Below are 72,089 nucleotides of genomic sequence, written 5' to 3' on the forward strand. Positions count from 1 at the left end.
GCTGCAAAGTAACACATTTCAATATAAACAACGTCTCTTGATATAAAAAGATAATCTTTTATAACATAATCACTTATTTAATTGACTATCAAATTATCTAAAACAGTAGCCTGTAATAAACTACTATGACTATGATGCTTAAGAAAAAATGTTTAGCCACAGGGCTGTCTCACTGCTATTTTCAGTGTCCCTAATATTTTCCTTAAGTCCAGTCTTGAACATTCTGCTTGTCTACCTTATATATGCAAGACCGCAGGGACATCAAAAAGCATAAATAACTCCTAACAAATGATAATTAAATGTTCCTTTATCATCATACTACCTACCATTTATTGCACTACATTGTCTAACTATAGAATAATTGCAACACCAACCACAAGCCAAAGTTCCCTGGGACTGATAAGATTTCCTGAGAGCCATGTGAATTCTCCTAGCATAAAGACTGTGAATGAAAAAATATATAATGTTTCTACCCATCTTATATAACACTGAAAAACCTGAGCTGAATACGTTACCTAATATAGCATTATCAGCAATAAACATCCAATTGCTCAAATGCTGAATCAAAACTTCTGAAAAATTACTATATTCTGTTACATACCTCTCAGCTGTCCAGATTTTCACAGAATGTCCAGATGTTTGCTTTATATTTTTGATCTATTCCTCATATATTTTTGGTTTTCTGCCAAATGATTGTCAAATCATTGAGGATGGAAATCAAAAAATAATAACAGGCATTTGACTTTCAGACGTCATGCCCTTCAGAAAATTCATGCTAATGGAAAGCCTATTATTCCATCAACTTTCTAAGTTTATAAGAGTAATACTTAAAAATTGTCCCTATTCTTGGGCCTTTCTTCCCCCATTTTTATGGTTCTGTCCAAATTTTTTGCTCTAAGAGGTTGAAATGTATAATTCTGTAGTATTTTTATTAACATTTGCCTTCCCAGTACTATCCCCAAAATTAAGTACAGTTTCAATTTCAACTCTCTCAAACTAATAATCAACGATAAAATGGCAGCCACTCAAGAAAACCACTTGTGAATCAATTTTGGAAGAACAGCTATCGTGAGTATCAATATGATCTTCAAATGCAGAGATGCAAATTTGAATAGAAAGATCTGTCTCATATGGTGTAAAAAAATTGCAGTAAAAAAAAACAGGGCATGAAGGAAATTGGTGTCTCTGAATTATGATGCTGGTGATGAATGCTATCTATACTGCTGACCACCTTAAAAAAGCACAGATCTATGAACATTGGAGGAGAACAAACCTATGTTTTTCTTTAAAACTAAAATGAAAAATGCTAAACTCTCATAAGTAGAGTACATCATACAAAGAGAAAAGGTTTTAGAAAAAGACTTCATGCTTGGTAAGCCCAAAGGTAATTTTGAAAGAGAAACACTAGCAATGCAATGAATTAATGCAATGATTACAGTTATAGATGTCATTTATTAGTAACTAAGCTTTTGACCTGAAAACAGAACACCATTTAAGATAACTATAAGTTTACCTTGAGATGACACTTACTCAACTGCACTTCAAAATAGACAGCATCCAGGAAAAAAAAAAGATTATTTCAAAAGCATCTAGAGTTAGGATTACACTGGATTCATTAGACTTAGGAAAGAGATTAAGAACCACCTCTGTGCTGACAGTACCTTTCTGAGTTTGACACAGTGACACAAATCTTGAATGAAAGGGAGAAATACTTGAAGATGATATATTTTAATTGATTTGCAAGGATCATAGCCATAATTTTAATGCTGGAGTTTATAACAGCAATGTTGTAGTAACTCTTATTCATACTGGGATAAAATCAGGCTTCTGTATAAAAATAGTTTAGCAAAAAACAGCTTTAATCCATCAGTTTTGTCCTGGTACCTCGGCAGTTCGCCTTCAATGGGACACAATTACACAACTGAGCATTCTCTTTTTAGATATTCATAAATAGAACAATTAATCAATTAATTAACTCATCAAACATTTTTTAACCATTTTTAACCCTGTCAACCCTGTGACAAGACAAACTCTAATAAACATTGAAAATACAACTTCTAATATACTAATTTAAACAAATTCAAGTATTACAACTCATCACACATTCTTATACCCTGTCAACCTAGTGACAGTAACTTAAGTAAACATAAAAATGCAATTTCTGATATTATACAAACTTAGACAGATTCAAGTTATACTAAATTTCAAATAACATATACATATATTATATATTAATACATATTAATAATGCACAATTAGAAAATACACAATAAATATACCATAAGTGCAAATATAGCTAAATTTAATAAATTTCATCCATATTCTAAATTCATTCCAACAGGAAATAATGTGTGATACCCTATAATCATCCTTTGTTCAAGCTTATTCAAGGCTGCTTTAAAATTACCTGTGCAAAAATGAGGTCTAGCAAGTACACTAAATCTAAAACTTCCAATATTACCACTATGTGTATTACAAAAATGAGTGGCTACTGGACTCTCCATATTACCTCTCCTAATGTCACTCAAATGTTCTAGAATACGAATCTTAACCTTCCTAGTGGTCTGACCTATATACCACATGGGTGGGGAACAGTCACATCCTAAAATATACACTACACCAGAAGACATACAATCAAATCTCTCAAAAGCTAAATACTTCTTTCCATTAATTTAGCTCCATGCAAATTATTGATTTTATCACAAACAGAACAACGACCACAACTATACATCCCAACATTACTGTCAACCAAAAATTCCAATTTTCTATTTAATATTTCCCTTACATTAGGGTACCTTTTATAGGAGAAAGTAATATGCTTAGGAAAAAGGTGACCAACTATTGAATCCTCACATACCACATGCCACAACCCTCTTATTATTTCCTCCATTGTATTAGAAAAAATCGAATATCTAGACACAAAAAAATATCTTATCTGATTCAGATTTAGTATCAAAATTATGACTATGCCCATATCTATTTCTCCTTGGTGTCTGAATCCTACACAATTTCCTTTTTATGTCTGAAAGCTGGTTGTGGTCATAACCTCGAGCTACCAATCTATCCATGGTTGCATCACAAACATTTTCCCAAAGTAAATGGTCTGAGGTGTTTCTCATAACCCTTTTCATCTCTCCTTCTGGTAAAGCCTTGATTAGATGTGGAGGATGCATTTTACTAGCATGCAAGAAATTGTTAACCGATGTGGGTTTCCTAAAAGGTTTGAATTGAACCAAACCATCAGTACCAATATAAAATTCCACATCCAAAAAAGAAATTTCAAATGGTGACATGTATGCTACAAATTTTAACCCATGGTGATTATGATTTAAAGTCACAGATACACCAAAATAAAGGAGTCAGAAGGTGAAGCAAAAAACAGCTTTAATCCATCAGTTCTGTCCTGGTACCTCGGCAGTTCGCCTTCAATGGATCACAATTACACAACTGAGCATTCTCTTTTTATATATTCATAAATAGAACAATTAATCAATTAATTAACTCATCAAACATTTTTTAACCATTTTTAACCCTGTCAAACCTGTGACAAGACAAACTCTAATAAACATTGAAAATACAACTTCTAATATACTAACTTAAACAAATTCAAGTATTACAACTTATCACACAGTCTTATACAGTGTCAACCTAGTGACAATAACTTAAGTAAACATAAAAATGCAATTTCTGATATTATACAAACTTAGACAGATTCAAGTTATACTAAATTTCAAATAACATATACATATATTATATATTAATACATATTAATAATGCACAATTAGAAAATACACAATAAATATACCATAAGTGCAAATATAGCTAAATTTAATAAATTTCATCCATATTCTAAATTCGTTCCAACAGGAAATAATGTGTGATACCCTATAATCATCCTTTGTTCAAGCTTATTCAAGGCTGCTTTAAAATTACCTGTGCAAAAATGAGGTCTAGCAAGTACACTAAATCTAAAACTTCCAATATTACCACTATGTGCATTACAAAAATGAGTGGCTACTGGACTCTCCATATTACCTCTCCTAATGTCACTCAAATGTTCTAAAATACGAATCTTAACCTTCCTAGTGGTCTGACCTATATACCACATGGTTGGGGAACAGTCACATCCTAAAATATACACTACACCAGAAGACATACAATCAAATCTCTCAAAAGCTAAATACTTCTTTCCATTAATTTTAGCTCCATGCAAATTATTGATTTTATCACAAACAGAACAACGACCACAACTATACATCCCAACATTACTGTCAACCAAAAATTCCAATTTTCTATTTAATATTTCCCTTAAATTAGGGTACCTTTTATAGGAGAAAGTAATATGCTTAGGAAAAAGGTGACCAACTATTGAATCCTCACATACCAGGGTTGACAGGGTTAAAAATGGTTAAAAAATGTTTGATGAGTTAATTAATTGATTAATTGTTCTATTTATGAATATATAAAAAGAGAATGCTCAGTTGTGTAATTGTGTCCCATTGAAGGCGAACTGCCGAGGTACCAGGACAGAACTGATGGATTAAAGCTGTTTTTTGCTTCACCTTCTGACTCCTTTATTTTGGTGTATCTATAAAAATAGTTTAGGACAGATTTAATAAAGACCTTCAAATCCATTGCTCTCTATAAAGTTAAACAACAAGAGAAAAATGACAATTTCACAGCAAAAAAGTTTAGTAAAAAAATCAATGTATATACCTTTTTCTTATGTCCTTTTTGCCACTGTGCTCTCAACTATCATGTCTCCTCCATAAATCCTGCCCATTTGTTCTCCCATCCTGGGTATTCCCAGTGAGAATGAGAGCAGCTTCAGAGACCTCAGGCAGCCAGCCTCTGGATGGTTTATGCCCTCACCAATATCCCAGCAATAAGGGTGTATTTATATGTCCCTAAACCCACCCTCAGGCAGCTGACATAATTGTCCATGTCAACGGTATACTATGTCTTCCCTGACATTTTCTGTTTCTTCTGTGGTGAAGAGTAACCTATGGAAGCTAACTGTTCTGATTTAATGAAGGAACTGGCATAGTCCTAATATGTTAATATAATTATAATTTCAAGGCATATCTTCTAGATCATTACGGTCATTTCACTTTTTTTGCTATGGTACTTAGGAGGCCTGTAGAATAATACCAACATTAGAGACCAGTGTCAAATATAACAGAGAGTATACTTTTAGAAGAGCTACCTATTTTTAAAGAATTTGCCATGATCATAGTGGATATCTGGTAATATCCTGCAGGATATTAGGGCCAGCCTTAGGTGAACTTACCCCTTACATGAACAGGTTCCATGCCTCCAGTGGACCAACCCATCCTGGTTATTCATTCAACATGTTCTGCTGTCTAAGCAAGGCTTATCCTGATAACTATAAAGGAAACAACTGTATCAAATCATGAGCATTCTAGATGCCCTGAAGAGGATTTTAGAGCTTTTTAAACAGCCTTTTTCATCCAGAAACTGCCCGAACAAAAACCACAATCAGAAAAAGAAATCTGGTCTTCTCTTCAACTTTATTTTGTTTTGTTTTTTTGCATCCTTTCAGTGTATCTTAACTGAGCAAGAGTACAGTGTAATAACTGCAGTGGAAATAACTGCATTAAGCCGGATGTCTGGGAGCTGCTAGGCCCCAGAAGCATGGGGGTTCTAAATGCTTTGAGCTGCTTTTTAGAGTTTTTTGAAGTATTTTTTTTTTCATCCAGTGTCTGCCTGAACAAAACCATGACCAAGGAAAAAATTTAGTTTTAGTCTTCAACTTTACTTTTTCCTGCTTCCTTTCACCACATTCTGTTAAGAATGCATTGTAATATCTGCAGTGGATCTAAATACAGTATATTAAAATGCGGCCTCCAGAAGCCAGGAAGTTTTTAGATGCACTGAGATGGATTTTATAGTATTTTAAGCAACCTTTTCATCCAATAATATCTTGATTGAAAATCATGATTAAGGAAAGAAATTCAGCCTTCCTCTTCAACTTTGCTTTTTTCCTGCATTCTTTCTGCAGATCATAACTGATCAAGACAACCCTGTATTAACTAAAGTAAGCTGGAGGCATGGGAGATACTATGATCCTAGAAGTCATGATTTTATAGACATTCTGAGGTGCATTTTAGAACTTTTTCCCAACCTTTTTATCCAGTGATGGCCTGAAGAAAAATCATGAGCATGGAAAAGAAATGAAATCCTAATTTTTATTTCAAGGAGAAATAATTTGAATCTCAGTTTTAATGCTCAAAGTTGACCAAACACCAGTTCACAATAAACTTGAGAAGACAAATGCTTGTGATGATACATATATCATATCTGGGAGTACCTGGCTCATACCTCCATCTCAAAATAGGTTGTCATTTTGGGTATATCCCACTTGGGGCTACACTGGGATTAAAAATTAAAGCACAAATGCCCAGTCATATTCAAGCTGCTGCTGTCATATTCACATATACCATGTCTCTTCACCCCCTCCCCTCCCAAAAGACAATCATCTCCTGTGTACCTTTCTGATGTCAGAACTAGACAAAACTAAAGAAACAATAGAACATAACATAACTCCTGTTGACATATATAAACATCATGCTTACTCTCCTCCAAAAGATAGCAATCTGTATATTACAGATGCTGATTGTGAGGAAAATAAAAAACATAACTGCAAGAATGTTTCCAATTTGTTACTCCTAGAGACAGTGCAAGACCTTTTTTTCTTAAGTGAACAAGTGACAACAGGGTCAGTTAATGTCTTAAATATGTATTATAAAAAAGAAAACGCTTTTCAGATGCCTTTGCACCTTCACTTCTATAAATCATTTGAACATTGCGAGGTCATGTCACTGCTGCCATGACCTAGCAACATTTAAACATCATGTCACATTAATAGGAGCACTGTCTTCCTACAATTTTCTTTTAATACTGGCACTTTACTTATTTAGTTTTTAAAACAAAGAAATATTTGCTCTAAAAATAAATAAGGAAATAACACCCCTACAACTCGGTGACTAGGTGGTTCCCTAGTTTGTCTATGAGTAAGGCTGGCCCTGTCGGTCAGCTTTTGCATTGGAAACATGCATCCTAGTTTTGCAACTATAAATTTTCAGTATGAATAGTAATGAAATGAACTCTAGCTTTGTTATAAATCTATTTTTTCACTTAAAACTCAGTTTTCTTCACTGCACAGTCAAGTTCTCCTATACTGCTGTCTGTGTAAACTACATTATTTGCTGACTGCTTGTATAACTTAGTTGAATTATTTATTAATTTATTTATTGTTTTTCTTGAACAGGAAAATTTGACTCTGTGAAAAATTCATTTTCAGCTGAAGCTCAGAGAGAGAAAAGCTCCATAGGATACAGTGAGAAAGTAACATACATATGTACTGTGATGAATCAGCTGTGCAAACAATAATGAGAAAAAAACATCGACAAAATTCATAATACATGAACAGTCAACAAACAAATATAGCACAATCATGATACAAGCAGTATAATGATGTGAAAAGTCATTCAAAGGTAGGTGAGAATGACTGTTTAGACAAACAAAGTTTAGACACATAGTATTTTATAATAGTAGGACAGTGGGAAAGTAAACATTCATAACAATGTAAAGTTGAGGAAAGTATGTATGTATGTATGTTATGTGTGGTAGTCAATTTAATGCAGGATGGGATAGAGTATATAGGATAGTTTAGGGAAATTAACAAGGTAAGTTGAATGAGCAAAGCCATGAGACCTTTAGGTGCTGCTTTAATAGTAGTTTGAAGGTTTCCTCATTTGTCTGACTGACAGGAGAATGGAATTCCAAACCTTAGAGACATGACAGGAATCCAGTGAGTCATTTGTAGCTTTGTTTGATTTAATTGGGTGCAGTAAAAATTTGTCAGGGGAATGAAGAGTCCTAGATAGGGAAGAAGGCTGGATAATAGTTTTTTAGTGTTTGGCATTTTTTCAGGTTGGAAAATTAGACTGTGAACGATTTTTACTTATGAGAATACCAGACAGTGATGCAATTCTAACCAATTTATCTGTCTTAGTATTAAGCAGTGAAGAAATCTGTAAGTCATATCAGCTATAAATTTAGCTATGTTGTTGTAGCATTTTTCTGTCATGGTTATGTGGGAAACTTGCAGTTTGCCAAACATGGGAGCAGCATAAAGGAGTGTGAGTAACAGTAGAGTAGAGGCAATGGTATTGTCTAGCCTGGTCAGTCAGGTAAGTGCTGTCTTGATATAAGGTGCCAAGTATTATGTGTGTTTTGCTTATAGCTTACTTTATGTGGTGGTCAAATTTCATGGTATCATCTCTGATGAGACCTGAGAGCTTGGCACACATTGCAATTTCAATATTTTTTTTTTCTCAGAAGCAGTAATAATGGTGAAGATTGATTTATTGTTAGAGTATTGTTTGGGCGTGAACCGAATAAGTTTGGTCTACTGAAGGTTTAACAGTAAATGTGAGTTATAGCATCCTGTTTCAATGGAATTGAAGGAATCCTGTATTTGGGTTTGAAACTGCTGAAGGTTTTTGGCAGTGCAAATAAGTATGGAATCATCAGCATACAGAATAATGGTAGCATATTTACTTGTGCTATGTAGGTTATTTATAAAAACATTGAATAGCAAAGGACCAAGGATAGATCTCTGAGGCACCCCCATGTGCTCTGAGAGAGAAATAGAGGGATGTCATTTTACAGCTTGAAGTCTATAGCTGAGGAGGATGTTGTACAGGTGAGGGATAAGTACTGAAGCCGTATGGAGGAGAGTTTGTAGAGTAGTTTTTGGTGAGACACAGTGTCTAATGTTTTTGACAAATCAAGGAAAAGTGATGCCACTAAGTTCCCTGCTTTCCTATTGCTGTTTATGATGGTAGCTGAGAAGAGCTGTTATAGTGCTGTAGTATGGCTGGAAACTGTTATGTGGCTTAGTAAGCTGTTTTATGGTAACAAATTTAAGCAACATGACTAGACACATTTTAAAACTTTTTTGGGGGGAGGCAGAATGACTATTAGCCTGCAATTGGAGATATCAGTAGAGGAACTACCTTTGTGTAGGAGAAGAATATAAGATATTTTTCCAAATTTTAGAGAAGTAGCTTTCTGTAATGGAACAGTTTATTAGGATAGAGACAGGGTAAGCCAGGGTCTCTGCTGCAAGTTTAATATATTCTGCTGGAAGACTGCCTCAGACAAGTTAATTTGGCTTTAGTTTGAGAAGATATTTCCTGATAATAGATTACGGATGGGTTCAAAATCTAATGCGTTGGTATTATTTGTTGGCTGTGGATGGGTAGGGTACTACTGATGGTAGAGCTGCTTAACATGGACGTTACTGTGTTAATAAAGTGTGCATTGAATTGGTTAACAATACTGTGTAGTTTGAAAGGGGTTGGTTGGGTAGTGTGGATTGGATGTATGTTTGTGGACAGAGGAACAGAAAAGTTTTGGGTTGTTTTACTTATTGCATTGGAAATTTCTATAGTATTTTTGTCATGTTTGTCATGTGTTTTTATCTGTGTTTCACAGTTGTTCATACTTTTCTAGGCTGGACTGAGTTTTTGTTTGTTTCCAAGTATTGCACATTCTATACTTTTCATTCAGTATCATTTTTTTCTAGTTAACAGGGGTGTAAGATTTACATTAACTCTTTTGTTTCTTAGTTGGGCATGTTCATTTAGGATGAAGAGAAATATATCATTAAAGTATGTGACAGTGTCATCTAAATGGTGAGTATGAAGGCAGTTCCAATTATGTATCTTAGGCTTTCCAGGAAAGCAACTTTATGGAAATATGTGAGTTTACTTACTAGATTATTGTGGTGGTGTTTTATGGGGGTGTTTAGCTGCCTAACTGTAAAAGTAGGGAGGTGATCACTCAGACGTGAAAACATTATTTGAAGAATTTGTAAGTATCCATTCAGTGGTAGAGCTTTTATTACTGTTTTTACTGTGTCTAATAGGTTCATAGGTTCATAGATTCATACTAGGCTATCTGCCCTAGGGCATTTATAAGCCTAGCCAGAGTGTGTTTGACTTTCGCCACCCATTTTAAATTAATTTTGCTATGCCTTTTTTTGAGGTTAGTATACTGTGCCTCTGTCTAACAGTGACACAGAAGTGATAGCCGAGGTAAACCAACGATCTCCCATCCACTCATCAAGATTCCTCTTGCAGAGAGTCAATGTGGGACTCTGCCAAACCTGGACTGGGATTTTATTCCAGAGTGAAGGGAGCCTCTGGGTTATGAATCTGTCCCTCCAGCATATCCTATTTATTTCAGTGCTGAGGTTCAAGTCTCTTGAGCACATAGCTCAATGGGATTTGGATTTTCTGAGGTGCAGCATGTCCATTAATTCCGGGTTGGACATGGCTTTATACGTCGGGCAGATCGCCTCTGAACAGGTGGTATGCCACTGAGTAGAGCTGGAGTTTCTTTAACCGGGCAGCATATGGCATCTGTTTGAGCCCTTTGATCCTCTTGGTGAGGTACTTTTGGGGTCTTTCCAGTTGCTGCAGGTGTCTGGTAAGGTACATCCCAAAAGGGGCATTGTACTCAATTATGGGCCTGATGAGGGATGAGTAAAGAGGTACGATGACCTCCCCTGATCTAGATGTGAATCCCTTCATGATTAGGTGGGCTATATAAAATGTTTTTCTAACCACTTTGGCCACGTGGTTGTCAAATGAGAGATTGCTATCAACTTGGGTCCCCAGGTACCTAATGACTTCTTTTGTACTTAATGGATTACCAACTATGTGGTAATTTGTGGGCACTTTGTTTTTGCCAAAGGGGATGACTATACACTTTTTGGCGTTTAGCTTGAGGCCATGGCTCTGGCACCAGTTGTCTGTTTCTATGAGGCCCTTTTGGAGGATGCTTGTGTCAGCTGGAGAGTTGATTATGGTGCCCAGTTTGCAGTCATCTGCGAACTTGGTCAGCCACAGTCCTTCCGTGTTGGCCTGTACCACCGAGAAATATATACTGAACAAGATAGGTCCCAGGACTGAGCCTTGTGGGACGTCACTTGTAACTGGTTTGGAGTCTGACATGGCTCCAGCAATTCTAACCATGTGGGTTCTGTCCTTGAGCAAGTTTGCAACCCATCTAGTGACATAGGAGTTTATATTTAAGCTAGTGAGCTTATCTATAATGCCCGAGTGGGGTATTGTATCGAAGGCTTTTGCGAGGTCCAGGTAGGCTGTGTGGACCACCTTCCCCTCGTCAATGGCCTTGGTGACTGTTTCAAAGAAATCGACCAGGTTTAAGAGGCAGGATCTGCCCTTAACAAAGCCAAACTGGGTAGGATCCAGTGTCTGTAGGTCCCCAATATCTTTATTTATGAGGTCCATGATGATCCTTTCCATAGCTTTGCAGACCAAGCTAGCCAGGCTTATGGGGCGATAGTTTCCAGGATCCGTTGAGGCACCACCTTTTTGGAGAGGGACCACTGTTGCTGTACGCCACTCTTTGGGTACATATCCTGTAATAGTAGGGATAAGGTGAATGAAGCCATAAACTGATTATATTATTGTTGGAGTCATTAATATTAGTTAGCAATTGCCAATCTATATTGAAATCTGTTAGAATTATAATTTCTTGTAAGATGTTTGCTGAGGCCCATGAGAAGATTCTCTGTGTAGTATCTGTGCTGTTACCTGGTGGACTGTAAATAACAGTGGATTATAAGGGTCTTCTAGTTATTAAGTTTAAGTGAGGATACAACAATCTTGGCAGCTGTATTACCCGGAGGGCTATCAGTAGAGTGGGGTAGTTGGGTGGTGTTCTTGTAGATTATTGCCATGCTGCCTGCTTTTTTGTTTGCTGTATCTAATCTAATCTAATATAAGCATGTTATACCCCCATTTACTTCAACTTCACCTTCACTATCAAATATGTTATCATGATATTTCTTAAATACTTAAACACTTCAAAGTGAAGCAGTATATGAGAGTTATTACTTAAACAAACGTACTGTAAGCTGTGAGAGGTGATTTAAAATTAAATACTCTGAGTATGATGTTATCAACAAAAACGTAATTTGTAGCAAAATAAAATAGCAACAATTTTGTCTCAAATCCAAGCTGACAATAATGAGACTAAACCATCAATGACATCCAAGCAATACGCTTGATTACTAAAGCAAAGTCCAAAACACAAATTTCCCAAATGTTTCAAAGCTCACAGGAGTAAAAGTTAAAACTAAACGTGTCTAGAGGCAGCAAATCCATGAAGAGTCGTAATCCAGCAGGGCACACTGTCTAAGACAATAACAGAACCTTCACACTAAAGGAGTTATGAATAGAACATCGGCATCAATGGAAAATGTCAGCAAAGTATCCAATAAATTCCAAATACAGTTTGTAATACTAGAGTGAATGAATCACTCTTTGAAAGCATCACGTAAAAGTATCTCTGGAACAAACCACAATCCACCACAATGCCTGAACATCACAATGCTACTATGTAAGTAGAATGCTGAAAGTTTAAGTAAATTCCTTATGCAACGAACAATGAATAATACACCTGAATTATTGGACAACATATGATGTAAAATATTGCAGCAAACAATACAACAGTCTACAAATATGCAGTGGCTGTCTGAAAAACACCAGGATATTTGTCATACCAATTCTCCAAAGAGCAATCATGCAACTGAAAGGGAAGCACTCAGAGTCCAGACATAAAAGTTAAGCAGTTTTTATTCATAAGCTGTCAAAGCTTCTGCTATGTTTTGCCATGTGTGTGCATGATTGAGGTATTTGCCTAACAGATACAAGGTGCAAGGTTTGATTCTAACCTCTGATTGATAGCTAGGCTCTTGATAGTCTGCAGACTGATATCTTGGTATTAACATATGAATCTAAGAGAATATAAAATAAATTTTAGGCAAATGTAATGCCAACTTCACATCAGAAACAAGTCATTGAAGTTTCACAGATTCCTGAGTCCCTTCTCCCCCATATTATTATGGATTATGTCCTGGGCCTTGGCTATAATCCTGTTTGTTTAATCAACATCACCACCCATGCCGTCTTTGAACCCATTCTAAAGTTGTTCAAATTAAGCATAGCCGCGTGGCATTTTCCTTAAGTACTGAAGATGTCTTGTTATGCCACTCCGCCCTCTCACATCACATATCCCAGGAACTATAAACCAATCAGCCTAACAAGCCTAATTTGCAAAGCCATTGAACATATTACATCTGATTTTGTAAGCTCTAATACAAAAAAGCTATTGCTGTATACTTTCAACAGTATAGCATTAACAAAAGGGAGGTCATGACTATTAATTTAGTAAACTTCAAGAAAGTCACTGAAGTTACATTTAGTGACTATGCTATTCATACAGTGCACCCTGTTCTGGCCAGGGATATTGACACTATTCCCCATTCTGGAATTGTACATCTCACCCTTTTGGTGACTAATTTGGGCACTCACATGAGTGAGAGGAGCTAATATTTTCTCCTAATGCATCTGAGTGTTACCACACTGGTAACTAGAGGTACAATTACAAAGTTGGTAGTAACAAGCCCACATCTCCCAGTCTGCTGTCATTCCATGCCTTCAAGCCTTCACTTGCTGGTGGTAGAATAGCAGACTGGGGTATTCTTCACTCCCCCAAAACTGGCAAGCCAACACCAGCCACTATTATGGCTTCTTCATTGCCTGAGTCATTTCTGAAACTAAGGTCACCTAGGTCATAGTCAGAGCTTTTTTCTTCTCATGGAGCCACTCTGTCTTAAAGAAGAATTCACTAATAAACTAACAGCCAGGGCAGATTCTATTATGCTGATATCTGGGCTGTGGAATTCTGAATTATCTGGAAATAGTCTAGTTCTGAGTTAGGATGTTGCAAGGGAAGGGAGTTACACTAATCAAACTGAAGAGAGCAGGGCATGTACTACTACAGAGACATGCTCAGGTGGCAGAAGGTGCTTGACTCAGGTTTTATTCTTCAGATGGTAACAGGACCTCCTGGCCACATCTGACACAACATCTCTCATTATCAGTCAGTTATTTAGGGTAACTCCATAATCCTGCACCTTAGCCTGTTGAGTCCATAAATTATGCAGGAGTTCAAGGCCAGACAGTTTGAGTAACTCAAGGTAGCATGAACTGCCATGGCCACAGTTTTAGGCATGTTAAGCCTCAGACATTTATCACACATCCAAGACTGGATGGATTCTAGCTCATATGAAAAGTGATACCTACTGATATTTGTTCCTGAAGAAAGAAGAGTCAAAAGTAAGTGTCATCTGCATAGTAGTAATGATATAAACATCTCCTTCAGATAAAGATATCCTAATGGAAGCATGTATGCAGAAAATATCAATAGCCTTTTTAGGGAGCCTAGTGGTATTCCAGATATCACAGACAAGTAAGAAGAATTGTTTTCAGAAACAGCAGCCTGAGACCATTTCTGGAAACAACTCAGTCAAAGATAGTGCCAGAAATTCCACACTATACCCAAAGACATTCCAATGGGTATCACAGTAAACTGTGTCAAATATTAGAAAGAGCTCAATGGACACCAGTACAGAACAATAATAATGATCCTGTAACACCAGAAGATCCTTTTCTTAATCTCAATGTTATGCCTTGTTCAAAAAATGACTGAAATTGGTCACATGAAACACATGCAAACCACAGAAACAACAACAAGAGGTCAGGATTGAAGAACATACCCGTGAGACAAAGATTAAAAAAATGAACCACAGTGCTGCTCAGTATAATCAGTGGCTGTGACTAGATAATCTTGGAAAAAACTGGGCGGTTATGTCATATAGTGCCCGGAGAAGTAGAATGGGAAAACAGAGGCCCAAACTGTTCTGTGGGCTAGAATGTTTAGTGTCTCATTTCATCTGTGGCTTGTTACAGTTATGTAGGAGCTTTCTGTATGTGCATTATTTTGATTCCTTAGCTAAAACAATTTGTTAAATTAGTAGGCCTGACCAGTGGTTTACAGCCTGAGTAAGAGTGAGGTCATAACTACAAGCTTGTTGTGTCAGAATTCATTTGGCTTGTTACAGATCTGTTTTGCTGATTGAATTGCTTTGCTCCTTGTTATTCAGTTCTGTATATTACTAGGCTTTAGGTTTGCTGTTGGCCATTTTGGCTTGCCTGAATTAAATATCACTTCCGTGACTACATTTTTAATCAAAAGAAATCGGTCTGCTGAGTATCTCTATATGAACAAAGTAATGAACTATATTGATCTTATTTTATCCTAATATTCTGTCAGAATGTTTTTAAAGCATTTTGTTATAAGTGCATAATGATGTTCTCTAACTGAACGGCTTGCTATCGGCCTCTAGTTCAATGGACTGCAAAGTTTAGTGTTAAATTTAATCTCTAATTTGTTACTGTTGTGTTGCATTTTTACCTCAGTCCTTGAACCCTAATGTTGATATGGTTTTAAAAGCCAGTGTCTGTTTTCTGCCCTTTAAAATTTGACTACCAAAGTCCCTCCCTTTCATTTTGATTGTCAGTAATTACTAAAGTGTCAGTCGTGTAAGCTATTTCAGTACTGTTTCACTCCCATTCTATTCCCTATATCCATAATACTGAGTGTCTGTTCAGCCAGTCAGCATTGTTCCTGAGTTAACTTCCTTTACTATAAATTCTCCTCCCCATCTTATCTCATTTGCTTGTACTGCTGGGAATTATTACATCAAATTGGAAGGTTCCTACCCTTCTTCTAACCTTCTTGCTGGCTTAGTGCACTACCTAAAAGGTTTACCCTTTTTCCATGTTTCTTTTAAAATATGCTCATCATAGTAGTCTAGTATAAAGACCTTTCCTTCAAATTTACTTTATTACATCACTCATTTAGTACCCTTTTTGTACCTTTTTCTAGTATATATGCATTTATTTGGATCTGAGTCAGAATCACTTTAGTTTAAACTCTAGTGATAGTACAGGGAAAAAAAAACGAAAGCCATTTCCAGGCTTCTGATTACTTATAGAACATAAAATTGTGCTGTTTTACTACTGGCCAGTGGGCTGGTTGGAATTTATTTATTGACAATTTGATTACTGGTAAAGTCCGACTGGGTAGAAGCCAGTTTTGAACGGAGACTTGAGGAGAAAAGCTACAAATTATTACAACACATTTTAAAAACAATAATTTTACAATCTTCAAAATAAAACAAAAACATTTTCAGTTTAAATAATTATAACAAATCAGACATAATGGGCAGGATTCACGAAACCTCCGTGTAAGAGTTAACATGTCTTACACGGAGGCTGCAGTTAAATGGTATGATGTCAGCATGCCATGCATATTCATGAAGGCATGCTGAATCACACCCTAGGCTAACATGGTCCGTGTAGGAAAGTAGAGGGCGTGTCCGAATGGCGAGTTCTGCAAAGGGACACGCCCCCAGAAGAGTCAGAGTCCTGAAAGTAAACTCCCACGCAAGTCTGCGGAAATGTAAAGAAACACAACACCACACATGCCCCCACAGACTATAACCCCAACTGTAATGTAAAATGTAAAAATAACAGTTTAATTTTTTTTTTTATAATTTCAAAAATGTTTGCCTGTAGTTGCGCTCATTTGTGCGGGTATGCCCTCCACTCAGCCACAGTTAGCAGTCATTGAAAAGCATATAAGATCTAAATATGCAAATTAAGCCAAGTAGCAATAGCGTAGCGGTAGAGGCGTTGGCCAAAGAGGAGGTAGTCACAGTTCGAGCCCCCACAACATAATTTTCTATTTTTAGTTAAATAAGCATGAAACAATCCCCTGACATATATGTATATGTATATATATATATATATATATATATATAAAACTATAATTTAAGTAAAATGTAATGAAATGGGCCATGTATTTTTGAAGAAATCCGACACAATAAAATAAAAAAAAAATTTATAAGTGCTCATAGCTGAGCAGCGCTCTAACAAGCTGAGTATGACTGCCCACAGGTGAGCAGTGGTTTAACACGCTTAAAATGAGTGCCCGTAGCTGAGCAACACTACACACAGTGTAATATGCATGCTCATAGCCAAATAATGCGTTACCCAGTGTAAGCCGTTTGCGCAGAGCTGCGCAGTGCGCCAACCGGCTTACCAACGGGCAATGTTGAGCAAGCTGTATCAAAACTGCCTTTACACAGACACACCTCCTAGCCTGTCTAGACAGTAGTAAAAGAAAAAAAAGCAATGGCCAGGCTCAAACCCAGGATACTGTGCACCATAGTCAAAGTACTAAACCACTAAGCCATGACAGCTGTACTGAGAAATGCAGTATTAGCATATATATAGGAATGAATGGAAATAGAAGCATGACAAAGCAGGTTTTTATAAGCTGATACATGTCCAAAATGGCCAATCACAGATAAGTGTGGGAAAACCGGCATATATAAGCCCCATAGGCGGGAATACACAGCATAACTGATTGTGGAACCCATTTGCAGTCAGGATGGCAGGTGTAGGAGAGGGCAGTCGCTTCCGAGCACAGAGGTGGGGTGTTGAGAAGTCCAAATATATGGTTTGGCTCCTAGTCCATGATCATGAGGCTCAACTCATGCAGGGCCAGGTTCACTGGGGCGCATACAAGGCAGAGGCATGGAACCAGTTGGCACATGATCTCACCAGTGCCACAGGCATACCAAGGACTGGTGAACAGGTCCGTCACCACCATGCGGACCTGAAGAGATGTAAGCAGGACCAACTGAACCATTGGATCCAGGAGGCCTGGCAAATGCCCAACGCCCTACTACTGAGTAAGTATCCATGTAATTAAGTATGCAAGAAATTATCTTAGCCTATATTATGGTGATGTATGTTCCAATATTACTTCATTTATATCACAGCTGCAGGTGTCCATTCTATGAATCGGTGAGCCTATGCTGATAGGCTGGTGCAGTTGCGCCACCAGGCAGGTTAGTAATTATTTTGCTGGAATTGTTATAGAATATAAGTGAGACAGCTTGTAAAAGAGTTCAGTGTTGTCACATATTAATAAAGTTCAAATAAGCCTAGAAGAAAGATTCTGCTAGTACTGTATGATTAGATCAGTGATGCAGCCTGTAATCCAGAAATAAACATTAAACAAGTGTGAAATAGAGATTTTCCACCTGTATTGTAATATAAGATAACTGTTTCAGCCTGAAAATGACCGGTGAACAATCTACAGAGGATAGACATGTGTCAAATACATCCCTTTTTAAAATCTGCCATATGAAATAAGTGAGTCTGTTGGAAAGGATTGTTGTAACAAGTAAGAAATGTTAATAATGCCTAGAATTCAGTACCATCATGAATTGTAAAAATAAAACAAGTGAAAGTGTGAGAAAGAGGTATGAATCGACCAAGAAAGCTGTAATAAGTCTGGAATAAAGTTATACTGCAGTCAGTACATTATGAAATGAATGAGACATCCACAACCAAACAGTGAAATGGGTTTAATAAAGTACTGAACCTGGAATGTGTCTGTCCCACAATTTGGATATGTTGCTGTACCCTTGCATTATGGAGATAGTATGGTTGTATGAAATACTGAACATCCACAGTTGTCAGAGCCATATAAATCAAATGTAGCATGATGCTGTACCTGAACACAGCCAGATATGAACATGTATGAATAAAAATGGAATGTATATTAATGTAGCAGTAACATTCCCACCACCAACATTCCTAAGGTTACATATAGGAAACTGTACTAAGACATGTAGGGTATATATATCTGCAGCTACTAGAAATGTACAGCATATGTATAGGTAGTTTAAGTTGTTAATGTAATATTTCTTCACCCTACCCTATTTCACAAATAATGCCATTCCACACCAAAGTGGGTATGTGTATTCACAATTAATTCCCATGGACATTTGTCCTGTTGGTTAATACATATCTGCATGTACGTTGATGCATGTGCCCTGTTCACATATCCAAACCTGATGGCTTGTTGCCATCAATCAACCCTGCATGCTGTTGGATTGTGTACTGTTGTTCTAAATATGCATGTGTTATGCTTGTTGTTCAATGTTTGGAATTCATAGGTGTTTGGCGAATGGGAATACTGATGCATGCTGTTACAACTAATTTTGAATGGTGTTGTTTTTTACTAACCCAAAATGTCATAAAATACTGCTAAACACAGGCCAACAGGGAAGGCGGGTTCCAGCGGACCCACCTCTCCCACCTCAGCTGGCGAGTGCACCTGGCACTAGTGCCCAGGCCAGAACCTCCTCCGGTGGCCCTGTGCCACCTTCGGGTGGAAGCGCTGCACGGGATGGGGCTCGTCCCCCCTCTGCAAGCGTGGCCGGAGGAGAATGTCCACTCACCCTCCAAAGTGTCCGGTCTGTGGTGCGTAGCGAGATCAGGCATTCTGTGCTTGAACCCCCTATGTCAGCTTGAGGCATGGGTGGCGCAACTCACAGGTGTGCCTGCCCGTCCTATACAGCCCCCAGCACAGCCCTGTCCTGGGCAGTGAAGGCGCAGTGGTAACTGCCCATGGGTGAGGATCTCAGTTCCACTGTTGCCATCTGGGGGCTCATGGGCTCGTGATATCCAAACATTCATCCCCGTCAATTGTGTTCCCCCCCACATGTGTCATACTCCGCCCCTGTATGCATCTTGTTTGTCTTGTCTGTTAACCTCCCCAACCTACCTCCCCAAATATACCTACTTCCTGTACCTCACATTCCACTCTCACCTGAAAAAAAAATAAAAAAAGGGCACTCTGTTCCTACAAAAAAATTACACCCCATACATAGCTGCCCATTTTGCAGACATGTCTGCTGGACATGTCAGCTGATAATTAAAATTGGCTGTACAACATATTTTGTTGTCCTCACCCCTCTCTCAGGGGTGGAAGGTTTCAAATTTCACACCAAATTACACACATATGCACAGCTGTTGCTGATAAAGAAATGGGCAGCTATGGGCCTTCCCTACATCCTTCCTGCAAATCCCAAGCTTGTTTTCCTACTGTCCTACCCTCTTTGTGCCCCCTTTTTCACCACTTTCCTATCTCCCCATTTTCTTTTCTTTAAAAGAAATTAGCGTGGGTGTTAGCGAGAGTAAGCACTTTTAAGCAGTAGTCAGCGGGTGTGTGCTTGTGTGCGCTTAGCTAAGCGACTGTGCACATGCGTGAGCATTGCGCAAACCAGCACAAACCCGGTTACAACTGCTTAAAAGTGCCTTGGTCACTCTGAATGACAAGGCCTGCAGTCTACTCAGCAGAAAAATAAAATTCCCCTGTCAGTCTCGAACCCAGGACTTGGGAAACACTAGTCTGCATGACTTACCACTAAGCCATGACTGATATACAAGAACTTTGTGCTGAAAGCAATATATCATGAAATAGAAGGACTGAATGTAAAGGGAATATAGGAAGGCTATTACACAAAGCTTGTTTCTTGTATCTTTACTGGCAATTCTTGTGGAATTGCATTACATGAGTGTGATAAGAGAAACAGCCATGCTAGTAGGTAATAATGTTACAGTAGCACCTTGCAAACCCCACAGAGTATCAGAGCAGGATAAACACTACCATATTTGAATAGGTAAGAGGCCAGACCTCCCAACTGTGACTGAGTTACAGGGATGTCCCTGATTTGCAAACAAATGTTAACTGTGCCCCACTGACTCCCTGTGAAATGTACTAACAGTAGGCAGAAAGGTGGGGAATCCCACATAATGGTAACTGTCAATAAGTTAAAGTAGACACTACTTGCATGTCAGAAATGGTGTAGTAATGCATATGCTCAAAATACCCCACAGTCACAACTGCAGAATATCTGAAATATATCATGGGTGTATCCCACTGATGTGTACCATTCCCTGAGGCTGCTCAAATATATATCTGAGAGTATCTGAGGCCTGCAAGTGTCAGAAACACACAGGCATATCAGCCTGTCTGCTGTTACACACTCTGCAAAATAGCTGTAGAACTGCTTCCACAAGCACACCCTCATGTAGGAGTACAACCCAGAAATATCAAAGGATGTAGCCATCTAATAAACTAAGGACAGTATAGCAGTTTAGAAGCACTGCATGTGCATGATATTCATAACTTTTAGTACAAAGTACAAGGCCCCACTACTGCTCAGCAGCAAAATAAGATACCCTTGTAAGTATCAAACCTCACACCTTGGCCTCACCAGACTGCACGCAGTGCCACCAAACCACACCAAACATATAATAAATTGCTGCTGAAAGAAATATATCATGCATTACAAGGAGTGAAAGTAAATGGAAAATAGGAAAGCCATAGCAACACATTCCAGTAAAGACAAATAGCAGGCCTTCAAGGAGTGAATGTAAAGGCTAAATAGTGAAGCCATAGCAAGAAATTGCAAGAGCTACTGTTGTATACCAGTTAATCCACAAGTCCCACGGGAAAGTACATACTCCCATGTAAATGGTATTAGCATTATTAGGTGTGAGTTAACATACACACTGAAAAGAAAGAACTGGAAGAAGCAACAGTCAGGTTTCAGTACAACATGCATTTCAGTGGCTACAACACAGCCTTAGATATGAGAGACATACCAACCTTTTGACTCACACAACAGTGTCCACAGCAAACCAGCATGGTCCCCACCTTGAAAAACTGAAAGGCCTATGTCTACCTAACCTAACATTTTATAGCACTGTCCTGAAATCACAGTGAGAACTGCAATTACCACACAGCAGACTGCATGCAATTAGTAAATGCTGGCCAACAATTGGTGCAGAGGCCATCACATGCACATGTGCAGATACCTACAAAAGCAGCCTGTACTCCCAGTCCACACATGCAATAATATCATTGCAGCAACTAGAGGAGAGAGAGAGAGAGAGAGAGAGAGAGAGAGACAGGCAGACAGACAGACAGAGAGAGAGAGAGACACCAAAAAAAAAAAAGCCATCCAGACAGCAGCAAGCTAGCCAGCCAGCAGCAAGCCAGCCAGCCAGCAGCAAGCCAGCAGCAAGCCAGCCAGCCAGCAGCAAGCCAGCCAGCAGCCACCCAGCAGCAAGCCAGCCAGCAGCAAGCCAGCCAGCCAGCAGCAAGCCAGCCAGCAGCCATCCAGCAGCAAGCCATCCAGCAGCAAGCCAGCCAGCAGCAAGCCAGCCAGCAGCCATCCAGCAGCAAGCCAGCCAGCCAGCCAGCAGCAAGCCAGCCAGCCAGCAGTAAGCCAGCCAGCCAGCAGCAAGCCAGCCAGCAGCAAGCCAGCCAGCAGCCATCCAGCAGCAAGCCAGCCAGCAGCAAGCCAGCCAGCCAGCAGCAAGCCAGCCAACATCAAGCCATTCAAAAAAGCTGTCAGAAACAAAGATAATGTAAACTACATAATCTAATAATCTACATACTGTGAACCCACCATATGTATATGAAGATGTGCATAGGGCAAGGGACATACTGCAACTGTTAGTGAAGGCTGGACATACATATGTAGTTGAAGGTTGCTATGTGCACATATCAATGTAGGTTGTAGTACAACGTACAATGTACAATGTAGGTTGTACAGCAATGGATGTTTAGAAGTATGTTAGTGTGTGTATGTGTATGTGTATATATACATATATATATATATATATATATATATATATATATATATATATATATATATATATATATATATATATATATATATATATATATATATATATATATATAGATGGAGAGGTATGTATAAATAGATAGACATATATAGATAGATAGAATATGTATATACATATATATATATATATATCTATAGATACATACACATATACAGACAGATATGAATGTCTATAGATATGTATGTATATGAATATCTCTCTCTCTCTGTATATATATATATATATATATATATATATATATATATATATATATATATATAGAGTGAGAGAGGCACATGTGGACAGATGTATTGCAACAGGTGCCTGGTGACAAAGGCATGGACTGAACACCAGTGTGGATACTGGAGTACCATACCCCATTCCAAAACACTTTAACCACTAACCACTACATAGGTGGTTGCCTGCCTACTACTTAATGTTTCAGAAGGGAACATGGGAAACAAGTGTACAATAGCCTCCCCTTTGATATTCACAGTGGCACACTAGTCTTGTAATCCCTGTACATGGTACGTGTCATCACAAATTGTGTGTCAGCTAGGGAAATTTAGTTCACTGTACCCCTCTACACCTCACAATGTCCTACACGGTATGTACTGCCCATGACAACTACAGCAAGGGAAAAGGACACAGACATACCTAACAAAAAGTGATAATGCTCTTAAACACATTCCCTATGCAGAGTGACTGACAAAACCACAGAGTGCCTTTCATACTACCTACACAGAGGTTACCACTGCTGGATATACAGAGTTATGTCACACCCATACCAGTTGTCCAACCACCATGGTAACACCTCACAATCTGTCCAGCCTAAATGACCTATGGCCCTCATCCTTCTCACCGCAGTAAAGAGCACATGCTGGAGGTACAGGTTCCTATCCACAAATAAGCCATACCCTGGACTAAACCACCCAGCATTAACAAGCAAGGCTCCTTATTAGTAGATGTCAGACATACCCGTGATGAATGTTATGCAGATAGGTAATATGCCGTATGAGTCACCTCTGTGTAACTGTGTGACAGGAGCAAGTACAATTACATTACATGTGTCCCAAGGGGTAGGGTAGCATAACACTATGCTGCCATAGGCCCAGGGCCAATAGCATAGTACCTACCTATGACACAATGCACACACACATGTAGTCATTGCAATACCAACTATGTGAGGTGGAATGAGTGTGCCACTGACTGTGTACAAGGTCTGTAATGGTGTGATTGCTCAGCATGACGTTGTGTCTGTCATGGTTGTGTGTGTCCTCGGTGTGAGGCCAGAGAAAGATGTGTCAGTTATTCGGATACAAACATACTACATTGCCATATGTTGTGCTGTGGTTCCCTGTATATGACTGCGGTGTAGGTAGGGGTATGGCAGCAAAGACTAGGGTGGATTACCATTGAAATTGTAACTGTGCATTGCATGCATTGCATGGGATGACAATATTCCCCATCCATTAGCTTGATACATACCCCCAGTGTGAGGTTGTGCATTGGACCTCAAACAGTGTGCCGAGTGCTGGTGTATACTAGTTTGTTGTATGGAGTGTGGCAGGCACTGTCACACAGTTGTTGGCTGAGCACTGATATGTGTTAATTTACATGTGTATCCCCTGTTAGACAGACAGATGCTATATATGGCAGTTCAGTGATATCAGTACAGTAGAGTATTATGTGTGCCATATTGCTTGCTCACATATTTTTCTTTTCCTTCCAGGGCAATGGTGCATCAGTGCAACCCCTGTTATTCAGCTGCAGAGGATGAGGAGATACACCAGATCCTGGTGTGGGATTTTTCCGCACTGTTTTCTCGGACCAGCCAGAACCAGCAGGAGAGGGCTGCACTGTGGCAAGACCTTGTCCGTCGGATAAATGACATAGGCATGCATAACCGGACATATGAGCAGGTACGCCATCACTGCAGTGATTTAATTAGAAATGTCCATCAGCGTGTGTCTGATATCCACAGACAACAGCTTGCCACAGGTGGTGGGGTACCTATCCACCTCCCCTCACCAGACTGGAGGAGCTCCTCCTAAGTGTTGTGGCTCCAGGCCAACAACAACAACATCCACAGACATGTGTCATGATGGAGGCTGGAGCCACCCAGCATGTGGACATGGAGTGTGCAGGTAACATGCCATATCTGTAGTTGAGTGTTGTCTGCACTGGTAGCTTATGCATGTGTGAGATGTGTACTGTGTGTGCAGCTGTTATCCTGGAAATTCTTGTGCAAGATTGATATTCTGAATATCATCAGTACACCTGTAAAAGCCAACTGTTGTACTACTGTACTGTATCATACTCACAGTATCAATGGCACAGTTGTGCCCACTGACAATAACTATCTTATTTGTACAGGTCCCTCTGGAGTAACAGCAAGGCAGCCAATCCATGCTGGTGAGTGTGTAATAACAATACTATTAATACTAATGATAATAATAGTAATAATACCCTCAAACAGTATTGTGTATGTGTTGGATTGCAGGTGAGTGTGTGTTTGTATCTCATGTACTGAGGAGTGTGCATGTGTGCATGTGTGCATGTGTGCATGTGTGCATGTGCCCATGTGCATGTGTGCACGTGCCAGTGTGCATGTGCCTTTGTGCATGTGCATGTGTGCATGTGTGCACGTGCGTGTGTGCATGTGTGTGGGTGCATGTGCACGTGTACCTGTGTGCATGTGTGTGCGTGCCTGTGTGCATGTGCCTGTATGCATGTGTGCATGTGTGCATGTGCCAGTGTGCACGTGCCCGTGTGCATGTGTGCATGTGCCTGTGTGCATGTGTGCATGTGCCCATGTGCATGTGTGCATGTGTGCATGTGCCTGTGTGCATCTGTGGTAACATTGTGTATACATCGTAAAATGTGTTTCCTGTCTTCCTCTCACAGGTTCTGATGTTGCTCTATTGGCGTGAAGCAGGGAACCTGAAGCCACTGCTGGGGATAGTGATAATGATGATACATGTGTAATGGCACAGGGAGGTGTGACAGGGTCTGTTGTTGGTCAGCCAATCGACAGTACACAGCAATCAACCCCATCAATGCGCACAGTCATCCTGCCGATACATCCATTGTCACTAATGTCCTTAGCTGAGGGACAGCATACAGTGGGCATTGACCAGGGTAATGTGGTATCAGTGGCACATGCATCCCCTCACAGCAGCCATGGCCAGAGTCCTGACATGGTACCACACAGGCAGATGTCCAGGGGTTCTCGTGGGAGCATCCATGGTCATACTGCCCCTGTCAGACGTGCCCACAGAGGTCTTTCAACCTCAGCTATGTTCCAGGCTGTAATGCAGGCACAGGAACGTATGGAACAGTATACCAGACAGGGTCTGAGGGAGCCTAGAGCACATCGCACTGCTATGAATGACACTATGCGTGACATAGCGGCTGCCATCTGTACTGTCGGCGAGGTCATTGACAGACATTGGGGGGACACATTAGATCTGTTCCACAACTAAATGTCCATGAGCCAGGGCAATGCAAGATGGTTGTGGCGTCGACGTGGACGTATGCCAGCAACATCAGCAGCTGGCAGTCATCGCGGATGACAACAAACCCGCAGCCGCTCCCATAGTGCCAGTACCAGCCCCAGCAATGCTGGGTCTGTGCTGTCATCAGACCGCCCTAGAAGACCACATGCACATGGCTCTGGACAGTCCCAGCAGGGACATGTGTCCAGTCATCAACCAACTGCTTCTGATGACAGTACCCAGTCTGGCTTAGTGCCTGATACTGTCCGTAGCACCCCTGCCAGGCACAGGTACAGTGTCCATGGCCAGAGACAGTGATCTGTATGACCTGGCAGGTACAGTCTGTGGCTGCCCACAAACACCCGTATATGGCAGCCATGAGGTGGAACTGTGTGCATGCATACACACATGCATAATGCTAACACCTAGGGCTAACACACACACACACACTGCATCAACATTGTCCCTCACTAACACACATACACATACATGTTGATTGGATGTGTCAATGGCAGACTCTGGCATACCAAGTACACACCCTGTGCATATGATGAAACTGTGCCACCTCCTGCAATCTGTAACATTGATGCAGGAACAGGATTGCATGGTGCTGATGCACAGGGTGACTACATAGAATTGTAGTAATATTATCATGTTGTTAACAGTGCAGTGTAATGATATCATTGTGGGTATATGCCAGCATGCCTGATGCATTAACAGTATGATTGTCATTGTAGTTTTTTATGCACCAGTGTTAATTCCAACAGTGTAATGTCTGCACATCTTTGCATTCTGGTGGTAAGGCTGAAAACACAAACCCACCTACATAGGTAGCACAGGGGATAAGAAAATGGAAATAATGATACTCAATGCCAGACATGTAAACCGCAAGATGCATGCAGTCCAAACTCTACTCAGCATGGAGAATGTTGATATCTATGCAGTGACAGAAACCTGGTTCAAGGCACCCAAGAGCACCCTAACACCACCAGGTTACACCTCATACCATGCTTTACAGCCCCAAAACATGGAACTAACTATGAAAGGAGGGTGAGTATAAATAAATGTCAAGGATACCCACACCCCCAGGTTGATGCCACAGCATGAAGCATCACAGACTATCCATGTGCAACTAACAGTGGGTAAAACTGCATTTCAGTTCATAGCCTGCTACAGACTACCCTCCTAAACCCAGGAAACCCACTTGGCCTACTTAAGAACACATGAATATATGAAGGTGTTTCCAAACAACATTATATTGGGCGACTTCAACTACCCAAACATAGACTGGGAGCATTACTCTAGCTCCAACATCCTAGCCCAAAGTTTCCTAGAATTTATAAACTCAAATGCTATGGAACAACTTGTTACCACTCCCACAAGAGGGGAAAACATACTGCACCTGATCATCACCAACATGGGGACTATATGCTCCAGACCAGAAGTGTATCCCTCACTGGTAAGATGACACCATAGAGTAATCTCACTGTATATTCACATACCAACCACAGCCCTGCACAGAAAACCACAGTGAAAAGGTTGTGTAAAGCAAATTCCACACAGCTCAAAACCGACATAGAGGTGTAATCCTTCAAAGTCCCTGGGCCTGTGGAAAATTCGGTCCACACTGCTGAATCCTTTATAAACTAATTCTATGAACACCTCCAGGAATGCACAGATCATGCAATTCCAAATATAACCAAGACCCAATCCTCCAAAGACAGGCGTCCTTTCTGGTGGACCCCAGCCACATAACAGAAAACAATAGAAGGAGGAAGCTACTACATGATCGACCAATATCCCACAAAGGGAAGGCATCTCTGATCAGTATTTGGACAAAAATTATGGGCACTCATAAAATTGTCTAAGGCCAGCTTCAAAAGAAATATTGCACAAGACACTAAGGATAATCACAAGGCTTTCTTTACTTATGTTAGGAATCTGGGTGGGAATTCCCACCCACATATGCTCAAAAGTTGCCCTAAATGACACAGAATACACCTAAGCCACATACATTGCCAACATCATTGCTGACAGGTTCAGCACAAACATCTCACCCCCCTCCCTACCACAAGGGCAAATATATATCCCAGCAGAGTGATTCCCCCCTGACATCTGAGATGCTCAGTTGCCCTCTCCAAAGCAGAAACACAGCATCAATGGGAGCAGACAGTGTCCCAGGCTGCATCCTACATGAACTCCAAGAAGAACTAAACACAAACATAAAACTACTGTTCAATCCCAGCCTTACTACAGGATATTTAGCCAAGGAGTGGCGTACAGCAAAAGTGATCCCTCTCCACAAAGGTGGTGCCTCAACGGATCCTGGAAATTATTGCCCTGTACGCCTCACTAGCTTGGTCTGCAAAGCTATGGAAAGGATCATTATAGACTTCATAAATAAAGTTAGTGGGGACCTACAGACACTGGATCCTACCCACTCAACTTTGTTGAGGGCACATCCTGCCTCTTAACCTGGTTGATGTCTTTGAAACAGTCACCAAGGCCAGTGACGAGGGGAAGGTGTTCAACACAGCCTACCTGGACCTCGCAAAAGCCTTTCGATACAATACACCACTCAGGCATTATAGAGATGCTCACCAGCATAACTATAAACCCCTATGTCACTAGATGGATTGCAAATTGGCTCATGGACAGAACACACATGGTCAGAATTGCTGGAGCCATGTCACACTCCAAACCGGTTACAAGTGGCATCCCGCAGAGTTCAGTCCTGGGACCTCTCTTGTTTGGTATATATTTCTTGGAGGTGCAGGCCAACATAGAAGGACTGTGGCTGAGCAGGTTCACAGATGACTGCAAACTGTGTGCCATAATCAACTCACCAGCCAACAGAAGCATCCTACAAAAGGGCCTCATAGAAACAGACAGCTGGTGCCAGAGCCATGGCCTCAAGCTAAATGTCAAAACCTGTATAGTCATCCCCTTTGGCAAAAACGAAGTGCCCACAAATTAACACATAGGCGGTAAGCCATTAAGTACTGTACACATGATTAGGGACCTGGGGACCCGAGTTGATAGCAAACTACCATTTGACAACCACATGGTTGTAGTGGTTACACAGACAGTTTATATAGGCCACCTAGTCATGAAGGGATTCACAGCTTGATCACAGGAGGTCATCGTGCCTCTTTAGTCATCCCTCATCAGGCCCATAATTGAGTACAATGCCCCTTTTGTGGTGTACCTTACCAGACACCTGACCTGCAGCAACTGGAAAGTCCACAAAAGTACCTCACCAAGGGGATCAAAGGGCTCATACAGATGCCTGACATATAGAACCATGTCCAACCTGGAATTAATGGACATGCTGCACCTCAGAAAATCCAAATCCCATGGAGCTATGTGCTCATGACACTTGCACCTCAGCACTTACATAAATAGGACATGCTGGAGGGACAGATTCATAACCCAGAGGCTCCCTTCACTCTGGAATAAAATCACAGTCCAGGTTAGGCAGAGTCCCTTAATGACTCTCTGCAAGAGGAATGTTGCTGAGTGGATGGGAGATTGTAAGTTTACCCCGGGTATCACTTCTGTGTCACTGTTACACAGAGGCTGAGTATACTAACCTGGAAAAAGGCAATATCAAAATTCATTTAACATGGGTAACAAAAGACAAACACAGTCTGGCTAGGCTTATAACTGCCCTAGGGCAGATAGCCTAGTATGAAGCTATGAACCTATTACATGATGTATCCTCAACTGATACACAGATGTAGGAAACCCAGTGTCAGTGATATCCCTGCAGTACTACACTATACCAGTAGCCATTCTTACTGAGCCACACACATCCCTGTGAAGAATGCTGTTTGGCATATAGCGATCTCACGTACATGCCAACACACTAGCGATATGTTAATCCATGACTGGAAATGTATACAGGCCTACAATGCATTCTACACATGACACACATGACCACCACATGGGTATCATGCAGATGGATACCTGTTGTCCAAGCCATGCTGTATTACTGTAATGCAACTGTAACTGTGTCATCAGCATGTACTTAACATAGTATTCCAGTAGTACCATGTAGGTGGCAGCACCCATCATGTAGAACGGGTAATGGCGTGTACATATGGACAAGTGTTTTCTTGTCTATCCTGTGATATTCACATTTCCAAAGGCATTGTGCAGTCCCTTGGTGTATCGCCTAAGCAAGAAGGTGTCTTTATGCATATCAGCAACAGTTGCCATACACCTACACTGGATGTCCATTACTCACATATTTTCCTGTGTTATAACATGTGTGACATATACTCCAGACATGAACCCTCACCCACATTAATATATCACAGCTTTCATGAGTGTGTGCCATCCAGTTGGCCTAGGACACAGATCACTGCAGTAGCCTGCATTGTCAACAACATACATGAATGGCGTACAGTCTGGGAATCTGTAGGACATGCTGGCACAGGTAACAACTGTATTCACATGAGGCAGGCTTCACACATAGGAACTAATTAACGTCACAGGTACATATATCTATGTGGCACACACATACCTGATGTGTGCATTGAAATTACTGTTATAATTATATGTCATACAATAATAAAAGCAACACCCACCACACATTGACAAACTGTGTGACAAAAACACACCTGATATTTGTAGGATTCAAACCCCTACCTAACTATGTTATGACACTTGAGAGAGACGCATTAGCAAAGCACGCTAGTTGCATTACTGGCTTGTTTCCCTTCTCCTGCTATACTTATAGGGTGCTGACATCATCAGTCTTTACAAAGAGGAATGTACATCATGTAGTGTGTTCTTCCAGTTGGCAAAAGGGCCATTTCTTTCAAAGAGAATTGCACACACCCTGCCCCCCCGCCCCAAAACACACACACACACACACACACACACACACACACACACACACACACACACACACACACACACACTGAGCATTTGCAGGATTCCAACCCCTACCTAACTATCTTATGACACTTGAGAGAGATGCATTAGCAGAGCACGCTATTCAAATTACTGTGTGGCTTTTCTTCTCCTGCAGTATTTATAGGGTGCTGACATCATTATTTAGAAAGAGGTATGTATATCTATTATTATCCCTCAGTATGGGGGATAGAATATATATGCATTAACAGACACCTACTTCAGGGTCACATATGCACATCAGCACTGCCAGGTTATGTTTTATACCATGCTTCATGACCACAGGACTTGTAACACACAACACAACCAGGGGGTGTATCCATATACATCACAGATACACACACCTCTCTGTTGTTACCACTGCACTCAGCATGACAGGCCATACATATACAACTAGCATTGTGCAAAACTGACTTTTGGTTTGGTGTGTAGTTCAGACCACCCCTCCCATATCCAGGAACCACACTTGGCTTCCCTGGGAACAGTGTAGGATATGAAGGTGTTCACATACACCATTAGAGTGGTAACTTCAGGTACAGGAATATTGAGTGGGGGAACTAGTCAGGCCTCAACAACATCACCCTACAGCCAGTACAATTTGTGAATCCATCTACTATGGCAGAGCCAGTCACCACAGCCACAAGGGGGAATACATATTGGACCTGACCATCAGCAACATGGGGACTCTATGTTCCACACCAGAGGTAGACCACCATTGTTAATATCTGACCATAACCAACTTTCCCTGGATGTCCATATCCCATCCCCACCCCCAGGCAAGGAAATCACTGCAAACAAAGTATTTCTCAAAAGCAGACTTTGCACTTGTTAAGACTGGGGTGGAATACTTCAAAGGCCCCATGCTGGAGGATTATACAGCTCAATCTGCAGAATCCTTTACAAATGCATTCTAGGAACATCCGGATGGTTTGCATTGATCATGCTATCCCAAATAAAACCAAGACTCCTCCACAACAGGAGACCTGTCTGGTTTACACCAGCTATATATAAGCTGTACAACAGAAGGAGGGAGCTAATACATTACAGAGCAATATCCCACAGAGGGAGGACATCTCTGAACAGTATTGGCAAGACACTTCAATCCCTCACAATCATCACTTGCAAGTTTTGACAGTGAAATTGTCCAGACACTGCAGATAAGGCTCCCCTCAGTCTGGGATTGAATCCCAATTAATGTTAGACATAGCCCCTCACCAACCCTCTTCCAGAAAACTCCAGCCACATGGATGTGACATTGCAAATTCAACCCCTGGGATCTCCACTGTGTCCCTGCTTGACGGAGGCACAGCACACTAGCCTTAAATGGTGCCTTCTGTGACCTACTTTACAGAGGCATAGTAGGCTACTGTACTGGGGAGGCAGACGCCAAATACACTCTGGCTAGGCTTATGTATTCCCTAGGGCAAACAGCCTAGTATTGACCTGTACACCCATATGTTTATGTTTCGGATGCACAATATTTGTTGCTGATAAACTGTTTGCAGGTCTTTATTGCCATAGCTTTCCCTGTTTCTATGAACAACTTGTGTATCTGTGGAAGATGTTTGAATATGAGAGGGTTCCACTATATTACTTATGTCTCTGTTGTCATTTAACTGTGTGCACTGGGCAGATTGCTGTATTGTGGTAGGTTCCTGGCTTAACACATACAAATGCCAGATATGTGTGGCCAACTGCTATACTGAGACATGGCCTAAGTGTGTGAGCATGCCCAGTTCAGGCTTTCCATGGTTTGTTGTCTGACATATGTCTCAGTTATCAAAGTGTGTGAGCATGCCCAGTGTGACCTTTCCATATGTTGAGATCTGAGGTCCACCACATTTGTGGTTGTGTGTGAACTTGAACAATATTTGACATTTATAGTTGTGTGTTGGAAGTCATGTGGCATTCGTACTGCCCAACTGCTTTGTGTCTGAACCCAACAGGGATTATGCTGTGCCTGCAGTGTTTCCATGGGATAGTTTGCATACACTTGTTAACATTCTTTCATACTGACCAAACACTGTAATATTGTATAGTGTACTGGTTCAGTCCTTTCACTGTGGTGGACAGTATCCTGGGTTTCAGTCCTATCACTGCTTTAAATATTCATACTGAGCACACCAGACTGGTTAAGGGCCAGTTGTGCAAATATGACCATGTTGCATTTTGTTCAGCTATGGCCTACTTAAACCAGGCTTGTCCAACATTAGTAGTGTATTCCGCAACTTGGGTGGACATTGACAAACACTAGGCTATGTGCCCTAGGCCATTTCTAATCCTAGTCAGAGAGTGTGTTTGCCCTTCAACACACATTTTAACTGGAGTTTGCCATGACATTTTTTCAAGGTTAGTATACTGTGCCTCTGTCTAACCGTGACATAAAAGTAATACCCAGGGTAAACCTACAATCTCCCATCCACTCATCAAGATTCCTCTTGAAGAGAGTCAATGAGGGACTCTCTGGCTAACCTGGACTGGGAGTTTACTCAAGAGTGGAGGGAGCTTCTGGGTTATGGATCAATCACTACAGCATGTCCTATTTATGTCAGTGATGAGGTTCAGGTCTCTCATGTGCATAGCTCAATGGCATTCATATTTTACAAGGTGCAGCATGTGCATTGATTCTAGCTTGGACTTGGCTTTATACATCAGGCACAGATCGCCTCTGGGCAGGCAGTATGCCACTGTGTGGAGCTGCAGTTTGTTTAATCAGACACATGGCATCTCTTACAGCCCTTTGATCCTCCTGGTGAGGTACTTTTGGGGTCTTTCCAGTTGCTGGAGGTGTCTGCTAAGGTACATCCCACAAGAGCCATTGTACTCAATTGTGAGCCTGATGAAGGATGACTGAAGAGGCACGATGACCTCCCCTGATCTAGATATGAATACCTTCATGATTAGGTGGGTATATGAAATGTTTCTCTAACCACTACGACCACATGGTTGTCAAATGCAAGATTTCTATCAACTTGTGTCCCCAGGTCTCTTATTACTTCTAAAGTACTTAATGGGTTAACACCTATGTGGTAATTGGTGAGCACTTACTGTTTTTTCATAGGGGATGACTATACACTTTTCTGCATTTAGCTTGATGACATGGCTCTGGCACCAGTTGTCTGTTTCTATGAGGCCCTTTTGTAGGATGCTTGTGTCAGCTGGAGGGTCAGATATGGCGCCCAGTTTGTAGTCATCTGCAAACTTGTTCAGACACAGTCCTTCCATGTTGGCCTGTACCTCTGAGAAATATATACCGAACAAGAGAGGTCCAAGGACCGAGCCTTGTGGGATGCCAGTTGTAGCTTTTTTGGAGTCTGACATGGCTGCAGCATTTCTGACCATGTCAGTTCTGTCCTTGAGCTGGTTTGCAACCCATCTACTGACATAGGGGTTTATATTTAAGCTGGTGAGATTATCTATAATGAACAAGTGGGGTATTGTATGGAAGGCTTTTGCAAGGTCCAGATAGGCTGTGTGGACCACCTTCCCCTCATCAATGGCCTTAGTGACTGTTTCAAATGACTCAACCAGGTTTAAGGGGCAGGATCTGCCCTTAAGAAAGCCACAATGGGTAGGGTCCAGTGTCTGTAGGTCCCCAATATCTTTATTTCTGAGGTCCATGATGATCCTTTCCATAGCTTTGCAGACCAAGCTAGTCAGGATTCTGGGGTGATAGTTTGCAGTATCCATTCAGTCACCACCTTTGTGGAGAGGGACCACTGTTGCTGTACACTGCTCTTTGGGTACATATCCTGTGGTAAGGCTGAGATTGAGCAGTAGATTTATTTGGTGTTCAATTCTTCTTGAAGTTCATGTTGGACACAGCCCAGGACACCATCTGGTCCCATTGATGCTGTGTGTTTTGCTTTGGAGACGCTGGCTGTTACCTGAGCATCTGCAATGTCAGGGGGCCAGCACTCTGCTGGGATAGATATTTGGCCTTTTGGTGGGGGGTTGCACAGAACCTGTCAGGTCGGATGTTGGCAGTGTGTGTGGGTTTGGTGTATTGTTTGTCATTTTGGACTAATTCTGAGCATATCTGTGAATTCCCACCCAGGTTCCTACCATCAGTTAAGAAAGCCTTGTGATTATCCTTAGTGTCCTGTGCAATTTTTATCTTGTAGCTGGCTTTAGAGGATTTTATGTGTGGCCATAGTTTTTTGTCATAATACTGATCAGAGATGACTTCCCTTTTTGGGTTTTGCTCTATCATGTAGTAGCTTCCTCCTTCTCTTGCATGGTTTGGTAATGGCTGGGGTCCACCAGGCTGGATGCCTGCGTTTGGAGGATTGGGTCTTGGTTTTATTTGGGATTGCATAATCCATGCATTCCTGAAGGTGTTCATAGAATGCATTTATAAAGGGTTCTGAGGTCTGGGCCATATTTTCCACAGGCACAAGGGCTTTAATGGATTCCACCTCAGTTTGGAGGAGTGCAAAATTTGCCTTACACATGTTTTTCACTGTGGTTTTCTGGCCAGGGACTGGGGTCGGGATGTGAATATCCAGTGAGATTACTCTATGGTCTGATCTTACCAGTGAGGGATACACTTCTCATCTTGGGCATAGAGTCCCCATGTTGGTGATTATCACGTCCAGTATGCTTACCCCTCTTGTGGGAGTGGTAAGTTGTTCCATAGCATTTTGGTTTATGAATTCTAGGAACCTTTGCCCTAGGGTGTTGGAGCTAGAATAATGCTCCCAGTCTATGTTTGGGTAGTTGCAGTCGCCCAATATAATGTTGTTTGGAGAGACCTTCATATTTTCATGTGTTCTCAAGTATGCCAAGTCCGGTTCCTGGATTTAGGAGGGTGGTCTGTAGCAGGCTACAAACTGGGAGGCAGTTTTAGCCACTGTTACTTGCCCGTGGATAGTCCATGCTGCTTCTTGCTGTGGCACCAACCTGGGGTATGGTTATCCTTGATAATTATTGATAGTCACCCTCCTTTTGTAGTTTGTTCCATGTTTTGGGGCTGTAAAGCATGGTATGAGGTGTAACCTGGTAGTGTTAGGGTGCTCTTGTGAGCCTTGAACCAGGTTTCTGTTTCTGCACAGATATCAACATTCTCCATGCTGAGGAGAGTTTGGACTGCATGCAGACTTCTGGCATTGGGTAGCATTACTTCTAGTTTCTTATCCCTTGTGATACCTATGGAGGTGGGTTTGTGTTTTGAGCCTTACCTATTCAAGGCACTATGGGGGTGAAAACAGGCTTTGCCAGTATCCAAAAGGCCAGGGGTGATAGGTGCAAGCCATCCTTAGTGGGTGGAGCATCGTGTCTTGCTCAACATGTCATCCCAGGCTGATAGGCATTGGACCCCCTTTGACTAACAGCAATACTTAAGCCAATTGTTGTAATTGATCATCTTGTCTTCATATTGTGGCATCATGCTTGGTGAGGGTAGGATGTTAGTCAGGGTCATCAATTTTTCATATACTTCATGGTGTTACATTGCTTAACACATGGCAATCATGCCTCAGGTGGTGCTGCAGGGCTGCCTATGTTGGATGCACATACTACACTCGCTGTACATGTTTGAAAGCAGGTTGTGTCAACTTAGGCATCCCTTTTACTATATGTGTGAGTCAGAGAGAGGTATAATTTCCAGGGTTCCTACTGAGCCAGTGTATGTGCTATGCGTTGCCTCTTTGCCAAGGCCAAGGCATACTGGGCATGCCTCCTTCTGCCTACTGGGGCAGGCCCAGGTTGTTCCTCCTCCGAGTCACACTCTGCCTGTGATGGCCCTGACAATGGTGGGGGGCTGTTTGGCCCGGGCCTATACTGGTCCTGCTGCAGCTGTTTTCACAGAATCATATTATGTAGCATAGCACATACTATGACAATTTGGGTACATGTAGTTGGTGAGTACTGCAAGGCTCCACCAGATGTGTCCAGGCACCGGAACCGTGACTTGAGCAGCCAAACATGCTGTATTACATTACATGTTTGTGCATGTGCCTCATTATGGCATTCCTGTTCAGGTGTGTGTGCATTTCTGATGGGTGTCATCAGCCACTGCTCCAGTGCATAACCAGCATCCCCCACTAGGTGACCATGTGGGATGTCCCCATTGGCAAATATCTGGTACAGCTGCGTCAGATGCCAAATATGGGAATCATGGTAGCTTCCAGGGCAGCCAGCACACACATTCATTATTATGCCCTGGGCATCACACACGACATGGCAGTTGATGGAGGGGAAGCCCTTGCGGTTAATGTAGGCCCTACCCCGTTCACCGGCTGGTGCTTTGATGCATATATGCGTGCAGTCTATTGCACCCACTACCTCAGGGTATTCTGCTATTTGCTGGAAGAGATGCATATTGCTGGCCAATACCTCACGGGAATTGGGGAAATATACATGATCACCGACATGTGTTGACATGGCATCCAGGAACTGGTGCAGCACCCTGGATGCTGATGCCTGTGATATCCCCATCATATCACCAGTTGGTCTCTGGAAGGTACCTGTTGCTAGTATTCTTAGGCCAGCACATACCTTGGTTTCCACTGGGATGGGTTCCCCTCTGTTGGTTCTGTGTGTGAGGCGTGACCTGCACAGCTCAACAATTTGCTGTAGGAGGTCTCTGTCCACTCTATAGCGCTCCACTATCTCCAGCTCATGTAACCCCTGGTAGGTGAACCTGGGCTTGTACACTCTTCTCCATCTCCTCACTGTGGGTTGTCTGGCAGCATTTGCATTGTCACCACCCTCAGCATGTTGCATATGTCACCTTATAACAGCTATGGCAGCCCCTAGCATTTTTTGTCTGAGTGAAGCTTTTTCAGTTTTCACTTCTAATAGCTTACTCCAGTGTTGCAGTGTCTCTTGAGAGAAACATACTGCACTGTTGTTTGCAGAGTTTTAAGTGCTGGGCTGGGATACTGTTCTGCCTGTGTAATTGTCTGCTTCTGATTGTTTTCACCTGTTACCTCTGCTAGTATTCCCTGGTAGCTTCCTACAATTTCTTCTGCTTCCTTTTTCCTTTCTGTTTCCTCAGGGGGGGCGACGCACAAACAAGCACAAACACGCTCACAGCAGTGAACACGCACACACATGCTTAGACGGACTAAAACTTGCTTACTCCAGGTTAAACGCGCATACTCGCACTTACACGCGCGCACCCTATCTTACTCGGGCCTCCGAGTGCGTACACGCGCGCATGCACATCCAGCAAGAAACTTTGGTGTTATCCACAGTTTACACCTTCCATTTCTTGGTTTTCCCATGTCTACTTCTTGACACACCTCTTTCCATGATGTGTGACTGACAGCTTTCACATGCCACTCTGCTCCACTTTGCTGCATTTCTTTCATACATACCCCCCTGTGATGTCACCTATCTCTTAGTCTGTTACTCCCCCTTATCCTACTCCTACACTCCAGGGATTGTGCTCATTTGCTATGTAAAAGTGCTATTCACTATCCTAACACTCATTTACATAGGATTGCCTACTAATGCTTAGTTACATGTCTTACACTGAGCTTCCCCCCTTAGCAACCCCTAGTCGGTGGCCATGTTGTTTTCAGCCTGCTATTCCCTTACATTGCAAATTCATGGTTTGCATAAAACCCACGTTTGTGGGTTTTAAATTTTTATTTTTTTGTTTTTTACAGTGCAGCCCATTTGCGCGGCGCTGCGCTATGTTTAAACATCGGCGATCGCCAAAAGAAAAAACACCATTTTTATTTTATTTTGCATGGGTGTACATTGCCAGTGGCCACATATTTGGCCATTGGCATGCTTCCTGGAACATATGCAACCTTTATTTGCAGCTGACAAGGCTCCATTGTGCTATTTGCAGAATGGTACTCAGTTGTCAACTGAGTACATTTCTGCAGATAACACGGCTCTTACACAGACAGGTGTGTGCTTCCTGGATCGCTAAATTACCTCATTTGCATGCCTTTCGGCTGCAAGTGAGGTAATTTGCATATCCAAGCCCTGTCCGTGTAAGAGCCGTTTTAGGAGCTCTCTTACATGCCCCTACAGGCTGTTTGTGGATCGCTCGTCGGACATGATGGCTGCATGGAGTCTTACACTACTCTTAGACTCCGTGCAAGCCATTGTGAATCCTGCCCAATATAAAACATTGGTTAAAAATCAATACAAGGTATATGACAATCATTTAACATTTAGAGAAATTTTAGACATTTTGTAGAGACATTAAAGGTAAGTTAGTCTAATACAAATAGGAATTGCAATAAGAAGTGAGAGGAAAACAGGCTTATGGTATATTTAGAGAGAAAGTAAGGGAAGGGAATTTGATAGCAGTAAGGATTAAGTGAAGAAGGGAGAGTAAGGAGGTATATGGAATGAAAAGGTACTTGTTTACATTTAGGGATATATCTCATCCTGGTTTTGAGCAAGAGCAGAGCCAAATTTTAGCTAGGGAGCCTTTCCAGAGTGGTTTTGAAAGATGGGAGGAAGGATATAGACCTGATGTATACAGGTAAGAAGTACAAGGCCTTAGCAACCTTGTAAGAGTACAGATAATTCCCAGCAGATTTGCTAGGTTTGTAGACAGATAGGAACTTTTGGTCACTGGTTGACAATGACCAATTGGGAACATAGTTGTGTAGAATGCTTTTTAGTGCTGGACAGGCAAATGGATTCTGGATAATTTTACAGATGGTAAGAAGTTGTGTATATGTTAGTTGATAGTTGATATGGCAGTTCCAACCAAGTTATGCTTTTCAGTTCTACACAATGGTCGGTTCTGAGAGGGGGCAGTCCGATGCAAATTTAGCAATTTTGTTATAACATTGTTCAAGCTTTAATTTTTGTGACTCCTGGTGGTTAGTAAGGATGGGAATGCCATAAAGAAGAGTGGAGAGAAGATAAGTAGTGGCAAGTGTAGTTATGTTGCGTTATGTGGCTCTGTAAATCATCCCTTGTTTTGATGAGTTTTTCTTATGCAATTCTGTATATTAAGGTCGAATGTAAGATTATCATCAATTATCACTATTAATTAGTTGTGTGAAACCATATTAGTTTATGCTAGATATAGGGGAGTTAGAGTTTATGTACATCCAGTTGACATTCACATCACCTAGCAATCTTTTTTCTTGTGGAAATGTTATGGATATCCAATGCAGGATATCTTCCATTATAGTTGCATTGTCTCCAGGAGGGATATAAAGGACAGTAATACATATTTGTTTATAGTTGTTTATTTTGAGGAAAGCAATAAGAAGCTCTGCTGAAGTGAATTTTGGTGTTGGTTTAATGTAAGGGTATGTGGTAGGTACTGGTAAATATTAAATGAATACCATTGCCTTTCCTCTTAATATGGTCATTATGGATGATATTATAGCCTGGAGGTATAACTTTGGAGTAATTTATACTCGTTGTAAGCCAAACAATGGCTTGTTCTCCACCACCATATTTCTAGACCTATCAAAGGCTTTTGACATAGTATCACACAAAATTCTTCTCTATCCTCATTAACCTCTCCTTTTCCCACTCTGCCACCAACTGGTTCCATAGCTATCCATCCAGCCGGCAGCAATCAGTTGTTTGGTAAGATTAGCTATCCCCTCATCTTCCAGTAACTCTTGGTGTTTACCAAGGCTCAATCCTTGGTCCACTACTTTTTTCCCTGTTCACTAACAATCTACATACCTCCACGCAGCAGCAGCAGGCTTCTCTCATACAATATGCTGATGACTTAACTCTCATCTGCTCTGCCCCCACTTTACCAGAACTTCAAAAGATGACACAAGAGTCTTTCACATCTGTAGAAAGCTGGCTATCCAATACCCAACTTCTACTTAACCCTAGCAAGACCAAACTCCTTATCTTCCAACCCTCCAAATCTAACCAAACTTCCACTCACTTCAACATTCTTGCCAAAGACAGCACCATCATCTCCCCATCTGAGCACACCAAACTGCTGGGTGTGGAGATTGACAACAATCTCAAATTTGACTTCTACACATCTCTTACCATAACAAAAGTACACAAAAAACTTGGGGCGCTATATAGAAACAAACAATACCTAACCAAGGCAGCCAGAACCTCTATTGCCAACCCAACTAATCTCCACCTTACTCTATGCCTCTCCCATATTCACCAATCTTAGACAGACTGATGTAAACAGAGTCAAAACATGCTACAATAAAATTGCAAAATTTGAAATGGGCGCATCCTTCCGCAGCCAGCACTGTAACACACTTAGAGAACTAGACTGGCTGGAACTCCCACAACTTCAGCTAAATCAACTCTCATTTTCCTACAAACTAGTAAAACACCCTCCTAAGATCCCATGTCGTCAAAACCTACTGCAACCCTACTGCTCCTCTAGACTCCTATGCTCGAACAGCAAAAATCTACTTCTTACCACCAAACCCAAAATCTCAGCAGAAGTTCTATTCTCCTGTGCCATATCCAAACTATGGAACAACATCCCCCCTTCGATAACCAAGTTACCCTCAAGCGGTCAATTCAAAACCACACGCAAATCTCACCTATAAGTCCACTGGCTCTGTCCTTGCAATCCCTACTAACAAACCTTCTATCCAAACAGTATTAATTTTTAGTTTTAGTTTTATTATCTGCCACTGAACATGGTTTTTAGCTTAATTCATAAGTTTCTTTATGCAACTCTTTAAATTGCTAAAAGAGCCTATTGCTAAGTTTCTTATTGTTTGTTTTGTTCCTCACTATGCAACTATTTACTCTGTTTATTGTATGTTATGTATATTTTACTTACTGTACTTGTGGAGCTTTTCTCCCTGGGCCTCCACTGAAAAAGGACCTGTGTCCAGTTGATATTTCCTAGTAAACAAATGTAAAATAAAATAAAAATGAAAAAGTTTCAGTTACAGCAAGAATATCAGGCTTATGTTGGGTATTCCAACCATGTAGTTCAGTAGTTTTGTTTTTTGTACTTCTAACATTTATTGCAGCAAAATCTAGATCACCTGGGTTGGAAATTGGCTGTTGTTGGGTTCCAGAAATACGTGGGAGAGAATTATCTTTGTGTTCATTGTGACAGGATTAGGGTGTATATATCCTCTTAGAAAGATTTTAGTATATTAGGGAATTATGCATACTTTTCTTTTTTCTTTTTTTTTCTGTGCTATTATAAGTTGTCTGCATTTGTGTGGTCTTGTGTTCATCATTCAGAGCTGCTCAGCGCTAAGCAACCATGCTACTGAGTGTGAGTGGTTTACACCATATTTGACCAAGTACTACATAGAAACAACTAAGATAAGTACTTATACATTTCTTACCGAGTTACTGAAATAGCTCTGAACTTATTTTGGAGTCAGAAATGTTTTTGTTTAAACTCTAGTGAGAGTTGAGGGAGTACTCAGCCATTTCTAAGTATCTAGGCAAAATATTTAAGACAGCTTTGGTTTGCACTCTAGTCAGAGTATAGAGCAATTAAGATATTTCAAGGCTTGTGACTGCTGGAAATCCTTTGAATTTGCTGTTCTGGTATTTGCTAGAAGTTCTTTTTGAATTCTTTGCATTTATCTGCCTGTATAAGTTAATTGCATTTGCTTGGCACAGCTCATAGGGCAGTAACAGTTAGCTGTGCCCTGGATAGAAGCAAGAACTTAGAAACATCAGTTTCTCTATAAACCTTATCCCAAAAACTCAAGTATTAGTACTCCGTAGTTTTTCAGCAAGCCACTGCTTTGCATAAAGAGGTGCATTGCCCTTCTTGCACAGACTAAGACTGTAATTTTTACTCAGATAGTGCTTTTGTAAATGTGCTCTAAAACCCCACTGAGACCACTCCTACTGCAGCCAATGCTAGTTAGCAACTAAACCATAAACAAGCACTTTCAAACTGTCTCTAGCCAGCTTGGATGAAATGGGCATCCTGAGACAATGTAGCAACTGTCTTATGTTTATTGATAACTACCTACTACTTAAATGTACCAATACATTGTGAGAGGTGCAGTTATGTAATAGATCTGGATGCAAAGCTCTCACATAAGACCACCACATTTACCAAACAGGCTGTCAGTAACACACAACACCACGCAATACCTGTCTGAACCAGTAGAAACCAAACACATAGTCCAACTTATGCTGTGTCTCTTAAAAGTAACCCAACTAAACCACAAAGGCCTCCTAACATAGCCCAAGAAACAAGTACCTATCATGAAACACACATCTAAGATTCACTGTGTCTCAACTCAAAAGCTCATAAGGCAAACCCCATCATCATCCAACATTGTAGTCATCACTGAATCCATAGTGAGACACACTGAAGTACAACTCACCAGGCTGTGCAAGAAGAGTGTTACAGTTACCTGTCAGGAGTCATGATTTGTCACATCACACATGTACTCACGTCCTTGCAACACAAATACACATATGACACAGTCATATTACAAGTTTTTGTAAATGAGCTGGGAAATACCTCCCTGGACTATATGAAGAAAAACATGATGGGACTCAAAGAGTATGTATCAGAAGCAGGTATGAACCAAGCCTTTTGTACTATTTTAATCTCACTAAGAATGATGCCACAATACAAACAAAAGACTATGGATTTCAAAAATTGGCTTAGCTTCTGGTGTCATTCAAAGGGGCCCAAGATATATATGTATATGTATATATATATATATATATATATATATATATATATATATATATATATATATATACACACACACACACACACACACACACACACACACACACACACATAATATATAGATACAGATATATATATATATATATATATATATATATATATATACACACACACACACACACACACACACACACACACACACACACACACACACACACACACACATATATGGGATCCGTACATATCCTCGACGGCACTTTCTGCCGAAGCAGAAATCACCAAACATACATAAACAAAAGTGCTATTTACCGAAGCAGCACTTTCAGTTATGTATGCTGGTTGTGTCAGTCGCACTATGGTGCTGTTAAGGAAGAATTCCCTTTTCCCCACTGTAGTGCGACCTCGGAGTGAGAATATAAAAGTAGGGGGGGGGGCACAGTCCACCACATGGGGGATGCAGGGGGGGCTTGCCCCCCTGCATAAAAGAAGATTTAGTGTTTTTTTTTTTTTTTGGATGGACTTTAATGAAAGCGCTTTTTCGGTGATTCGGACTATTGAACTTTCGTTCAATAGTCCTACACATATATATATATATATATATATATATATATATATATATATATACACACACACACACACACACACATATATATATATATATATATATATATATATATATATATATGTGGTGTGTGTGTGTGTGTGTGTGTGTGTGTGTGTGTGTGTGTGTGTGTGTGTGTGTGTGTGTATAAAATCTTTGGAGATGATGCTTTGCCAGGGATGGATTGCACCTGTCTCCCCAAGGCTTTTCTATATTGGTCAAAACCTTGTCCACCTCCATAGTGCCCTTATTAGGCAACATCAGTCTCCAAAACCATCATACATAACAAAACAGAATATGGATAACATAAAGATTTTACTACTCAGTGCTAGGAGCCGTAACAGAAATCTCCACTTAGTACATACACTCCTTACCCTGGAATACATCAGTATATGCATTGTCACAGAGACCTTTGTTCAAGTCTATAGAGAGCACTCCATCAGTTCAAGGCTTCATCAGTGACCAGACATTCAGGATGACTGCACTAGATGAGGGTACTAAAGGTTGCGGCATCTCTATATTCATTAAATAAAGTGCCAAAATAAAGTGCCATCTCCAGACTTGTTAGACAAAATAATGACCTGGAACTCCTCTATGTCTAACTTACCATGAATAAACCCCCATATAACAACTATAATACCACCTCTATTTTTCCTTTGGCCCATACCTCCTACCTGATGAGTTTGGAGTCCCTACGCATCAAGCCAAAGATCATTCTCTTAGGGGACATAACTATCCCTCTATAAATTATTAGACTTATACATCCACTAACAAGTATGCACAAAGACTTCTAGACATCATTAACACAAACTCTGTGGACCATTTAGAGACAAAACCCTGGACTTGGTCTGGGAAAGCTCTGTTCTGTAACAGTTATAATTCTGTCCCTAGTCAAATCTGAACATAAATTAGTCATATTCACTGTAAGACTGAATGCAGGAGCACCTTCCAGTAACTCACTGTTCAGAGATTAAGATAAGACTAATCTGCTAAAACTGAGTGATGACCTGGGTAAATTCAGTATACCCTCCCAAACTGATTACCCCATTCTGTACGCTGAATCTTTTGCTGTCAAATTTTATGCTCATATAAATAGGTGCATAGCGACATCTTTCACCCTTCTAAGCAAATACATTGCCAAATTTAAAAATAAACCTCTGTGGTGGAACCCAAATATAAACAAGCTCTACAATAGGAGATAAAAACTCATATTAGTTAAAAATAAATGTAATTCCCAGCATGCCATAAATGCTCTTCCTAAACCTGACAGGATGAAGGCAACTACAAAGCCTTCTTTATGTCAGAAACATCAAAAACAATGTCCAGCCCTGCACAGAGCTAACAGTAAATGATATCATCTACTCAGACTCAGAAGACATTGTCAATTTGCTAGCGGATAAATTAAGCTCAAACTTCATTCGCCCATCCCCCCAAAAATATCCAGGCTACATATCTACATCTATGCCACCCCTCCAAAATCTCTTAAGAGCAAGCCCTTAAAGCACTAGGCCATGAACGAAGCTACTTTGGGGCCAATTAGCATATCAGAATGCCCACTGTATAGCCTGAAACAGGACCTGTCAAACCCATTACAGAGATTATTCGATGTCAGCTCCAAACAAGCTGTGTGCCACATGAATGGAGTAAAGCAACATTCATCCCTCTGTACAAGTTGTGGCTTCAACTAACCCAGGTAATCATAGATCCATATGTCTGATAAGCCTCATCAATAAGGTTATGAAAGGATTATTATGGAATTAGTAAACAATGGCAGAAGCAACCAGCAAACCCTTGACCCAAGCCAATTCAGTTTTATCAAGGGCAAATCCTGCCTACTCAGTTGGGCTGACTTCTTTAAGAATGTTACTGAAGCAATGGATGAGAGAAAATCACTGCACACCATATCTCTAGATCTCACTAAGGCATTCAACACCACTCTACACTCAGGTATTGTTAATAAACTACCAGATAAATGGTAATCCCTTTATAACTCTATAGTTAGCAAACTGGCTCACAAACAGAACTGAGGAAGCTAGAGTTGGTAGCTACATCTCCTCCAAATACCTGTCACCAGCAGTGTACCATTGGCCTGTGTCCTTGAGCCACTCCTCTTTGGCATTCACTTCTTGAAGTTCAAAGCCAATGCTAAGGGCTTATGGCTCCCCAAGTTTGCCGATGACAGTAAACTAGGTGCCATTATTAACTCTCCAGAGGATGCCAAGATTCTCCAAGTGGGCCTTTCCCATATGAATAGCTGATGTCAAAACCATGTAATAAAACTAAACAATTACATTGACAACAAGTTATTGAAAATTGATTCAGTAGTTAGGGACCTAGCAGCCTATGTAGACAGTGAACTGTCCTTTTTATAGGTTCATAGGTAGGTACTAGGCTATCTGCCCAAACACGTTTATAAGCCTAGCTGGAATGTGTTGGCTTTCGCCACCCCATTAGATTAGTTCCCTGCACCTCTGTCCAGCAGAGCCATTGAAGTGATCCCTGGGGTAAACGCTCTGTTTCCCATCCACTTGTCAAGGTTTCTCTTGAAGAGGGTTAGCGAGGATCTCTGCCTAATGTAGATTGGAATCTTGTTCCAGAGCATGGGAAGTCTCTGGGACAGGAATCTATCCCTCCAGCATGTCCAATTTATTGTTGTGGTGAGGTTTAGATCCCTGGAGCTTGTGGCTCTACAGGATATGGTTTTCTTTAGGTGGAGCATGTCCATCAATTCTGGGTTGGACATGGCTTTGTATATCAGGCAGAGATCACCTCTGAATAGGCGGTATGCAACCTAGTACAGCTGGAGTTTCTTCATTTGAGCTGCATAGGGCATCTGCTTGAAGCCAGTGATCCTCTTGGTGAGGTACTTCTGTGGTCTTTCCAGTTGCTGCAGGTGTCTTGTAAGGTACATCCCAAATGGGGCATTGTACTTTATGATGGGTCTGATGAGTGATGCGTAGAGGGGCTCAATGACATTGTTCGATCTGGAAGCAAACCCTTTTGTGATTAGGTGGGCCACATAGAAGGATTTTCTAACCACTTTGGCAATGTGATTATCAAAGGAGAGGCTACTATCTACTTGGGTCCCCAGATCCCTTATTACGTCTTCAGTATTTAGGGGGCTACCACCTATGTGGTAGTTTGTGGGTACTTTGTTTTTCCCAAAGGGGATGACTATGCATTTTTTGGCATTTAGCTTGAGGTCATTGTTTTGACACCAGGTATATGTCTCAGTGAAACCCTTTTGGAGGATGTCTGTGTCAGCCGGAGAGTCAGTTATAGCCCCTAGTTTGCAGTCATCTGCAAACTTGCTCAGCATAGTTCTTTTGTGCTTGCCTGTACCTCTGAGAAGTATATGCCGAACAAGAGGGGTCCTAGGACTGAGCCCTGGGGAACGCCACTTGTAATCAGTTTAGAGTCAGACCTAGCTCCTGCAACTCTTACCATGTGGGTTCTGTCCGTGAGCCAGTTGGCAACCCATCTCATGACGTAGGGGTTTATGTTCAGGCTGATGAGCTTGTCTATAATACCTGAGTGGGGAATGGTGTCGAAGGCCTTTGCGAGGTCTAGGTTGCCTGTGTGGACTACCTTTCCCTCGTCTATAGCCTTGGTAACTGTCTCAAAGAAGTCCACCAGGTTTAGGAGGCATGATCTGCCCTTAACAAAACTGAACTGGGTAGAGTCCAGTGTTTGGTGGTTCCCAGTGTCTCTGTTAATGAGATCCATGATGATGCACTCCATAGCTTTGCAGACCAAGCTAATCAGGCTTATAGGGCAATAGTTCCTGGGGTCTGTTGTGGCTCCACCTTTGTGGAGTAAAATAACCATTGCTGTGCACCACTCTATGGGCATGTGGCGTGTGGAGAAGTTGAGTTTAAACAGTGTGTTTAGGTGAGGGGTTAGTTCATCTTTGTGCTTGTGTAGGACGCAGCCTGGAACACCATCCATTCCCATTATGCTGTGTTTTTGGCTTTGGAGAGGGCTGTTTTAACTTGAGTGTCTGTGATTTCAGGGGCACTACATTCTTCTGGTATAGGTATGGGCCCTTTTGGGGGTGAGAGGGGGGTGAAGTTTGCACTGAACCTGTCTGCCAGGAAGTTGGCTTATCGGTCGGTTCCGTGTATTTGGTGCCATTCTGCACTAACTCCGAGCAGATCTGAGAATTGCCACTTAGATTCTTGACATAGCTAAAGAACGCCTTGTGGTTATCTTTGGAGTCCATGGCAATTTTTCTTTCGAAGCTAGCCTTGGATGATTTTATGAGGGAATGTAGTTTCTTGCTGATTCTGATCAGGGATGCCTTCCCTTCTTGGGATTTTACTCTTTTCTGTACTACTTTCCTCCTTCTATTGTATAGCTTGTTTATGGCAGGGGTCCACCAGACTGGTTTCCTTTTCTTGGAGGAGTGAGTCTTGGTTTGTTTGGGATAGCACAATCCATGCATTCTTGTAGGTGCCCATAGAGTGCATTAGTAAAGGATTTTGCAGTTGGACAGCGTTATCCTTTAGCATGGGGGCTTTGAAACTTCCCACTTCGGTCTTAAGTAACGTGAAGTTTGCTTTTGAAAAGTTTTTCCCAGTGGATTCTTTGACCAGGGGTTGTGGTGGAATGTGGATATCCAGAGTGATTAGTTTATGGTCAGATCTAACCAGCAAGGGGTTGACCTCCAGTGTAGAACACCAGTCGCCCATGTTGGTGATGACCAGGTCCAATATGGTGTCACCTCTGGTGGGGGTGTTGACCAGTTGATCCAAGGCATTTGAGTTTATAAATTCTAGGAAATGTTGGGCAAGGGAGTTTGTACTTGAGTAGTTCTCCCAGTTAATGTCAGGGTAATTGAAATCACCCAATATCAGGGTGTTTGGTAGGACCTTTATGTTTCCCAGTGTTTCCAGGAATGCAGACTGGAGGTCCTGGGACATGGTGGGTTATCTGTAGCAAGCTATAATTTGAATAGCAGTTTTGCCCATTGTTAGTTGCACGTGGATGATCTCTGAAGCATTGTGCTGTGCTACTAACCTGGAGATGTGGGTATCCTTGATGAATATGGATACTTCCCCACCTTTTATATTTTGGTCTGGGTTTTGTGGCCAAAATGTATGGTATGAGTTGGAGCCTGCTAGTGCTGGGGTGCTCTCTGGAGCCTTAAACCAGGTTTCTGTTACTGCACATATATTGATTTTCTCCCTACTGAGGAGTGCCTCAAGTGCGTGCATTTTGAGGTTTAGACTTCTGGCATTGAGTAGCATTACCCTCAGTTTTTTGTTACTTGTGCTATTTATGGTGGTGGGTTTGTCTTTTGAGCCTTGCCTAAAAAAGGCACTATAGGGGTGGCAAGAGCCTTGACCAGTATTTGAAAGCCTACGGGTGACAGGTGCAAGCCATCTCTAGCAAAGCAGCGTGGCTTGTCGAGCATGTCATCCCAGGCTGACAGACACTGGATCACCTTTGAATGACACCAGAAGCTTAGCCAATTGTTGAAATTGATCATTTTTTTCTCTATACCGTGGTATCATTCTTGGTGAGGGTAGGATGCTACTCAGGGTCAGGGTCATACCGGCCTTGGCTACGCGATCAGAGAGCTCCTCCATGTCTCTTTTCGTGTAGTCCAAGGAGGTATGGCTCAAGTCATTCACAACAACATGGACAATGACAGAATCATATTTGTACTTGTTCTGGAGTGACCTGAGTGCTTGTGTTATGTGGTGGATCCTGGCACCCGACAAGCAGCTAACAGTAACCTTCTCCTTGTTCAGCCTAGTGAGTGGGACATCAGTGTGCCTGACTATAGAGTCACCTATTACGAGTGTGTTGGGTATGTTATTTTGCCTTAAGGGCTGTGATCGCGTGGCACACTAGTTTTGTGAAGTATGTGTTTCATGGTTTGTGTTGGGGAGTGAAGATTGCTTGGATGTCTGCTTTGGAGGTCTCTGTTGCTATTACAGATTTTTATTTAGAGCCTCCGAGTATGTTTCCGTGTATTTATGTGTGTTTTTTGCCGGCAATGGTTTCATAAGTCTATGTGAGACTGGTGGTGTGATGCAAGTAATTCCCTTCTCCTCTTGACTGCCTGGTCCAGTCTTTGCTTGAGAGAGCATAGCCTCCAGTTTGGCTGTATAATTGCATCTCTCGCATGTATTAGTGTTTGGTGGAAGGAAGAGAGGGTTGTCTGTGTACATGGGGCAATTGCAACATTGCCTCAAAATGCCCAGATTCACCAGTTGGACCGGAGAGTACACCTGAAACTGCCCTTTGGACATGCCTGGATAGGTACAGTGAACTATTTTACTGATTGGCTGGTAAGGTTGAATAGAGAGCCTTGACCTTCTCTGCAGTACAGGGGGGGGGGGTCTAGTGCTAAGGTTTATTAGTGCTTGCTATGAGTTTTGAACAAGTCACCATGTATTCACTATTTCAAGAAAGCCTTTTTCATTGCAGGGCTTATTAGTATTGCATCTATGTCCAGGGATGTGAACAATTTACTGTATTTGGCACTTATTAGACTGATCACTGAGCATAATGCCCCTTTTGGCATGCTCCTGTCAAAACACTTGGCACTGCTTGAATGCCAATAGCATTCTCACCAAGAAAATCAAAGGTTTAAGTTATAAGACCTACACTGATCATCTCAAAAGCCTTGACCGTATTCTCAGTATCATACAGGTTGTGAGAGGTGACCTCTGCCTTGTATACACAGCCTCAACAGATCCTGTTTTCTTAGACCTGCTGCACATCCACAAGTCTAATGGTGGCATAAACACTTGCTCAAGAGATATTAATCTCTTCTGCAACATAAAACATAATATGTAGGAGGGATAGATATGTTTCACAGAGAATTCCACTTCTTTGAAATCATCTTCCTCTCCACTTAAAACAAAGTACTTTTCTTACACTATTCAAATGTAATTTTGACGAATGGATGGGAAACCGCAAACTCCTCCCTGGAGTTACACCCTTGTCCCTTATAGAAAGGGGTAATATGTAAATGTTGTATCTACTCTGGTCTCCGAGTTATTCATATTTAAATTACAAGGGCTAAAGAAATTCATGGGAATGCATGGTTAGGATTCTAAAGATTCTCCAGGGTTAATAACCTACCAACCTAGTATAAAACTGAAGCTGCACAGAATGGAGACATTAAAAAGGTGTAAGCTACATATTACAATGAGGTATATAGCAGTACAAATGCTAAAGAGAACTCTTCTTGCTAAACATTATTTATTTCTACAGTTTTAACTTAGAAGATAAAGTATGATTCTGGACCCAGTTTTATGGAATGAGAAGGCCATCTAAGTCCACAGAAACAGAGATAAAGAATTCGACCACAGATGTAGAAAACGGCATCATCTGTCACTTGAGCCTTGGCATGAGAGTTTCTGATGAACAGAGAAATGAGGCTGGGGCCAAGAACTCAGTCCAACAGACATCTAAGATGACAGAGTTAGACAGTATATGCAATACAGGAGACAATTTGTGCTGTTCCTGTGAGTAAGCATAAAATTAATGAAGATCTGAGGAGTGTTGTAGTCAATAAAACATATGTAACATGAAACAATGGTCAACTAAGCTCAAGTTTTTCTGATGTAATAAAAATTAAATTTGGACAAGTCGGCCATTCTTCATGGGAAAACAGGATACTAGAGAATATTTATGGTGACTGTCCCCCATCTACCTCTGAATCCCTGGCAGTGTTAGAACAAGACAGAGAGCACAAGGGTATAACACACTAAAGGCAAAGTGCACTTTTGTAATGTAAGTAAATAATTAAATAAACACACACACCTTCAACCAGTTTGTTTTGATTGTACTTGAGAATAAGGGTCTTAAATGCACATTTCTTTGAAGTTAGATAAATATATTACAAACTGAAAATAATTGTCAATTTACTTTTATTGAGCAAGAAATGTAAGACAATAACTATGTTGAACTATAACAAAACAACAAGCATCCTTACAGAAAATCCATGAGTATTATAATGTTTCAGTATTACAATACTTTTAAGAAGTAACGTACACACAGGTATATAGGACCACTGAATATGACTGTCCTTATGACAGTTCAAAATCATCTAAAGTGTCTTAAAATGTTCATCTATATACATCATAAATTTGTAATACCCACTTTTTTCAAATCAAATGAAACTTCAATACAGCTGTTTGTTGCTATAATGTTAAACCAAGATCTGTTGCCCTTTACTATTTCAGGTATAACCATATACATTTTACATCTCTGAGTTTAATGCTTACTTTACCTATATTCACTGTTAAAACAAGATCTGAGTAAGTTATCTGCGTGGATTTCCACACAAAATTATGTTGCCCCTCTTCCATCTATGTTTGAGTGAAAACAAGTTTATACTTTTCAGTCTGGCCTCATATTTTAGGTTTCTGAGGCCTGTACACATTCTAGCCATTATCATATGTATACTCAGAATAATGCAGCTACCCTTTTTGAGACTGAGTGACCATATCACGGGGTCATAATGCAAATGAGGTGGGTGCTATGCATCATCTATGCAAAGCCAGCAATGCTGAGAGATTTCTCAGTTTTGTCTTCTTCACAGTTGCCATAGTTCTGAAGGTTTCTTCTCATAGCTAAACATTGTTTCCTAAATAATCCCCAGGTCTTTTACTTTTATATATTCCTTAAGCTGTACTTTACTCACCATCTAAGTAGCTTCTCTGTTGTTAATACTAAGATGCATTATTTTACACATAAACATATAAAGTTAAGAAACATTTCCTTGGCCTATATGAAAGATCATAATCGGCCTCCCGTTTCCCTTTTCCCTCTTTCTATATGGGAGACAGGTTGTCATGATAACTGTCACCATCTGTCTTCATTGATTTCCAGCACACCCTTACCTTCTTCAACAGTCATGCCTGGCTTTCACAAGTCTTCTGTCATGTGACCAACACTGTCTTGGCTAGATGTGTTCATTTCCTCTTGCGTTCTTCATGTCTCTTCCACACCAAATTGTCTTTAGCTTTTCTGCACGTGACCATACCTCTGTAATCTGTTCTCCTTGACCTTATCTGTAATAGGAGCTGCTTTGGCTTCTTCAGTGATGTCCCTGTATCTTCTTCTATTGCACGCTGTGCATCCTACATCTAGCTCAGGCACTTCCATCAGCTCAAGATTTTTCAGCTGGTCTGCCTTCTAATCCCAAGTTTCTGTACTATACAGAAGTACTTTTCAGCTTCTTTGGCATTCTTCAGTCATACACTACCCCTCACACTCTGTCCTAGATGACTGCAGCAGCTCAAATTCTAGCTTTGACCTCCTCATTCAGACTGCCGTTCTCCTCAACCAGTCCTCTCAGATACTTGAAATAGTTAACCTGTTCTATTTCCCTTCTGTCTTAAATTTCAGCTTTCTTTGACTTCCCCTATTTGCTGCCATGACAGCTGTCTTATATGTACTCAGGTTCATCCCATGAGCCTTCAGTTTTGCATCCCAGTCTCCTATGATTTGCGAAAGTTCCTCTTCAGAGTCTGCTTGTAATACTTCATCTGTCTGCAGCAGCTTTCTTGATTTGTTCTCTCTAATATGTTTGCTAAAGTAGTCCGTCACCAGTATGAATGGCAGTGGGCTCCGAGACGAACCCTGATACACACCTATTCCCACTGGGAACCCCTCTATGAGTCAAAACACTATTTGTACACATGTCATTGGACAATTGTACATAGCCTGGATTAATTCTACCAGTGTTTCTGACACTTCAGATTATCACAGGACTGTCCAAATAATTCTTTTCGACCTTGCCATATTCTTCCTCCAAGTTTGGGGATGCCCAGTTAGACACTTTCTTCGTCTTTGGGTTCTTCTGCTATGTCTACTTCACTGCAAACACTGAGTTTGTTGTACTGCAGAATAATTTGTAGTCAAACTGCTGATTTCCCAGCAGACTTTCTACTGCTGTATATTTATCAGTCACTCTGTACAGCATTTTCATGCAGTGTGACAGGGATTTGATAGTTCTGTCTGCAGTTGTGAATGTCCCTTTTGTTTATACTTCATTAATCTGGAATATGCCATTCTCTCTACCACAATGAGCACCCTCAGAGGTCATGTCTCCCTTAACTCACCTAGTATCTTGATTATATCTTTTGTGACTTCATCTGAACAGCCCATTTCCATGATTTAATTTTGTTTTGTGCTATTCTTAATTCTTCTAGGATGAGTTTTTCTTCTTCTATCATTATACATAATGCATGGGTCTGGACACCTTCAGTGGGATTTTTTTGTATTCAAAAATGTCTAGAAGTGATTCTTCCATTTGCTTTTGATGTTCTACGGACGGCTAATGCATTCATGTTGAGTCATCGAACATAATTTAATTCAACGGAAACATAAAACCAGGAAATCATTTGTTAAACCATCTTTGATGAACAATTCAACAATTTTGTTTTTACAGGGGGCCAAGTAGGGTTACCACCTGTCCCACTTTGCAAGGGACAGTCCCTCTTTGGGCAGTTGTGTTCTGCAAAAAAATTGTAAAAATTGCAAATGTCCTAAGATTTTAGGACAAAATTATTTCCTATATTTTATGTAGTAGTTGCATAAAACAGTCATTTTGTATCTGAAACACCTAAATGTTATAAGAAACAGCATAAGCAACTAAAATGATTCAAGAATAAGCTTTTATTTAGGCAAAAATGTGAAGTTCTGTCCTTTGTACTGGTCGTAGGTATGTTTCGCCCTGCAAAATCTGACGTTTGTACCAAAAATGTCCCACTTTGGGCATTTGAAAAGTTGGCAACCCTAGGGCCAGGTCCCTGTGCACCCCCCAATGTGGGGGACAGGCCTACACCTACCAGACTTATATATACCAACTATGAGGTCACATAACAGTGGAGAATAAAAGCAAACTCCACTGATGGTAAAAGGTATTTTTGGTAAACAGCACTCTCTTTTGTGTTTGCCAGAATTATTTTCAATAACATGATGTGCTGACATCCCTTATGAATGATTTCTGATGACTATCTTCTTTATTCTTCTGTCTTTGTCTTGCAGTGTGATAGTTTCTTTGTGCCAGCAGGTGAGTAATTTTCTAGAAGCTGGTAGAATTTCTTTAACATCTTATTTGTTGCCAGCTGGTATTCCTTCTTATTATCATTCATATTTTCTATCTCTACTTCTTCTTGTATTCCTTCTGTCTTTCAGTAACTTCCTGGTCTTGTGCATTTCCACTGTTTTTCTTATGTACCTTATTTCCATAACTGTCTCAGATGCCTATCTATTCTATAGTTTTCACACATGCTGTTTTGAGAAGCTGTTATTCTCCTTTAACTCAACCCATTTCCTCTTCATCTTAAGGTGCTGATTTCCCTGAATTTCTGTGCTTTAACTCCAGCCAACTTCCAGGACTTCAGCCTAGTCTCTGTTGACCTTAGGGCCTTCTCATACCTCTGCTTGCAGCTGATTATGACCACCATTGGTTTATGATGGAGGATCTGCTTGCAGCTGATTATGACCACCATTGGTTTATGATGGAGGATGACAGCTTCACTGGGGATGACTTTGTAATCTTTTATTCCAGTGATGTTTGCTTACTAGGAGGAAATCTACCAATGTTGCATGTTAATCACTCTTAAATGTGAGCTTATAACTATCTACAATAGTGAGTCACATGTTGGCCCCCATCAAAAAAATTACTAGAAACAAGTCTGCAATAGTTTCTCCTTCTATAGTCATATTGCCACATCCATGTGGACCAAGGTAGTCTTGATATTGTGACCTGATACACTTTATATGAGCTATCAGGTCCAATCAATATGCCCTATCTTTACTCTGGAGTCTGCGTGCCATGAGTCCATCACGAGTCAATCACTAATTCTGATGACATCTCTCACTGTCTTCATCAAGTTATGCCTGAAAATGTCTTATGACTTCTGTATTACTGACCACCTATGTGCAAATGTAATCTGTGGTTTGCCTATGAGTATGGAACACACAGCATGTGTTCTCACAGGCAACTGTTCTTTAGAACTTTAAATATGACTAACTTTAAACATGAGAGACAACGGATGTTTTAAGCAAGCAGTATTATACAGAACTCTTTGATTTTAAATAATTATGTTTATACCATACACACACAGTTTTCTTTATCAAAGTAAAATAAGTTTGTAATCACTTCACTTATGCATTGCCATCTGTAGCTGAAAAAAATTTGCTGTTATGAGCACAAACTTATTACTACTCCTAATTCCTTGCTGCATTACTGGTATTATAAACTTTGAAGAAGGGCTGTGCAAAGCTCATAAAAGGACAGGCTGATGTACCTTGCAGATCACATCTCAAAATGTCTTCTAGTTAATTGGGTGCAATTATTGAACAACACTGATCCTTTGATGTCACACATACATGTTTCCGGTTTAAATAGGCATATGTCAATCTCTTCTGCTGCAAAGATGCAAAGGTTACAGTGGAAATTTTATAGCAGTGAAATGCTAAGATTCAATTACAGACACACCTGTTTAGAATAAAACCAGATCTGTTGATGGGACTTTCCCAAAAGAAATACCGCACAGTATATACCATAAATACTACAATCTACGTAGCTAATGATGCACAGATGATTTTTTTTTGTCTTTGAGCCAACAATTGCTTTATGTACTTTTTAAGAAAGACTTGTGCAATGACAGTCATACAAATGTATTGATTTATGCATGGATAACTATTATACTAGTGTTGCATTTTGTTTAGCATGTATTCATTTGTTTATGCATTTATCATCTCGCACATTTGCTACTTTTTGGATTGCACTGCTTGGCACCAGTAGTTCTATCAAGGTCTTACACCTCTTAAGAACAATCCTTCAGTTACCATGGTGCTCACACACTTTAAAGGTTTGTCATTGCCCCCTTGCCCAGCATTACATTCTGCAATAATTATGTCATGCCATTTGTTGATATGGTGCAAAGGAATCACATAGCACACTTCTTGTCTATAAATCAATGTACTATATACAAAAACTGTGCATCAGAGTGGTGGACTCATAGACTGATTGCTTACTTGACAAAGTGAATGGGACATGATTGAAAACTGATGTTGCTGTGTTGCGTCTTTTGGCTTTTCCCAGTTAGGGGTCGCCACAGCAGAACTCCAGTCCGCTAATGATTGGCAGTAGATTTTTACATGCTGAGTTGCCAGCTCTGATGCACATCCTTCAACGAAGGCCCATTCACACATGTCTCCACGCAGAAGACGCTCTAGCTGAGAATTGAACCAGACAGCATCTTACTGTGAGGTGACAACGCTACTGCAGCACCACCACCACCGCATGATTGAAAACTGATGTAATGCTTTAATTTCAAAATAAATTTTGAATACTACAGTTATGGAGTTTAAAGAGATAATCCACAAATGTAAAAGCACCACACCATGTTATACCTACAGCATATGGAAATTGTTTTAAAGCATTTTAGCTAAAATATAAAATCTAGTTATTTTTAAAACCAGATTATTCACAAATTTATATTACAACTGAATACTTTTTTTTATGGTTACTTTATTTAGTATACTATGCCTTATGCCCTAACATACTGTGGTGCCAACATAGGGAAAGTTTGGGAGCATGCTGTGTAAAGTTTATGGGACAGTGTTTTACACAGTTCCCTATCAGATGTGCTAGGCCCATAGATGTAAGTTACTCAACAATGATAAATACAGTGTAATTGCAAAAGAAATACAGACAATGTGAGCATTATATGCAATGCCATTAAATAATTTTTGGCGGAGGATTTAGCTATTACACCTTTTGATATGGGGGCTGTGACTCTCACATCTTGCTAATTATGCATTAAAACTGGTGTAGATTGGAGTAGGAGGAATTCTTCAAGGTACAGCAATGGTTAACTTAGACTATATCTTTTGCAGCAGTAGAGTTTGGAATGGCATGGCATGTAAGTCCATTTCAGCCTTGAAAACAAGTAAACACTACTGCAAGCTGATCATATCTTGTTCAGACATACTGCAGTAATTCGCTTCAATAGTACAGTTTTGAATGGAGCTCTAGGTAACTCCCTTAGCTAATTAATTAATTAATTGCAACACAAGTTAATCTCATAATATAGTCAGAAGATCTGTAACAAAATAATTGGCACCACAGAGCTCATCCACTTGGTGCTCACCCCTCAGCTATCTATGAGCAGTGACAATGGTGAGAGATTAAAGAAAGCTTGTGAACTGCCATTTTTTGGCACAATTTTGAAGCTGATGTTAAGCAATCGCTGTTATGATCACTTATGGACAACTTTCAAATTGTCTCTATTCGTTTATGTAATGCAGCTTAGCTACCATAAAAAAGTAAGTTTACAGTCAGTTTACAAGCTATTACATTACTGTGATTGCCTAACCAGAAGCTTGTAATATGTTTTTTTGAACATGCAATACCAATATGCTGTAGTGACCAAAGCACATGCTGTGTTTATCCTACCCTTGTTATAGCAGAGATAAATATAGTACACTAATGTTGCTAAGCTTCTTTTCAAGAATATAGTTTTGGTGCATTTGAAGTAAGTCAATTTTAGCCCTAGCAGCAAGCAAAACTAACCACAAGGTGATACTTACCTAACCTGGAGAGATGAACACTGGCTTCCCTAATGACCTATCACATCTAACGGAATTGGGTCACAACTTATTCTCCTTAAAAAACATTTCTGTCATGGCTGTAGTGAGTGAGGAATACCCCCACTTACATCCAACTTACATAAATTGATTCACACAACTTGGGGGAAAAGGAGAGAAACAAACTTTTAAAGTTCATTGTTTTGATGATTTGTGTTTGTAATTAGTTCAGATGTGATAAATCATTAGTTTTCTGAAAGATATTGCAGCAAACAAAAAATTATCCAGATTTCAGTCTCCATAGTCCATTCTTGTTTACAGTATTTGTCTACTGTCCTCCTTCAGCTCCCTGTCTTCAAAAGGATGTCTGCTGGAGGTTTGCATTTAGTTTACTTTCTGATTACCTTTCCTAATTTCAAGACGTCTGCATAGGGTAGCAATGACACCTTCAAGACATATTTTATTTATGTATTTTTTATTTATTTGTACTGGGTACTGTGGGTCAGTTTGTGAGGATGAGACAGCAGAGTAGACAGTTGCTGATATGAACTAGTAGGACATCTTATGGCTATCTAGCCATTCACATTTTGGAAATATCATAGCCATCTCACAAAAATGACTTACCTTTTCTGCATGCTCTTCACAGGGCAAACCCTCACATTGTGTGCATGAGGGTGTAACAACTGCAAGTGCCATCTTTTATTTCCATGCAGTTTTAGCTGTTGCAGATACAAAGGCAGAACTGTGCTGTACAGAACTAATTATTACAAAGATCATAGGAGCTTATCAAAGTTAACTGCTTCCATGAGTGTACTGAAACCCGATAAAATGTGCTTACAGAAGCAGTTATCTTAAGCTTCTGGTAGAAGCCCTGTTAGACTCTACAAGAGCACTAAGGTTTCATAAAATTGAGTTGAAAATGACTGTATTACAGTGTATGGTGGAGTTTTATTACAAAAGAGTAGATGACAAAATGAAGGATGTCTTCTTATATAAATTTACAATGCAATTTTAAAAGTAAATGCTCTTTATATTTCCCTAAATACATTGACATGATTTCTATGCACTTTTGGGACCTGTAACTAAAATAATTATATCATATATTTAATAACATTCCTTAGCATGAGCTAGTATAATTATCTTTTAGGCTCCTGCTATCACCCATTTTATTGATGTATGAAAAAGTAGGGTTTACAACATTGCTTCTTTCAAGGGGCCAATTTAGAACCGTCACTATTTTTTATTGTATATTCCAAATTCTTCAGTCTTACTCCAAATGATATTGTAGCAAAACGTATTACTTCTCCCTCTTCCAAATTTGGAGATAGTGTATCTCTCTCAAGATGGTCTGTAAATATTGCTAGAAATGAAATAGAGCATTTAAGACACATTTTCATGTCCTTAAGTATAGTTGTGTATTTATTTCAATCAATTGCTGCAGTTCATATTCCATAATGTTTACTTTTGCTTATGTAAAACTGATCTTTGAATTCTTCTCAGATTATTTTTAATACTGTATACTTAAATGAAAAGTCCTCCAGCACCTACAGTTTAACTCAACCATGAGGTTTCTTTTCTCCACACAGTGTGGTTCTAGTATAGCTTTGTTACCACAAACAAGCCTGTAGTATAACACTTGCATTGGAATCAGAGGAAGGGAAAGCCCATTCACTATTTTGTTTTAAACTTTACCTGTCAGATGATTTGACCAAGGGATTTTTCTCAAGCTGCATGACATACCATATCTATCAGATGCAGTTGCCAGTTTTACTGATGTCAGCAATAGCTATAAAACACAAGCATGGAACTTTTCTATACTATCTGTGCTGTGTAGGAAGAAAAATAACATTAGTGCATATAGCAAACCATGTTTTTGGATAGGGGTCCACTTGTTGGAGGTATTATTTTCTGTGAGTACAACGTGTTTATAGACAGTGGTTATTATAGCAATAACCCACGCCTGGGTGTGGGTAATGCTGGATTTACCCACGGTTGGCGTGGTTTGGTCCCGAGGGCGATATAATATAACAAATCAAGGGGTAGCAACAGAACTGGAAAAATGTAATGCCTTGAGACGTGCCTCAGTAGAATATCCCTTAACAGCATAAATCCAAGAATAGATAGTTGTACCTTCTTTGTTCTCTGTTGTATTGCAAAGAGAGGGATAACAGAAGTTATAAAAGTAAAATACTCCATCATTCGGGATAAAAACAAAAAAGCATGCCTTTCTATCATACACACTGATGAATAACAGTAGTCTGCATATCTCTTAAAAGTTTTTTGAAGCATTTTTGTTTTGCAGTAAGTTGTGATGTATGTGGAAGAGGGCCTGTCACTACCTGAAGTACTACAAACTGAGACCCTTAAAAATCTGCAAGTTTGCTTTATTTTGTTTAAGATTGAGAACTAGTGACAGATTAGAGCAGCTCTGTGAATAATGCAAATAAGTTAATTCAGGTAAAAACTGAAAAGTTGTCAGATTCTAGAAACTATATAAAATGTCTCTTGTTGACCGTACTGCTATTCTTTTAAATAGAAATTCAAAAGACCTCACTTCCATGTCTACTATTACTCATATAAGAAGGATTTGAAGTAGATTTTGGGAATCAAAGGTCAAAGTAGTAAAGCATGACCATGTTAGTACTGGCAGGCTCCATGACAGCCATTTTGTGGCAGGACATATTAAAATATAATGGGAAGCACTTAACATGGATTTTGGAGCATTAAAATAGCACAGAATATGAAGACACAATAAACATAAAAATTGTGTTCTAAGGTGGAGTGTTCCTTTAATTTTGATACTTACAACTTTCATATGTATATTTTGCAACTTTGACTGCATCATTAACAAAGACAGAATTTCTTAAATAGCCTTGGAGGATACATTTATGAGCAGTGAACCATGCCTTGTCAAATAGAAGAAATATATAAGTAATTCAATGTGAAGCAGTAATCTTTCTGCAAATGGATAGCATGGTTGCAGTTTATAGATTAACAACCCACTGAGAAGTCTAAACCCTATAACTAAGAATACTTTGTTAAGCAATTAACCGTGTCCTGATGACGTGCCTCACTGGTTTCCATACCGTGGCATATACAATCTTCCTGAATTCAGAATACATCAGTACTGTGCAGATGTGCTATTCCATTTTCATAGCCTTCTAGAGAACCCTTCCATCCATATTTGTTTTCAATCTTTATACTCAGTCTTATTTAAAAAAAAATAATAAAGCACATTTTAAAAGTGCACATTATGTTTTTCTACTGTTCTGATAAGATCTGTAAAATGAAAGCCATCAAACATATTATCCTCATGTGTAGGTATGAAAGAGCAAGTATAGCTTGCTGGAAGATTTTTGTGTATATTTATGAAGTGATAGGTTATCAAATTGGTATATGGTATAACTGGGCTATCTCTTGAATGCATGCAGTGAAGTAGAAAATGGATTGGATATTGCCATAATGAAAGAAGGCAGTGAATTACATGGAAAAATATGCATACCTTTTGAGACTCTGAATGATTACATGTGACCCAAATATAATACATTAAAAAGTTTGTGTGTATACACTAGGCTAACAATCACCACCGCCTTTATAAACCTAGCTGTGCTATCCAACCCAATTGCTTCCCTATGTATCATGGGCATTTATTATAAGGGATATGTTATTTAGAAAGTTTTTAAAGGTTATGTGGGGAGTATGTTAGTTTGAGCATGGTTACTGTCTGCCTCTGTTTGTCAGACACATTGGAAATTAAGCTTTGTTTGATATAGGTAGGTAGTTTGTTCCAGAGTATGGGAATCCTCTGGGACAGGAATCTATCCCTCCAGCATGTTCTGTTTATTGTGGTGACAAGGTTTAGGTCCCTAGAGCATGTAACTTGTAGGGATTGGGATTTCTTTAAGTGGAGCATGTCTAAAAGCTTTGTGTTTGACATAGCTTTGTGCGTTAGGCAGAGATCGCCTCTGAGTAGGCGATATGTGACGGAGTAAAGCTGCAGTTTTTTGAGACTGTCTGCATAGGGTATCTGTTTGAGGCCAGTAATCCTCTTTGTGAGGTATTTCTGTGGCCTTTCCAGTTGTTGTAGATGTCTTGTGAGGTACATACCAAAAGGGGCATTGTACTCTATAATGGGTCTAATGAGTGATGAGTAGAGAGTAACAATTACCTCTTTTTTCCTGGATGAGAAACCTTTTGTGATGAGGTGTGCCACATAGAAGGATTTCCTGACTACTGTGGCGATTTGATTATCAAAGGAGAGACTACTGTTCACCTGTGTCCCAAGGTCTCTTATCACACTTTCTTTGTTAAATAGACTACCGCCTATGTGGTAGTTCATGGGTACAGAGTTTTTACCAAAAGGGATGACAATGCACTTTTTGGCATTGAGCTTGAGGCCATGGCTTTGACACCAGACATCTGTCTCAGCGAGGCCCTTTTGTAGGATGTCCGCATCTTTTGGAGTTTTGATTATGGCTCCTAGTTTGCAGTCATCTGCAAAGTTCATTAGCCAAAGACCTTCTGTGTTAGCCTGTACTTCAGAGAAGTAGATACCAAACAGGAGAGGACCCAGGACTGAACCCTGTGGTACTCCACTTGTCACTAGTCTGAAGTTGGATTTGGAGTCTGCTACTTTCACAGTGTGGGTTCTGTCAGTGAGCCAGTTGGCAACCCATCTTGTGACATAGGGATTTATACCTAGTTTAGTGAGTTTATCTATAATTCCAGAGTGGGGGATGGTGTCAAAAGCCTTTGCAAGATTTAGATAGGCTGTGTGAACCACCTTACCCTCATCTATGGCTTTGGTGGCTGCTTCAAAGAAGTCTATCAGGTTTAGGAGACATGATCTGCCTTTTATAAACCCAAACTGGGTGGGGTCCTGAGTTTGGAGATTACCAATGTCATTGTTTATAAGTTCCATGATGATACGTTCCATAGCCTTGCAGACCAGGCTTGTTAGGCTAATGGGGCGGTAGTTTCCGGGGTCTGTGGTGGCTCCCCCTTTGTGGAGTGGGATAACTGTCGCTATGCGCCACTCAGTGGGCACATAGCCTGAGGTGAGGCAATGATTGAACATGGTACTTAGGTGGGGTGCCAGTTCGTTCTGTAGTTCATGTAGAACACAGCCTGGGATGTTGTCAGGTCCCATGGATGCTGTGTTCTTGGCTTTGGATAGTGTGTTTTTTACCTGTGCAGCCGTGATTACAGGAACTTTGCATTCTTCTGGTATAGAGATGGGCCCTTTAGAGGATGACAGGGGGGTAAAGTTAGCACTGAACCTATTTGCCAGGATGTTGGCAATATCAGTTAGGTCTGTATATTTATTGCCGTTGTGCTGTAACTCAGAGCAGATCTGAGTGTTGCCATTGAGATTCTGGACATAGCTATAGAATGCTTTGTGGTTGTCTTTAGAATCAGTGGCAATTTTGTTTTTGTAACTAGCTTTGGAGGATTTTATCAGGGATAGCAGCTTCTTACTGAGGCTGACCAGGGAGTTTCTCCAATCATGGGATTTTACTCTTTTTTTGCAACAGTTTCTTTCTTCTGTTGTAGAGTTTGTTTATGGCAGGGGACCACCAGATTGGCTTCCTTTTTTTGGAGGATAGCACCTTGGTTCTGTTAGGGATTGCATGATCCATGCACTCGTGTAAGTGCTTATAAAGTGCATTTGTGTAGGATTCAGCAATCATACCTCTATTGTCCGTCAGCATGGGTGTCGTGAAGTTTGCCACTTCTGTCTTAATTTATTTATTTATTTGCAGTTGGTTTACCAGGATAGTCCATTGGGCCAAAAGAACCCATTTTCAATGGAGTCCTGGGGAGAAAAGCTCCAATAATTAGCAAGGTTGCAATAAGGTATTTAGTTTCAATTATACAATTCCTATGGACTTGGAAATACAGTAGACTAGTGTACAAACATATACAAATATTACAATCTTGTATCGCTGAAAACAATTTACAATATAGAAATTGAGAGGCTTTAACAACTTAGGGTGGGTTACACTGGAGATACCTTTCATACATTCAGGATGAATAGCTTAATACAATCAAGAGAAAGGTATATGAGCTGACATAGAACCTTTCAATATAGAAACAGAGAACCTTTTCCATCAGAGGGTATATTTACACTAAGGTACCTTTGTGTATTCAGAAAAAGCTAATACAAGCAAGAGCAAGATCTATGAGTTTAGGAGAGTAAGTAGAAATTCTCATTATGAATAGGCGAGGAGAAGTGAAAATTCTCAGTATGAGGAGATTATGTTTGGTGGGAGCAGGAGCATTCCCACTGGGAAATTAGGTGTGAGTGAAGGGATTTTTTGAATGAGAAGTGATTTGTGATGGTACGAATGGATGGGGGTAAGGAGTTCCAGAGACGAGCAAGACTGTAGGATAAGATTTTTCCAGGGGGACGAATTGGTTTATACAGTTCAATTAAGTTTTGGTTGTTAGATCTTAGAATTCTGTCAGGGAGGTGCATTTTGAAGGTAGAGGAAAGAGATGGGCAGAGGGAGGGATTGAAGATGAGTTTGTGTGCAAGAGTCGGTTTGACATAGGGGAGGTGATTGGGTAGCTCTAACCATTTTAGTTTGTGGCGAGCTGAACAGTGTTGTGAGGAGGACTTCTGGAAGGTAGCAAACTTGACAATTTTGTTATAGCAAGAGGAGGGGTGTGTTTTGAGAGAAGATTGTAGGTTAGTTAGAAGTGGGGCTCCATAGAGGAGGGATGGGATGAGAAATGTGGTAGATAGGGTGAGTTTGGTGGAGGGTGTTAAGATAACGATTCTGTCTGTAGAGCATGTCGAGCTTTTGGTGTTTTTTTTTATATTTAGTTGAAGATGGGAATTGAATTTAAGCTGACTATCAATTTGGACCCCAAGTAATTTGGCCTCAGATACCAGTTCTAAGGGTGTATTGTTGTGACTAGTAATAGTGAAATTACGTGGATTGAAAAAGGTAGCTTTAGAGGGGGGGTGAATACCATTACTTTGGTTTTGGAGGCATTGAGTACAAGGTGATTTGTTTTCATCCATTGTTCGGTGGTTGAGAATGCATCTTGAGTAAGCTTTAGCAGTGTGGGGATGGAGGTAGCAGAGCAGATTATAGTTGAATCATCTGCGTATTGGATAATTTTAGTTGAAAGGATAGAGTTATGGAAATCGTTTATGAATATATTGAAAAGCAGGGGACCGAGTATAGATCCTTGGGGAACACCAGTTGGGGTGTTGATGAAAGGGGAGGTGGCTTTTTTTCCATCTCACTGCCTGATATCTATTGGATAAGTAGCTAGTAAACCAGTTCAGAGAAGAGGGTGACAAGTTAAGCTTGGAGAGTTTAGTTAGCAATAAATTGTAGGCGATAGTATCAAAGGCTTTAGAGAGTTCTAGTAGGAGGGTAGAGACAATGTGTCCTGTGTCCCGGGCTTTGTTCACAGCTTCCAGGAAGGAGAGTAGGGCAGTCATAGTACTGTGTCTTGGTCTGAAACCATGTTGTGTTGGAGTTAGTAGGTTATTGTCTAAGAGGTATGGTAGGAGTTGTAGGTGAATACACTTTTCTAAAAGTTTAGAGATAGGAGATAGAATAGCGATGGGACAGAAATTAGTAATATTGTTATTGCTGCCTCCTTTGTGCAATGTAACAACAAAAGCCTTTTTCCAGATTTGGGGTACTGAACTTTTTTGAATGGAACAGTTGATTAAAATGCTGATGGGGTAGGCAATGACTTCAGCAGCTATACTGAGAAAGTAAGAAGGAATGTTATCAGGAGCATTAGAGCACGGTTTTAGTTTCTGCAGTAGTTTTTTTATGGTGGATGTGGGTATAGGTTTTAGTGAGAATGGTGCGGGAGGGGTGAAGAATTTGAGAATGTTGGAGTGTAGATAGGGGATGAGCACTGGTGAGGGGTGAAAAGTTGGTAGGGGAGGACTGGGGTGTAGTGGGGGGTATGGTGGGGTTTAAAGATGAAAAGGATGAGGTTATTTGGAGATAGAATCAATGAAGGTGTTGAATTGAGTGGCCAAGTCTATGTCAGGAGTGTTAGGGTCTGGGCTCAGGTTATCTGGTTTGTTAGGATTGCGGAGGGTAGACATGCACTTCCAAAATTTTTGAGGGTTTGTTTTGTTGTTGTTTTGGATTATGGAGAAGTAATTTTGTCAATTGGAGATAAGTTTTTTTACTTTGTTTCTGAGTGTTTTGTATTGGTTATGGGCTAGGGGAGTCATATGTTTCTGATATGATGACCATGCCTTATCTCTAAGGTGCATAGTTACTAGTGTGTTTTTTGTTAGCCAAGGGGCAGTTTTATTTTTATGGGGGCTTGTTGCTCTAAGAGGTTTAGAAAAGTTGAGTTAAAGTGGGCGACAGCCTGTTCCAGGGGTAGAGTTTTTAGGGTGTACCAGTTGATTGCTTTTAGAGAGTTGGAAAAGGTAGTGGGGTTAAGGTTTTTTGGCAGCGAGTAGTAATAAAATTGTGAGTAGGATGTAGGGGTGAAGGTAGTTGGTGTGTGAATGTGGGCAAGTGGTCACTAAGGGAATCAGACAGGGTGCCACTATGTGAGAAGTAATGAGGGTGGGAGACTAATATCCAGTCTAGGATACTATCACTGGTGAGGTGTTTTGAGAGCCAAGTTATGGAGTTGATCAGTTGAGAAAAGTTGTAAAGATTAATGTTAAGTGGATTTGTGGGAGACTGTATTTCAGACCAATTAATATTCATGTCACCCATAAGTATAGTTTCATTGTTAATGTTATTGGAAAGCCAGGAGAGGATATCTTCTAGTGTAGAAATATTGCTGCCTGGGGGGATGTAGAGTGAGGCTATGCATATGTGTTTGTGTTTATTTACTTGAAGCAGAGCCAGGAGTAGTTCAGCATTATTGAATTGGGGAGTTGGTTTGTTGTAAGGGGTAACTGTTAAGGAGGATAGGTATAGAAGGGCTACTCCACCTCCTTTTTTGTTTGTTCTATCTTTTCTGATTATAGAGTAGTTGGGTGGAATTATTTCTGAATCTTATATATGAGGTTTTAACCAAGTTTCAGAGATGGACAAAATGTCTGGTTTGTTATATTTAAGTCAGGCATGCAGATTAGGGATTTTGTTAACTATACTTTGGGCATTTAAGGAGGTGAGTAGTATGGATTTATCCGTTGGCGGGAATGAGGATGGGCCTGGGTTAGGGTGTACGTCTCCTAATAATAGAATAGAAGTCAGATATAGCATTAGGTTGGGGAGGTAATTTGCTTAGAGACGGGGTTGAGTTTAACTAGATTTAAGGTAGTTGTTGTAGGGTTCGGATAGTTGTGAGGAGTTATAATAAGTTTATAAGGGAAGAAAAGATGGTGTTTTATGGGGTATAAGCATGGAGAGATTGGGAAGTGTGAATGTAAGACAGGTAGGTTAAGATGGTACACTCAGCTAACTCGGAGCTATAATATATAACATTAAGTATCCTATTTTTTGATTATTTTGTTCTTTATTTCTATGTTATTTATAGCACTTTGTGTACTGTGTATTTTTCTAGCTAGTTTCACTGTGTGTGAGTTATTAACTGGAAATTGTCCACTTTTGTTAAGCATCTGTTGGGTTGTTTATTTCTGATAACTTGTTGCAGTTAAACTCTTTTTTCTAGAGGCTCCTTTAGCTGTTTAAAACTTTCATTTAAAGGCTCACTGCTGCTTTTCAGCTGGGAGATACATTTCTGCAGTTGTTCCAAGTAGTGGGGATATTTGTAGCATTTCCATATTCAGGCTTGTATTTTGGCCTAGTGTTTGTGGAGGCTGTGTGTCTGAGCACATATTCAGGGACATCTTGGTTTAGCCAAAGCCATCAGGCATTTCAGTGAGAGAGAATTGTTTGAGGTCATTGGCTGACTGAGGTCACCTGGACTACAGCTTAGACTAAGCACCTCATTGGTTCTTTTGAGATTTCTTTCTTAAAAGCTGTCTCAAGTTTCAACTTTCTGTTACCTAAGAAACTCAGTTTTGAGTGTTCTGCCATTTTACACTTAGCTAATCGAAGGAAGGACACTCAACAAACTCGAAGCTATAATATATAACATTAAGTATCCTGTTTTTTGTTTATTTTGTTCTTTATTTCTTTGTTATTTATAGCACTTTGTGTACTGTGTATTTTTCTAGCTAGTTTCACTGTGTGTGAGGTATTAACTGGAAATTATCCCCTTTTGTTAAGCATCTGTTGGGTTGTTTATTTCTGATAACTTGTTGCAGTTAAACTCTTTTTTCTAGAGGCTCCTTTAGCTGTTTAAAACTTTCATTTAAAGGCTCACTGCTGCTTTTCAGCTGGGAGATACATTTCTGCAGTTTGTTTCCCACCCTCCCTCACTGTTGGTATAGTGTTTTTATAGCTGGTGGCTTTGCAGTTGCCCGCCCCTAGTGTAAATTTGATCTGGGACCCTCCTCCCAGTCTAGTGTCATTACCTCATTCTACCTAGTACAGGGAGAACATTTGAGATGGCCAGTCAGCTTAGTTTCTGCTACTCCTTTCTCTCTTTCCTTTCTCTTTCCACAAAAAAAAAAAAAATGTATCTGCTTTTACTGTATTTGTGTTTCTTCCGACTTTATTTTGTTTTTGCGTCATCTTAAAAGTACTCAGTTGTATTTATTACTGCTTGGTGTAACTCATTCTAAGCCTTTTAGTTTAAGCACTTGGGCTTCAGACCAGTTGTTTTACATTAGGAAGGTTTGTGGTCTGCACTGTAGTGGCAGAACAGGTAGCTTACATCTTTCTAAGTTGAGAACTGCTGATTGAGGACTCAGTGTCTGTTATTCTAAAAGTGTATTAATTCTGGTTTAAGCACTTGGGCTTCAGGCCAGTTATTTTACATTAAGAGGGTTCGTGGTCTGCACTCTTGTGGGAGGAGAGGCTGGACTCTGCCCTTCTGAGCTCGGAATTTCTGGTTAAAGGCTTATAGTGCCTGCATATTTGAACTGCTTCTTACTGAAATTGGTACACCTTGTTTGCTGTAGCATAGACTAGATCCAGGCCTGCTGAATCTAGCTTTGTTTGCATAACTTGAACACTAATCCAGGCATTCTTTAAAGTATTCAGTTGTATTTATTACTGCTTGGTAGTAACTTGATTAAAGTGTAGCTATCATTCTAAGTCTTTTGGATTAAGCACTTGGGCTTCAGACCAGTTGTTTTACATTAGGAAGGTTTGTGGCCTGCACTGTGGTGGCAGGACAGGCAGCTTACATCCTTCTAAGTTGGGAACTGCTGTTTGAGGGCTCAGTGTCTGTTATTCTAAAAGTGTATTAGTTCTGGTTTAAGCACTTGGGCTTCAGGCCAGTTATTTTTCATTAGGGATTGGGAGGGTGGCCTAATGGTTAAAGTGTTTGCCTTACAAACACAAGGTGCAGGGTTTAGGTCTCACAAGGGATAATTGGCTAGGCTTAAAATGGCTTGCAAGAGCAGTTAGCTTAGTACCTATCTATGAACCTATGAACCTATGAAGAGGGTTTGTGGTCTGCACTCTTGTGGGAGGAGAGGCTGGACTCTGCCCTTCTGAGCTGGGAATGTCTGGTTAAAGGCTTATAGTGCCTGCATGTTTGAATTGCTTCTTACTGTAATTGGTACACCTTGTTTGCTGTAGCATAGACTAGATCCAGGCCTGCTGAATCTAGTTTTGTTTGCATGCTTGTTGTTTGTTTGCTTGTTATTTCCCTGAAAAGCTAATTCCACCTAAAACGCGGCTTTTCAGTGCTTCTGTGGATCCCTAGTGATATCTGCATTGCTTACTGTACTTATTTCCTTGTTTCACTTGAAAGAAAGTTACTGTTTGTCATTTTTGCATTTAAGTTACCTGTAATACATTGCATTTAAGTTACCTGGCACTTGCTCACTAAAGCAATTATATAAGTCAGCACTAAAAAATTAAAAGCACTACACCCTCACAAACTCCCCTTGAGTACCTTGTTCCCCATTGGCCTTTTTTCAATTATAAAGGAATTCCCAATACTATTCTAGCATGTCCAAAGGTCAGTTGTCAATCTCCTCTCCGGTCCAGCTGGTGAATCTGGGAATCTTGAGGCAGTGTTACAACTGCCTCATTTACACAGACAACCCTCTCCTCCTCCCAACAAATTCCAACACATGTGAGAGATGCAACCATATAGCCAAACTGCAGGCTAAGCTCTCTCAACTCAGTACTGGCGTAACCAGTCAGGAGGAGAAGGAAACCACACTCACTACAATTCCAGTCTCACATAGACCTACCACGACAGCAAACCAAACACATAAACACACAAAAACATACTTGGAGGCTCTAAATAATAATCTGCCTAAGCAGCAGAGACCTCTAAAGCAGACACCCAAGCAACCGCTACCCCAAAACAAAACACATGCAACACATAGCTCACAAAGCCAGTGTGCCGAACAGTTACAGCCCTTAAGGCTAAACAACACACCTGATACACTTGTAATAGGTGACTCTATCGTCAGGCACACTGCCGTCCCGCTCACCAGGCTGAACAAGGAGAAGGTCACGGTGAGCCTCCTGTCGGGCTCTAGGATCCGCCACATAACACAAGCACTCAGGTTACTCCAAGGCAAGTACAAATATGACTCAGTCATTGTCCATGCTGGTGTGATTGACCTGAGACGTACCTTCCTGGACTACATGAAAAGAGAAATAGAGGAGCTCTCTGAGCATGTAGCCCAGGCCGGTATGACCCTGACCTTGAGTAGCATCTTACCCTCACCAAGAATGATGCCACAATATGAAGACAAAATGATCAATTTCAACAACTGGCTTAAGTATTGGTGTCATTCAAAGGGGATCCAATGCCTGTCAGCCTGGGATGACATGCGCGACAAGCCACGATGCTTTGCTAGGGACGGCTTGCACCTGTCACCCCTGGGCTTTCGAATACTGGCTAAGGCTCTTGCCACCCCCATAGGACCTTTTTTAGGCAAGGCTCAAAAGACAAACCCACCTCCATAGACAACACAAGGAAAAAGAAACTAAGGGTAATGCTCCTCAACGCCAGAAGTCTAAACCTCAAGATGCACGCACTCAAGGCTCTCCTCAGTATGGAGAATATCGATATCTGTGCAGTAACAGAAACCTGGTTCAAGGTTCCCGAGAGCACTGCAGCACTACCAGGTTATACCTCATACCATGCTTTTTGGCCCCAAAACTCAGACCGAACCACAAAAGGAGGGGGAGTATCAATATTCGTCAAAGATACCCACACCTCCAGGTTAGTGGCACTGCACGAAGCATCTGAGACCATCCATGTGCAACTAACAGTGGGCAAAACTGCCTTTCAGTTTGTAGCCTGCTACAGACCACCCTCCCAAACTCATGAACCCCACTCGGCTTTCCTGAGAACATTGGAGAATATGAAGGTCTCTCCAAACACCATTATATTGGGTGACTTCAACTACCCAAATATAG

Source organism: Protopterus annectens, chromosome 2.part2, assembly GCF_019279795.1.
Source record: "Protopterus annectens isolate FY-2018-M chromosome 2.part2, PAN1.0, whole genome shotgun sequence".
In the NCBI taxonomy this organism is placed as follows: Eukaryota; Metazoa; Chordata; order Ceratodontiformes; family Protopteridae; genus Protopterus; species Protopterus annectens.